We start from the raw sequence: 72089 nt of genomic DNA on the forward strand, positions 1-72089 counted from the left end.
CTTTGGCAGCTCAGAATTAAAGTTTAATTTATGGAGCTGTCAATGAAGCTCTCCAGTGACCCTTGCAATGCAGAGGGAACTCTATTTCTCCAATAAATCCCAGAAAATTCTGGGGAATTCCAAATGGAGCTCCTAATTCATTTGATGATAAAACAGGCAAGTAAGCACAGAAAGACATCAAACAGGATTAAGTCCTTAGGGTTGATTAGAATCAATCCCTTGAATGTCCAAGGAGGCATTGGTATCCAGTGGTCCCCATGATGTAGAGCTATTTTTTGAATGAGAAATTAGGACCCTGAATTGTATTTGTGGGCTAAGGGACTTTCCACTCCATAAAGACTAAGAGCAACCTCAGCAGATTCTAATATCAGGCAAACAAATATCATTGATAATAAGCTTCAGCTGTTTCAGGGCCAAGGTGCCTTCAGGCAAAATAATACCAGCCCTCTACCCAGATCTCTTGTGTCTTTTTACTTCTTATTAGTCTATCTATATTTCCGAGTTTAAAAAAATGTCTAGGGTTAGGAACTGAACATACATGCTATTTATCCTGTATATAGCTTGCTTTGTAAATTATTTGTTTGCCTGTTATCTCCCTCAATGTAAACTCCCTGGGGGCAGGGACTATCTTTTGCCTCTTTATGTATTCCCAGCATTTAGCAAAGAACCTGGCACATAGTAGGCCCTTAATATATATACTTTTTTTTTTGGTGAGGCAATTGGGGTTAAGTGACTTGCCCAGGGTCACACAGCTAGTAAGTGTTAAGTGTCTGAGGCCAGGTTTGAACTCAGATCCTCCTGACTCCAGGGCTGGTGCTCTATATACTGTGCCACCTAGCTGCCCCCCTTAATAAATATTGATTGATTGATATGCACTATAGAAAATCTTTTTTTGTTTTGTTTTTGTTTTTGCGGGGCAATGGGGGTTAAGTGACTTGCCCAGGGTCACACAGTTAGTAAGTGTCAAGTGTCTGAGGCTGGATTTGAACTCAGGTACTCCTGAATCCAGGGCCGATGCTTTATCCACTGTGCCACCTAGCTGCCCCCCAAATAATTTATTTTTAATAAATACTCTCTCTAATTGGCTTTGTCCCCAACTCAACTTGAGCTGAGGGAAATATTTCTTTCCCTTTTTAGGGTAAAAAATTTGTTTTTTCCAATCCAGAATTGCACAATCATGGCAAACAAACTCATGGTAAATGACCATCTAAGTTTTAATAACAACATGAAATAGTATAGAAACAAAGATAAACAACTAAAGAAATACAGTTTTCAAAAGGTTGGCTGCTTGGGTGTCATCTAAGGAGACAAATGGCTTTCTTCTATTCACATCTCTCCTCCCAACAAATTAGAGGGGAAAACAGATAGCTAAGTGGTAGAAAGGTAAATAAAAATGCTTCCTCACTCCAGGAAACCAGAGCCTCTAGAACTCATGAAGTTGACTCCAAGTCTAAACACATCCTCTTCAAGAATGTGGATAAAACACCAGCCCTGGATTTAGGAGGACCTGAATTCAAATCCAGCCTCAGACACTTTACACTTACTAGCTTTGTGACACTGGGCAAGTCACTTAACCCTCATTGCCCTGTTTAAAAAAAAAAAAAAGAATGTTCAATTAATGGAATACTAATGCATTGTTGGTAGAGTTGTGAACTGATCCAACTATTCTGGAGAACAATTTGGAACCATGCCCAAAGGGCAATCAAACTGGGCATACCCTTTGATCCAATAATACCATTGCTAGGTCTGTATCCCAAAGACATCATAAAAATGGGAAAAGGACCTACATGTACACAAATATTTATAGCAGGCCTTTTCATGGTGGCAAAATATTGGAAATTGAGGGGATGCCCATCAATTGGGGAATGGCTGAACAAGTTGTGGTATATGAATGTAATGGAATACTATTGTGCAAAAAGAAATGATGAGCAGGTAGATTTCAGAAAAATCTGATACAAAGTGAAGTTAGCAGAACCAGGAGAACATTGTACACAGTAACAGAACATTATGTGATTATCAACTATGAATGACTTAGCTCTTCTCAGCAATACAAGAATCCAAGATAATTCAAAAGATTCATGAAGGAAAATGCTATCCACATCCAGAGAAAGAAATGATGGACTCTGAATGCAGATTGAAGCATGCTATTTTCACTTTAAAAAAATTTTTCTTTCTTCTTTCATATGACTAATATGGAAATATGTTTACATGATTGTATATATATATCCTATATCGAATTGCTTAGCATCTTAGGTAGGATAGAGGGGAGAAAGGGAAAAATCTGGAACTCAAAATTTTATTTTAAAAAATGGATGTTAAAAATTGTCCTTACATACAATTGGAAAAATAAAATACAATTTTAAAAAAAGAATGGTTAATTACTTAGCCAAGGGAAAAAAAACACAAAATTAAAAAGGCACTTGGGGAACCAGGCACAAGCTTTCCTAGTAGGAGTCACTTTACCCTTAATTACTATGTGCTCATAGTTGCTACAATGCTGGGGTGAAGGGCCCTCCTTTCCTAGCTCCTCACTGGAAGTCTTGGAGTTTCAAGACTCAAGGGTCAAAGGAAGAGAGCAAACCAGAAGCTATTTTTACTTTTATCTGATGAAGCAGGATTATCCCTCTTGCTGTCATGGGATGGGAAGAGGGCTAAAGAATCATTCATGGTTTGCCACATCATACCAAAATAACCTTTTAGGTTTCAGTGACTACATGACTAGAAGTAGCCAGGGAGTTTGTTGTTTCTGATGCACCCAAATGCTGTCAGATTTTCTTTTTTCCTCTTTTAAATTTTTTTTTTTAAATCACTCATTTATTCATTCATTCATTCATTTATTTATTTGTTTATTCAGTCACTTATCTGTTCATTTACTTATGTTTGCTCATTTAGTCACTCACTCACTCATTTATTTATTTGCTTAATTATTTATTTGTGCATTTATTTATTTGTTTGTTTATTTTTGCTGCCAAATTTTCAATGGAGAACCTAAAAGTTTCTAGGGGAGCTCTTGGCACATATTCCCTGGGATGGACCTAACAAGCCAATTCAATTTCTACAACATAGATAAACAGAAAAACAATAGCTAACAGACAGAAGTAGCTTAGTATATAAATGACAACACATAAACAAATAAACATAAAGTACAAAGTAATAAAATAGAAACCATAACTTAGAAGCCACAAGCACATATAATTAACATATGCAATTACATGCAAGGCATATATTACATGGGTAAATATTACAATCATCTGGCTACATGTGTAACTGTTTTTTATGTTAGTTGGTCCAAAGGGAAAGTAGATCTAGCTCTCTTGCAATCTGTTGACATTTTTGCCTCATACTTGAGCTGGCTAATGGTATGGGCTGACCATCATCATAATGAGTTTATAGATCTAGATTCCTAAACCTGAACTTTCAAGGCCCCAGGCTGTCAGGACTTCCTTTGGGTAAAGTGTTAGGAAAGCTACTGCCCCAGTTTCAGTCTGAACTGGGGTTTTCCTCAGTTAGAGACAAGGTTGTTGGATTACCCTAACACAGTGTTTTCATCACTCTCTAAACTATTGTCTAGTAAATGTCATTTACTCACTTTGTTAATTATGACTTCTTTCTTCATGTTGATCAGAGAATCTAACTCTCCTGTGGGCAACAGGTGGGTGTGATTAATTATCTTTACAGGGTTCTCACCACTTTTTGGGAGTATTCTGTAAATAGGTAATTCATCAAGTCTCTCAGCAACTTGCCATGGACTAGTTTTCTGTGTATTCACTAACTTGTGTGTCCCTTAGTATCAAGCTTTCTAAACACAATTCTTTCTCTTGGCTGAATGTTTAGGTCAGTGGTTCAGCAAAACCAATGCAAGCAAGATTAAAAGAAAAGCAGAAAGCTGGGAAACAATTTTTACAGTGTTTCTGATAAAGACCTAATTTCTTAAATACATAGAAAACTGAGTTCAATTTATAAGAATACAAGCCATTGCTCAATTAATAAATGGTCAAAGGATACAAACAGGCAGCTTTCAGATGAAGCTATCTATAGTCATATGAAGAAGTGCTCTAAATAATTTTTGATTAGAGAAATGCAAATTAAAAAACTTGGAGGTACTACCTCATATCTACCAAATTGGCTAATATGACAAAAAAAGAAAAATGATAAATGTTGGAGAGGATGTGGGAAAATTGGGGTACTAATGCATTGTTGGTGGAGTTGTGAACTGATCCAAACATTCTGGAGAACAACTTGAAACTATGGCCAAAGGGCAATCAAACTGGGCATACCCTTTGATCCAATAAGACCACTACTAGGTCTGTATCCCAAAGACATAATAAAAAAGGGAAAAGGACTTACATGTACACAAATATTTATAGCAGGCCTTTTCAGGGGGGCAAAATATTAGAAATTGAGGGGATGCCCATCAATTGAGGAATGGCTGAACAGGTTGTGGTATATGAATGTGATGGAATACTATAGTGCAAAAAGAAATGATAAGCAGCCAGATTTCAGAAAAACCTGGAAAGACTTGCAAGAAGTGATACAAAGTGAAGTGAGCAGAACCAGGAAAACATTGTACACAGTATCAGCAACATTATATGATGATCAACTATGAATGACTTAGTTCCTCTCAGCAACACAGTGATCCAAGACAAGTACAAAGGATCCTTGACAGAAAATGCTATCTACATCCAAAGAACTGATGAACTCTGAATGCAGATTGAAGTATACTTTTTTCACTTATTTTTTCATGTTTTTTTCTTTTGATTTGTTTCTTTTTTCACAACTATGACTAACAGGGAAATATGTTTTACATAATTATGCATATATATATATAACCTCTATCAAATTGCCTACCATTTTAGGAAGAGGGAAGGGGAGAGAGAGGAAAAATCTGGAACTCAAAATCTTGTAAAAATGAATGCTGGGGCAGCTAGGTGGTACAGTGGATAGAGCACTGGTCCTGGAATCAGGAGGACCTGAGTTCAAATCTGGCCTCAGACACTTAATATTTACTAGTTGTGTGACCCTGGGCAAGTCACTTAACTCCAATTGCTTCACCAAAAAAAAAAAAAGAATACTAAAAATTGTCTTGACATACAATTGTAAAAAATAAAAATACTATTAAAATTTTTTTTATACAGAATGCTAAAAAACAAAAAACAAAACCAAAGCGTGGTTCTGGAATTCCTAACAGATCCCAGAGGGGATCCTCCCAGAAATCCTTGAGATTTTTTCAGGGAGTGCATGAGGTGAAAACTATTTTTATAATGATATAATAGTTTATTTTTGTGAGAGTTAGAATGATACCCCTGCTGACATCAGTAGTATACATCACTCAGGGCCGGCCAGGTGTGGCCTCCAATCATTCCCAAGTAGGTACTTAGTTTCTCATTCTCACCCAATTCAAACAATACTAAATCAATCAGGTGGGACCCCTGGGCATCTGCCAAATTCCATTATTTTATCACATTCCCCGCTTTGTTTCTTCAAGAAACACGGGGTGTTTACTTGATGAAACAGTAAAAAATAACAGGATATCATAACCTATGCTAACAAACAATATGCTAATAACAATATAGGAAAGGGAGAAAGGGAAAATTTTGTCCAGGGGGCAGTCCCTCACGGACTTGTGCTTTGACAATGTCTACAGAGGGAGGGCCTCTGCAGAAAATACATATTACAGATGGTGTATATAGTAACAGAAGGAAAAACCAAAAATGTTCATTTAAAGTCCTTGAAATCTTGTCTTCTTTGAGGGTTAAGATATCATCAGGGAGTCTGGGTTCTGGTCTGGATCCTGGATTCTTGTTGTCTCTGAATACTTTTACTTCTTTAGCTGTTTAACTGCTGGATTTCCACTAATCTTTAGTATAGCATTGTCAATGATCAAATTAAACAGTGATAGTTCTTCAAAATATAACCCATGTTGCACAAATTTAAACTTGATACATACAGCATATTATGTTTTTTAATTGGCTGTCTGGCTGTCTCTGGATGCTTTTACCTCTTTAGCCGTTTAACTGCTGGATTTCCACTAATCTTTAGTATAGCATTGTCAATGATCAAATTAAACAGTGATAGTTCTTCAAAATATAACTCATGTCGCACAAATTTAAACTTGATACATACAGCATATTACATTTTTTTAAATTGGCTGGTAGCTCTGATTGACAAGTATAACAGACGGCTCTATAGAAACAAGTTCTTGGGTGTTGGCTGGCCAGCTTCTGGATGCTAAAGTCACATGTCTCCCCTCAGGCCAGAGCTCGCAATGTTCCTCCCAGCAGGGGCGTAAAAAAAAAAGTTATTATTTGGAATTGTTGCATATTGTATATCATATTCTGAGTCAAAACAAATTCACATTTTTTGTGATCATTATTATCCTCAATTTAAAAATCCATATGAGACTTGGATTATGGGAATTTACCATTTAAGACATTAATTGCCTTCATCCATGAGAGGAACACATACAAGAGCAGGCATTGAACTCTCACAGAAGGGGAGACACGGATAAAGTCCAGGTACTGCACTGACTTGGGAAAGGCCAAGAGAATGGCTATTGGCAAGAGCTAAGGTTGGCTTCTTTTGGCTCCATTTCCCCACAATATTGTATAGATGGCTGGAAGTTTTCATCCCACCCATCTCATTCTATGCCTGGCTTCTATTCCCTCTCCTATATGCCTGATGCCATGGACATCTCAATCCCATGCATCTGATTAACCCTGACTCAGTTTCCTCCAATGTGTTCAGGGGCATGGACATATATCCCATCCACCTATTTTAAGCCTGGCATACTGCATGGGCTGTATATATTGCTCAAGTGTGGGAATGCTCATCCCCCATCACTTCTCTATTCTTTTATGGTAACCCCATAATTATCTCAGATGTCATGATGGACACAATGTTGGATTTGGCCTTGACATCTGCTACCAATTATATTAGATTCTTTAATTTCTCATAATGGCATGAGGATAATTAGACAGTTGATGCAAAAAGTGATGAAACAAAGATAAAAATTATTTTCTAAATTAATATCACAATTGTCTTCTCAATTTATCCTTCGCGGGGGGGAGGGGTACAGTAATATTAAGTTTCAGAGGAGTGTAGTAATATTACGTTTTAGAGAATGTTTCAATTTTTGTTTTTATTATATGTTTCATGTGTAATAACTAAGATTCTGAATTTCCTTAGACATTTTTTTTGAGAACTCTCATTGTTTGATTTGATTATTGGCAAAGCTATTTAAAGTTGTGTTAAGCTCAATTTTGTAGGAAATTTTCCTGGCTGATTACCAGCATCTGAAACACCTGAAAAGACTTCCATTCCATGACTACACCCAGAGGACATCCCAAGAACCATCTGAGAAAAGACTTCCAAAGACTTAAATGGACATTTTCCTGTTTTCCTCTTCCACATTGTATACACTGTTTATAAAGGGAGTGTCCCCTTTAGCCTTTGTCAATGCATCGCTCAATTTCTTTTTCTCTCTTTTCATTCCCTTTACTTAGTTAGTCATAAGCATCTGTAATGTCATTGCTTCTTGTGAGGAAACCATGTTTCTTCACTTGAAGCACAGGGGGGACTGTGAGAGTTGGAATGATGCCCCTGCTGGGAGGAACATCGGATAGAGCACTGGCCCTGAAGTTGGGAGGTCCTGAGTTAAAATCTCACCTCAGACACTTACTAGTTGTGAGATCCTGGGCAAGTCACTTAATCCCAATTGACTTAAACATTTGAAGATATCTCCAGTCACCCTGATATATACCTTGCTACTGGACCCAGATGGCTCTGGAGGAGAGAGTGAGGCTGGTGACTTTGCACAGCCCTGCCTCACTTAAATCCAATTCACTGCATGCAAGGCATGACATCAGAGTGACTTTGCACACCTGTCTCACTTAAACCCATGTCATGGACCTCTTTAAGAAGGAAGTACAAATAACTACAATCTTCTGACACTGAAATGCACAGGTCAACAGGTAGGTGTGGTTCCTGCCCTAACATCAGAAAATTATAGCGTAAACCTGTAGTATCATTTCTGATGGAGTTGTAGGCATATACTAAGAATGCTCAATGTTGATTCCACTGAGATTTTTTTTAGGTCTCAGTGTTCCTTACACTTTCATCATTTTGTAATTGAAATGTGGGTCTACTTGGAACTAGAGTTCTTTAGCATTTCTTTGAATAGTTTGTTCTGAAAGTTGCTGTCTTGATCAAAGGTTCCTGATTGGAGGAGAGTCCATACCCCGTTAAATACTTTTGCAACTCTTAAGTTTTCTTGTTCCTGGTTAGGGATACTTATGTACCTGGTGAAATGATTAGTTACTATCTCCACTAAGACATAACTTATGTTATTACTATCTTGTTCTAGAGATTTTTTTAAAAAGTCAATAAAAGTTCTAAAGCTTTACTAGTGCTTCTATTCTCCAAATATGCAGCATGAAAAAAATAACACTTTTCTTTGTATTCACTGAGCATAACTCTTACATTTCTTAGTGATATGTGCTGTAATACTGGGCCAGAAAGATCATTTTTAAATAGCTCTAAGTTTCTACCTTGCCCAATTAGCCAAAGTCATCACATAGCCATAGAGCATTAGGGCCCAAGCAGAACCAATTATTTCCAGGGATGATGAATGGGATCAGTTATAGTTCAGTACATCACTCTGCTGAATGGTCCAATGTCTGCAATCATCTCAACAGTAATGTGTCCTATAGGGAATGGAACTTAAGGTCTTTAGCCTTACTTCTTTGCCTCTTGCCTTGTATTATTTCCCAGAGTCTTCCATCTGCTCTCTGCTCTCATTGTGAGTCATCTACTATGAAACAAAGTTCACATATGCTGCTGGCATTGCTGGTGGAAGTTTCAAATTCTCAGCTATACCTGATTGTGACCTGGCTTTCTGAAAATTTCCTTAGCTTCTTCCCTAGGTATCTCCATAGCATTGTTTCTTTCTTTTTTTACAATTATGTAAAACATTACCATATTAGTCATTTTGTACAAGAAAACTTGAAGAAAGAAAATGAAAGTAAGTAAAAATAGCATGCTTCCATCAATATCAGTTCTTTCTTTCTTTTTTTTTTTTTTTTTTTTTTTAGGCAATGGGGGTTAAGTGACTTGCCCATGGTCACACAGCTAGTAAGTGTCAAGTGTCTAAGGCCGGATTTGAACTCAGGTACTCCTGAATCCAGGGCCAGTGCTTTAACCACTGCGCCATCTAGCTGCCCCTTTCTTTCTTTTTTTTAGGCAATTGGGGTTAAGTGACTTTCCCAGAGTCACACAGCTAGTAAGTGTTGAGTGCCTGAGGTCAGATTTGAACTCAGGTCCTCCTGAATCCAGGGCTGGTGCTCTATCCACTGCACCACCTAGCTGCCCCAATAATCAGTTCTTTCTTTGGACTTGGATAGTATGTTTCATCAATAGTCCTTTGGGATTGTCTTGAATCATTGTATTTATGAGAATAGTTGTCATTCACAGTTCTTAATTAAGCAACATTGCTGTCTCTGTGCATGTTTTCTTGGTTCTGCTCACTTCACTATACTTCAATCCATACAAGTCTTTCCAGGCCTTTTCTCAAATCATACTGCTTGTCATTTCTTATAGCACAATAATATTCCATCACCATAATAAATCACAGCTTGTTCAGCCATTCCCCAATTGATGGGCATTGCTTTGATTTCCAATTCCAATTGTACAAATGGGTATTTTTCTCTTTTAGGGGATATCTTTGGGATATAAACCTAATAGTGGTATTGCTGGATCAAAGGGTATGTATAGTTCTATAGCCCTTTGGGCATAGTTCCAAATTGTTCTCCAGAATGGTTGGATCTTTTCACAACTGCACCAACAGTGGATTAGCATCCCAGCATAGCATTGTTTCTTAATCAACCAAGAGTTATGGAGGAATTTAGGTATTGAGGGGATAGAGACAGACTTATAGCCAGGAAGATCTGAGTTCAGATCCTGCCACAGACATTAACTGTGTAACCCTAGGCAAGTCACTTAATATCTTTTAACCTATTTCTTCATTTATGAAATGAATATAACAATAGAACATACCTCATAGGATGGTTATGAGGATCGGATGAAATGACATATGTAAAGTAACTTGTAAACCTTAAAAGCACTAAATGAAGGCTAATATTATTATTATTATTATTAAGATTAATTATCCAGGGGGCAGCTATATGGCGCAGTGGATAAAACACCAGCCCTGGATTCAGGAGGGCCTGAGTTCAAATCTGACCTCAGATACTTGACACTTACTAGCTGTGTGACCCTGGGCAAGTCACTTAACCCTCATTGTCCTGAAAAAAAAAGAGTAATTATACTATATATACATATATATATAAATTTCAACTTACTTATTATTTACCTTCTATTTGTAACATCTGTTTAACTAGATACTCTGTAAAAGAATACATGCCATAAAATTTTTGTTTGTTTGGGGTTTTTTTGGGTGGGGCAATGAGGGTTAAGTGACTTGCCCAGGGTCACACAGCTAGTAAGTGTTAAGTGTCTGAGGCCAAATTTGAACTCAGGTCCTCCTGAATTCAGGGCTGGTGCTTTATCCACTGTACCACCTAGCTATGCCCCCCCCCCATGCTATAAAATTGTAGAAATGACAATTCATTTGACAAAAAATGTATTGAGTACTTTCTATATGTTGAACTCTCTTCTAGACACAATGGAATATACAAAGAAGCATAAGACCTGGTCTTATTTTTGAGGAAAAGACATACAACACATACATGAAACAGTTAAATAACAACAAAGAAATTACATAATTATACCAAAAAAGAAGAAAGTTATGTGGACTGAAGTATAAAAACCCCCCTGTTCTTCTCAGCTTGCTTTTTATTGTTGTCATGTATTGTAGATATTATGGTGGTACATTTTCACAGAGATTCTGTCTCAGAGCAAACTAGGACATTTATGAATGATTTTGAATTCAAAGCAGAGATCAACTTCTGCATAGCTATATCATACACTGTCATTGCAGTATTAAGTACATGAATAAATATGAACTTTATGATGAAAAGTTGAAATACCAAGTTGCAATTCCAACAACTTATTATCATAATATTATTCTTAAGAATGAAAACAGTGCCTATTAGGAAAACACCACTTTAAAGCCTTGATTCCAATAAGGTATCTTTCTATATTAATATAAAAATTCTTCAAGATTCCTTGAAAGATATCAAAACAGAAATAATCTTGTTCAATGTCTCTCTGATCATAAACATCAAATGAGACCCAAAACCAGGAGAAATATGCTCCAACAGAGATGTTTGCCACTGTGATGGAGGAAACCCAGCTTAGAGCACAAATTAAAGAGGGATTCCCCGTGCATGGCAAGATCCACCAGAAGATTCTATTCATGAATGACATCGTGCTGGTGGCATCAAGCTCTGGAACATTTCTTTGGGAAGATAATTGTAAAAACTTAAGAGGGTTTGGTTTGACCATCTACACAGGAATGACTAAGTACATGAAGAATGTCTTTTCTTCAGATTATGATAAACAGCTGTAGGGACAATTCTTACAGCTTGTCCGTTAGTATTCATATCTGGAACAGACAGTACAAATGGATAACAAGTTGGCCTGGGAAATTAAACAGGAAGAAGATAGGGGGTTGATTGACTTCAGGAAATAGCAAAATTCCTTTAATGCAGTTAAGTTTTTCCTGGATACAAATGTTGCTGAGGTTGTGTCCCATGAAGCGTGAGTAGAAATCAGAGCAATCCTAGGGAGCATGTGCCAGACCTCTCCTGGAAATTTACTTCAAGTGACATATGTGACTCATTGTTGAAATGCCTTGTCCTTTTTGGCCACCGAGCAGAAAGAGTTACTAATTCAATGTCTTCAAAAGGGGATGATCTGCCTTTCCCTCTCTCTCCTTTCCTTCTATCTATCCATCCTGTTGGGACTATTGGAATCTCTTCCTGGAGGAATAGGAGAGAGGGCTCGTACCTTTCCCTGACCTTGGCTGCATGATGGCTTATGAATACATGTCCTTCCTGGACATATATGAACCTGGATCTTAGAGCCTATTCTGTATTGTTTCCTTTTCTTGATCAGAGGTGACCAAGTCAGGCACTTCCAGTCTTGGAGGCCACTTTATGAATCTGAGAGATCTGGAGATCCTGGCTCCTCAGTGAGGTACTCACTCTACACATACTAAATTGCTTCTTGGAGGAAAGAATAACCACTCGCTGGGTAAATAAGGCCCAACTTCTCAGAAAACAGAGACCTGGTAGGTATTGCTTAGATAATGAAGAGTTCAGTGAAATGCAAAATGTTTATTCAGCAGTCTCATAAACTGCTTCATATCCTAATGTTTGAGTCTCAACCTCTCAAGGAGATGGTTACATTATTATGTCCTGTTTTAAGTCTTTATGTTTTTCTTCCTTCCTTTCTTTTTGCCTTCCTTAATTCCTTCCCTCTTCCCTCCCTCCCTCTCTCTCTTTCTCTTTTTTTGTTTGTTTTTATTCTTTCTACTTTATTGTGTATGTATTCCTAGTTGTTTACTTCACCATCAGTTCATATAAATTATCGTATTTCAGAATTCTAAATGTTCATTATTTCTCTTTTTTTAGTTTGCAACATTTGTTTTTATAAGATTTCTAGTTTCAATTTTTTATTTCTCCCTCCCCTTCCTCTCCCCTCCCCAAGACAGCTAGCAATCCGATATAGGTTATATATGTACAATCACATTAAACATATTTCTGCATTAGTCATGCTGTGCAAGAAGAATCAGAGCAAAAAGGACAAACCTCAAAAAAGAAAAACAACAAAAAAAAATAGAGATAGTATGGTTCAATATGCGTCTAGATTCCATAGTGGTTTTTTTTCTGGATTTGGAAAGCATTTTCCACCATGAGTCCTTTGGAACTATCTTGGACCACTGTATTGCTGAGAAGAGTCAAGTCCACCACAGTTGATCAACACACAATGTTGTTGATACTGTGTACAATGTTCTCCTGGTTCTGCTCACTTCACTCAGCATCAGTTCCTATAAGTCCTTCCAGGTTTCTCTGAAATCTACCTGCTCATCATTTCTAACAGCACAATAGTATTCCATTACATTCATATACCACAACTTGTCCAGCCATTCCCCAGTTGATGGGCATCCCCTCAATTCCCAATTCCTTGCCACCACAAAAATAGCAGCTATAAATATTTTTGTACATGTGGGTCCTTTTCCATTTTTTATGCTCTCTTTGGGGAAAAGACCCAAAGCTGGGTCAAAGAGTATGCACAGCTTTATAGCCCTTTGGGCATAGTTCCAAATTGCTTTCCAGAATGGTTGGATCAGTTCACAGCTCCACCAACAATGCATTAGTGTTCAAATTTTTCCACAGCTTCTCCAACATTTATCATTTTCCTTTTTTTGTCATATAGCCAATCTGACAGGTGTCAGGTGGTATCTCAGAGTTGTTTTAATTTGCATCTTTCTAATCAATAGTGATTTAGAGCATTTTTTCATATGGCAGTAGATAGCTTTGATTTCTTCATCAGAAAATTGCCTGTTCATATCCTTTGACCATTTCTCAATTGGGGAATCTCTCTTTCTCTTTTAAGAATTTCTTTAATAAGTAGCCATCCTATATATGATCAATAGTATACACTAAATACTTTTCTATTCCCCTTTGGGGAGACCAGAGACCTGAGCCCAAATCTAAATGTTAATCTCTGGGATTCTGAGGCAGTAGTGTAAAGAGCCAGAGAGTTTGAGAAATAATTTAACCCCTTCCTTTAGAAGTCAGATCTCCCATGACTGAACCCAGTTCACATGCATGCATGGGCTCAGAGCTGAGATGGGTCTCTAAGAAAAAGAGAGGGTGGTCCAATCCTCTGTCCTTGGCCAAGCAGCAACACTTATTATTGTCACACGGCCCACCTTTTAAATACCAACATTCTACTGGTGGTATTGTCTGGTTGTGAGACATGGAGCAGTTTCTGAAAAAGTGAAAAAAAAAATCACACAGATGGCCATGGAAAAGCTCATGGGATGTAGATGTGGGGTATAAAGGCTACAACCTATGAGGAACTTTGAAGAACAGGAATAAAACATGTTGCCAAAGAAATGTATGGTAGGAAAAAAAGATGGCCTGGCCAGATGGTGAAGGCTAGTAACAGTAGTAGACAACGTGAGTGTTCCACTTTTATTCTTGTGATGTTAAGAAAACCTGTGGAAGGATTCCAGAACATTGGATAAACACTATGTAGCAAATTTGTGGGAGATAACTGTGTAATTTAAGATTCTAAATGTGGATTCTAATCTGTTCCCCCAGTTTTTGGGGAAACTGACTAAAATCACTGATAAAACGAGTTTAGGTTTTTAAGGGTTTATTGGAAAATAGAAAAAGATTGAGAAATAGAATTCCAACAGCCTTGGCATTCCTATCTTTCCTCAAATTTCCTGTGAAGTCCTCTGCCACCACCACCACCAAGTCAGGAACCCAAAAGCCCAAGCACTCTCCGCGCAGGCTCCCTTTCCTCCTTCCTGTCTCCTCCCAGAAAATAGGAGGCTCCTCAAGTTGATTGGCTGGTAGCCTTGATAGACAGCACCCATGAGCAAATGTCATTTCCTGACGCCAAGGAAAAGCCACAATGTCTCTGAGGCATTTTCCTCATGGTGGAGCTTTCCCACAGCAAGTCTCCAGTAGGTGGCATCATTCCAATCATTACATAACGAACAAGAATTTCATTGTAGGCATGAAGAGATTGCAATCTGCATCATTGGAAAGAACATCCATATCAATAAGGTAACATCCAAGTGACTATTTGAGTATATGCTACATAGATAGGAAAAAATAATTTAAGTAAATTAAACAATAAGTTTAATTTTGGGAGAATATTGCATAGAATTCCTACAAAAGTCCTATTCAATGCCTTATTTTGGCATGAAGGTGACTTTGGATTCTCAAAAGTTATCCCAATGGAATACAAGATCTGTCAGGACTAGAGAAACTTCTACTGGTTCTGGCTTATTACCAGTAAGTTGTCCACTAAGTGATGAAATCTTTGATCATGGCAATGAGGGAAATTACAAAATGGCCATTAGCTTCTCAGTGACATTGGTAATATGGTGGAAAGGTGGGGCAGGGATGTGCTGGTAAACATTTCATAGGGAACTCTGAAAGAAAATTTATGCATAATACACTTTTTTTTTTTAGTGAGGCAATTGGGGTTAAGTGACTTGCCCAGGGTCATACAGCTAGTAAGTGTCAAGTGTCTGAGGCCGGATTTGAACTCAGGTCCTCCTGAATCCAGAGCCAGTGCTTTATCCATTGTGCCACCTAGCTGCCCTCAACAGAATTCTTTAAAATTAAAATGGAACAAATAGAAATTAATGTCTTCAAAACAAGAACAATTAAAATAAAGTCAAAAGATCAAAAAATTGGAAAAAAGTGTAAAATATCTCACATAAGAAACACATAACCTGAAAAATAGATCTTTTGGAGTGAGAATCTAAGAATCATATTTTAAGAAATCATAAAGGGGAACAGCTCAGATTTCTAGAACCAGAGGGCAAAGTGAAAATAGAATCTACCAGGTTACCTCCTGAAAGAAACCTCAAAACAAAAACTCCTAGGAATATAATAGGCCAAACCTAGAGGTTCCAGTCAAAGAAGAAAAAATATTGAAAGATTTCAGGGACCTGGAAGCCACAGCTAAGATCACTCAAGGTTTATCAGCCACCACGATTACAGGAGTAAGGAACTTGGAATACAATATTCCAGAAGGCAAAAAATACAGTTTTATAACCAAGAAAAACTTACTTAGCAAAACTGAATATAACCCTGGGGGGTGAGAATTATATTTTTAATGAAATATAGACTTCTAAGTGGGAACTTTGAAATACAAACATAGAAAAATAATATAAAAAGGTAGATGTAAGTGAGAAAAGGAACTAAATAAGGATGAACTATTTTCATTCTAATATGGGAAGCCAATACATGTCCCTTCAGAATCCTATCATTATCAGGGCTCATAGACAGAATGCCCTGGTAGTGTAGCTTTTTATGTTTTGATGTTCTTTAATGAAGAAAAAGAGGGGGAGAAAGAGATATAGTAAGGGAAAAAATGGAGAGAAAGGGTGGAGGAAATTATCCTACATAATTTGGGTGTGCAAGTACAATATAAACAAGGAGTAAGGGGGGAGGGAGCAAGATACTTAAACCCGACTTTCATCTGAACAGGTCAAAGGAGAGAAGAATATATACACCCAGAGTTGGGTACAGAAATACATTTCAAACAACAAAGAAAGAGGAGGGAAATGAGAAAAGGGAGAATGTAGAATAATATGGAGGGCACATTAAGGGGGAATTCACCTAAGCAGAACAAACTCTAACCATGGAGGGTGGATCTTAAGAAAGTATGTGGGGGGGCAGCTAGGTGGCGCAGTGGATAAAGCACTAGCTCTGGATTCAGGAGGACCCGAGTTCAAAGACAGCCTCAGACACTTGACACTTACTAGCTGTGTGACCCTGGGCAAGTCACTTAACCCTCATTGCCCCGCAAAAAACAAAAAAACAGAAACAAAAACAAAAAAGAAAGTATGTGATTAGACTCCGGATGGGCACTAGATAGAGTGCTGGGACTGGAGTAAGGAAGTCCAGCCTCAGACACTTACTAGCTGTATGACCCTGTGCAAGTCACTTAACCCTGTTTGCCTCAGTTTCTTCATTTGTAAAATGCACTGGAAAAGGAAATGGCATTCCAGTATCTTTGCCAAGAAAATCCCAAAAGGGGTCACTAAGGGTCAGACATGAATGACAATGACTAAACAACAATGAAGCAAAAAGAGAAGAGGAGCACAGGAGCATAAATAGACCGCACCAAACCTAGAGCACTGGTGCTGAGCATATTCCCTCTCTTTGGCCATCTTCTTCTTCTTCTTTATAAAGTGGGGGAACTCTGATTGGCATAATGACCAACCACAATTACAGAGAACTCATATATGATACGTATCTTTCAACAAAGAAATGATGGACTCAGGGTGCAGATTAAGACATAAGTATTTTGAGGCATGGCTAATGTGAGAACTTATTTTGCTTGGCCATGCAAATTTGTTACAATTGTTTTGTTTTTCTATCTTTTTCATGGAAGGAAGGAGGTGGGAGGGAGAGAAGGTGTATTTTAATTGAAAAAATTAAGTTAGAAAATGAGGGTATAAGTTGAATGTAGCTGGGGAAAAAATCTTGGCAGCAAGTTTCTCTGACAAAGATTTCAAAATATTAAGGAATTGATTTAAATTTATAAGACTGAGAGCCATTCTCCAATTTATAAATTATCAAAGGATATGAAATGAAAATTTTCAAAGGAAGAAATTCAAGCTATCAATAGCCACACGAAAAATGCTCCAAATCGCTAATAATTAGAGAAATGCAAATTAAAGTAGCTCTGAGGTTCCATTGAACACTCATCATCTTAGCAAAATTGATTGGGAAAAAAAAGAAATTGACAAATGTTGGGGAGGCTTCAGGAGAAACAGGAATGTCAAAATTTTCCTAATGGAGCTGTGAATTGATCCAACCATTCTGGAAAGCAAATTGGAACTATGCCTAAAAGGTTATTAAGCTTTGCATAAACTTTGACCCAGTGGTACAACAACTAGGCCAGTATCTCAAAGAGATCAAAGAAAGAGGAAAAGGACTCTGTGGGAACCGGGGGCCCCACCCCCTGATGAGAAAGCATTTGACCTTTCTGAGGTTTCTAGGGTCCAATTGGCAGCCAGAAGTTGCCTCTATTCATAGACCACCTTTAAGTTATGTCAATGAATGGACTTGAATTCGACCAGCCAATTAGCTTGGAGCTGTGTGTGGGGACCACCCCTCTTCTGGTTCTGGTGGAATTGACAGGGATGAAGTCTCTTTGGAAGTGTGAGAGGCTAGGTGAAGGAGCACTTTCTCTCTCTCTCTCTCTCTCAAGCATTGGTCTGAGCTAGGGTTTTTTCCCATTCTTTCGTTCTCCCTCTCTCTTTACTAACTTCTAATATACTTTTTTTTTTTTGGTGAGGCAATTGGGGTTAAGTGACTTGCCCAGGGTCACACAGCTAGTAATTGTTAAGTATCTGAGGCCAGATTTGAACTCAGGTCCTCCTGAATCCAGGGCCGGTGCTCTATCCACTACACCACCTAGCTGCCCCACTTCTAATATACTTTAATAAATGCTTAAAAGCCGAAACTGTTGCTGAATTTATAAGTAAATCCTAACTAGTTTCCCCCTACACGGGAGGGGGGGGGGAGGGGCAGGTAAGGACACACACATTAGATTTTAATCATCACAACTCATATGTACAAAAAGTATTTATAGTAGCTTTTTGTAGTGGCAAAGGATTGGAAACAAAGTGGGTAGCAAATTATTGTATGTGAATGTAATGAAACATTACTGTTATAAGAAATGAAGAAAGAGAAACCTGGGAGGACTTGTATGAACTGATAGAGAAGGAAGTGAATAGAACCAGGAGAAAAATTTATTTAATAATGACATTGTAAAGACAACTTTGAAAGATTTAAGAATTCTGATCAATGCCATGATCAACCACAATTCCAAAAGACTGATAATGAAGAATGCTACCTACTTCCTGACAGAGAGGTGATAGCCTCAGAATGCAGAATGAGATATACGTTTTTATGTGGCCAATATGGGAATTACATTTGCTTGATTATACATATTTCCTTCAAGGTTTTTTTTTTTCCTTTTCTTCTAGTATAGGAGTTGGGGAGAGAAAATGCTTGTTAGTGGAAAAAAAACTTAATTATAATTTATTAGAAAAGTCTCAACTCATTTTGATGACATCTTTGATGAAAAAATGAGAAGGAAACAAATAAACAATATTCTATGGAAGACTACCTTTTTATGATCAATTAATCAAAAGACCCTTAAACACCTAATATTTACCAGACACTGTGCTGGAAGCTGGGGATACAAAATTTAAAAAATGAAACAGGGGCAGCTAGGTGGCGCAGTGGATAAAGCATTGGCCCTGGATTCAGGAGGACCTGAGTTCAAATCTGGCCTCAGACACTTAACACTTACTAGCTGTGTGACCCTGGGCAAGTCACTTAACCCCAATTGCCTCACTAAAAAAAAAAATGATACAGTACCTACCCTCAAGTAGTTTAGCATCTACTGGAGAAATAATGTGCACATATAGTATATACAAAATAATAAAAAGTAATTTCAAGAGGAAGTGTGAGAAAATAATGGGATTTAGCAGATATTCAAAGGCCCCACCTGAAGATTAATCTAAACTAATTGAATTAAGTGGGAGTGATTGACTTTGCTGATTAGCCTACTTCAAGTTAATTAGTTACAACCACACCTGGCCAGCCTTTAAGAAGCTATTGTTCTCAGAAGCTAAGGACTTTGAACTCAACTGGAGACCACCTTCAAGTCCAGTGAACCAATGGATTTGGAAGATGCTAACCAATCAGCTTGAAGTAGCACCTATGCTCCGGATCTATAAAAATCTTCCACACTCAGTTTGCTGGAACAGTTCATAGTTGAAGCAGGCTCATGGTGGAGGACTTGAGGAAGAACCAGACCAGACTGGAACTCTAGGCTAGATATGCCTTTTCTTAACTTTCTGAACTCCACATGTTCTCTTTTTACTAATACCTAGTTTGGTTTAATAAATGCTTAATGCCCAAAGACTGGTGCTAAAGCTTCTAATTTAAGGCGACCACACATTTAGATTTTAAACATCACAGAAGAGACACTGGCAGCTGGGAGGATCAGGAAAACATATGATTTAGAAGATGGTGTTTTTTTGAAAACCTTTGAAGGAAACTAGAAATTCTAAGATCCTAAGAAGCAGAGGTAAAATGGGGTACATTCAAGGCATGAAGGCAAGGGCAAAGGTACAGAACTGCAAGATGGAATGTTGTGTGTGAAGGAATAAGAAGACCAGGTTGGTTGGAGTGTAGCAAGCCTGTAAGGAAAATAATGTATAACAAGCCTAGAAAAGTAGGTCACATAATCGATTGAAAGATACAGACATACTCTGTATTGTACTTGTCTGCTGATTTTTAAAAAAATAGCTCTTTATCATGCCATCTTAAAGCCTCTCCTTCAACAAGAAGTCTTCCATACATGTTAGAATCATATACAATTTCTTGAAAGATATAAGGAGATAACTTCATTCAATGACCCTCTGATTATTATCAAGGATAGGGTCTGGACACCTAAGACGATGAAATTTCTTCTGCCAATGTAAGTTTGCCCCTTTTCTGTAACATACTCTTAGAAAGTTACCTAGAGTAATAAAGATCTTAAGTGATTTGCACAGGGTCACAGTCAGTATGTCCAGTGATGACATTTGAACCCAGGTCTTCCTGGCTCTGAGGCTAGCCCTCTTTCTACTATGCCAGTTCAGTTCTTCAGGTGTATCCAACTCTTTGTGACTCCTTGGACCACACAGCACACCAGGCCCTTCTGTCCTTCATGCTGTCCATTGGTTTTGGGTTTTTTTTAAGAAACTACTGTTTCTCCAATGGATTGCCTTTTTTCAGAACTCTCCATTATGACCCTGTACTACATCACTCATAGTTTCAGCCCTTCTGCCATGAAGAGGCAGTGATCCAGGAGGGCACCACTATGCCATTTGGCCTATTTTGTGTGTGTGTGTGTGTGGGGGCAATGAGGGTTAAGTGACTTGCCCAGGGTCACACAGCTAGTAAGTGTCAAGTGTCTGAGGCCAGATTTGAACTCAGGTCCTCCTGAATCCAGGGCCAATGCTTTATCCACTGCACCACTTAGCTGCCCCCTGGTCTCACTATTAATATCAAATGAACCTTGAAACAGAGATATGTTAGTCATAGGTGCTGGCACTATCATGAAAGATTTCCAGAACTAAGCCTAGGTGATGTTCCTTTCAGATAATAATAGCTAGCATTTATATAGCACTTTAAAGCTTACATAATACTTTCTATATGTGCTCTCACAACTCTGTGAGGGAGATAATATTTTCTCAGTTTTTAGATGAAGAAACTGAGGATGAGAGAAGTTGTAACTTGCTAAGTGTGTATATGTATATATATGTATATGTATATGTATGTGTATGTGTGTATGTATACACATATACACACACACATACATATATAAAGTTCCAGAGGCAGGATTCAAACTCATGTCTTCCTTACTCCAAGTCAACATTCTATGCACTTTGGGCCACCTTGTAGATGACATTGTGCTGCTTGTACTAAAACCTGGAACACTATTTCTATCTACTATATAAATAGGATCTATAATTACTCAAAAGAGTTTGGGCTACTTATCAATATAGAAAAAAAGATGAAGAATGCCTATTTTCTAAGTGAATTAGTGAGATGTTGTATCAGTATATCTATATCTATATCTATATCTATATCTATATCTATATCTTGGACAAACAATGCAGACAACAGGATAGAGTGGAGGGAGGAGCTGTAGAATTGAACAGGAATAAGAGCAAGGTAAGGAGATTGTTGTTTTTAATGACCCCTAACTTCTCCATAATACAAACCCCAATAGGATAAGGCTGTGATCATGGAATATCATATTTTTCAAAGAATCAAAATTATTTGTCATATATCACCAAAAAAGAATTATATAAAAAAAGCACTGCAAAAGATCAAAAGTGATTGTTTATACTTCATTATACATCAAAGTGATATATAATAATTAGCTGGCTAGTACCAGTTTAGGATTTGCAAAATGAAGTGCTTCTCATTTGATCCTCAACTCTGTGAGACAGGTGCTATAAAAATACCAATTTACAGATCCCAAGTCACACAACTCTGAGGCAGGATTTGAATTCATGTCTTCCTGACTCCCAAATTCAGTATTCTACCAGCTATATCACCTAGCTGCCTCATGAGACATAAGTATCGAAATCGAAGGATAAACAAACATGGCAAACAGAAGGACAAGACTGTGTCCCACACTATTATATGTTGAGACTTAAAGGGGGGGTCCTAGCACATTGGGTGGCTGCTTACAAGGAGGCATGGGCAAAAATTGTATTGAGAAAGTGTAGTTGTGATTTGTACTGTAGAGGAAGAAGTCATATGGCTGAAACCACAAATCCTGTGAATCACTGAATTAGTGGCTTAAGTATTTTGTTCTATTTCATAATCAGAGCGATTTATTTTATATTTTTAATTTTGTACCTTCATGTGAAGAGCAACCTTCACTTCTTCACTCACACTACTAGTTCCTAACTTTTCTTCTTCTGCCATGGTAAGTTACCATTCCAAAATTTCATCTTATTGTCATGGGGAGAATGGGGTAGGGGGTTTGGGTCCTTAGGAATTCCTCTTTAAAGAATTACACCCTCCTGCACACAAAAGCAGTTAGAATAAGATAGTAGTTTATTTAGGGGCTAGGGAAGGGAGGGGAAGGGAAGGGAAACCAAGAGAAATCCCTGGACTTCTCATGGGGAGAGAGGCATGGCACAAAGTATGTGGCTCTGAGATACCAATCTCCTCGAGCAGGAGACTGGTGGGTACTTTTATTGAGGACTGATGGGGGTGACCATCTGACTGTGGAAAGTTCCTTTACTGAGGGAGGACCATCCCCCACTGGTGGTGGCTGGAGGAATTGGGTGAGGGGTGGCTGCAGATCTCTGAAACCATCTCTTCAGGACACAAAGGAAGCAGCCACACCTAATCTCATCGCCCAGGGTTGAGGGAGACTAGAATGAAGGGTGGGGGTTGAGGAGCTAGCTTAGTCTGCTCTGGTTCCACTCATCTCTCTAGGGGGGGTCTGTCCTCTGGTTTAGTTTCTCAAGGAGAAGGTTCTTTGATGCACCCCAGAGAACTTCTGGGGTACTCTGGGCCCATAACATTATTTTAGTTTATACCAGTATCACTAACATTCACGTACAAATTTTAACTCATTTGATCCTTAAAACCATTTGAGGTGGGGTTTTTACTTTCTCCACAATGATGAAACTGAAGCTTTTCTCTGAGTGAAGTAAACGCAGATCTTTTTCCTCCAGTCAGTGCTTTTTCTACTATTTAGTATTTTGATATTTGATTTTTAAATTTACCATTTGCTATTAAAAGGTTTCCTGAATTCGTTGGCATTTAATAAAAACTGACTTAGAATAAAATGCTGGCTAAGACTTGGAGGGGAAAAAATCCCTTAATAGAATCATGGGATTTTCAGTTGGAAGGTACTTTTGAGGTCGCTTAGTCCAACCCCATTCTACAGACCAGGAAACAAGGTCCAAGGTCACATGGCCAGGACTGGAGGCCAAGTCCAGATCCCCGGCCAGACGTCAGTTTCACTCACGTGGAAGGTATTGCTCATGGCCTGGTTGGGTTGGGTCAACACTAAGTTTTAAATTTCAAACTATCTTATGCCTTGCACGGGTGGCGAGAGTTTCCACTCGGGGACATCCAAAAAAATCAGCGGCCTGGAGTGGAAACACACGCAGACACACCCCGCGGGCAGTCTGAAAACTGCAGAGAGAAATGAGTTTGGCGGACTCCACCATAGAAAAAGTTTCGGCAATAGAGGAAGCTGAAAGGGCACACCCAACGCCGGCTTAGTCCAACGAGGGGCGGGTGACAAGCTCTGTAACATCCGCGTGGGTTCCTTCCGTATGTCTTCCTCTAGCGGCGCAGGGCGGGCGCTGAGGACCGCGGGGGCGTTTGGCTCGGAGCGGCGCGAAGCAGGGAGCGGAGGGAACAGGGTCAGGCCAGGGGGAAGACCGAGACAGAAAGGAGGGGGCTTTTTAGTAAGGGGGGGCAGACTGGTCCCGCACGCTGGCAGATTTTCCCGAGGATTCCCAACCCCTGAGCCAGTGAAGCAGCTAAAACGAAAGAAATGGAAGCCTCGAGGAAGAGGAAGCAAAGAGGGTGGGAGAGCGGGAGGCGGGCGGGTAAAGCGCCAGACACCTCCCAGCCTTACTCTTTACTGCCCCGCCCCTCGCCGTCACCCACGGGAGCCTTTCGGGCCACCGTAGCCCGCGCCTCTCCTCTTCCCCGCGTGGCGCCGATGACGCCAGGCGCTAGGAGCACTCTTCTTACAGAGGTCCCTTTCTTCCGAACAGTCGGTTGCCCGCCGCTGCGCCTGCGTGGCTGAGAGGGGAAGTGAGGCGGTTTCCTCGGCGCCTTTTCCGGCTGTGGCTGGGGCTGAGCTGGGAGGAGGAAGAGGAGGAGGCGGCGGCGGCAGCGGCAGCAGCAGCAGCGTCGGCCGGGGGACCCTGCATACAGGGCGGTGGCCGGAGGTAACTGCTTGGGCTGGGTGGGGAAGGCGGGTGCTCAGGTCCTCCATTTCTTTCTCCGGAGCCCCGGCGGTAATCCCCTACTCTCCTCTCCTCTCTGTCTCCTTCCAGGAAGCTCACCGAGTCCCTCCGGGGATCAATGACCTGACGAGGAGCCGGAGCCGCCGCTGTCGCTCGGGTGGCGAGGGTCGGTGGTTCGGCGGGCGGGCGGGCCGGGGTCTCCAGCGGCGGCGGGGCCCGGAGAGACGGCAGGCAGTCGGAAGAGCGGGCCGAGCGGGAGCGGCGGCGGCGGCGGCGCTCGGTGCCTGGGGGGGAAGGGCAGTTCCGGGCTGGGCCTCACCAGGGCGGCGGCTCCCCGCGGCGCAGCTTCTGGCCGGCGGTGGCCACTGGAGGAAGCCCGGCTTGGGGCCGGTGATGTTTGACTGAGCGGGGGCCCGGGACTCGGCCCCTAGGCGGCAGCGGCGGCTCCCCCATTGCAGGCCGCAGGGCGTCCTCGCGGCTGGGCGGGATCGCTTCGGTTTCCTGGAGGCTGCGGCGGCGGCGGTGGCTAAGGGGACGCGGGACACCTGAATGCCCCCAGCCCCGGCTCCTCCGACGCGATGGGGAAGGTGCTGTCTAAGATCTTCGGGAACAAGGAAATGCGGATCCTGATGCTGGGGCTGGACGCCGCCGGCAAGACCACTATCTTGTACAAGTTGAAGCTGGGCCAGTCGGTGACGACCATCCCCACTGTGGGCTTCAACGTGGAGACGGTGACTTACAAAAACGTCAAGTTCAACGTGTGGGACGTGGGCGGCCAGGACAAGATCCGGCCGCTCTGGCGGCATTACTACACCGGGACCCAGGGGCTGATCTTCGTAGTGGACTGCGCCGACCGAGACCGCATCGACGAGGCCCGCCAGGAGCTTCACCGCATCATCAACGACAGGGAGATGCGGGACGCCATCATCCTCATCTTCGCCAACAAGCAGGACCTGCCCGATGCCATGAAACCCCATGAGATCCAGGAAAAACTGGGCCTGACCCGGATTCGGGACAGGAACTGGTATGTGCAGCCTTCCTGCGCCACCTCAGGGGATGGACTCTATGAGGGCCTCACATGGTTAACCTCTAACTACAAATCCTAATGAGCATTCACCGCCCATCACACCCCCCTCCCCAACTCCCCTCAGGAGAGAAATTTAAAAAAAAACAAACATTCATAGGATTATCACCACCATCACCTCCAAATGCCACTTTCTCTTCTTTTGAATATGGACTCTGGAGTTACTGTTTTACGGTTTGGGGGGTTTGGGTTGGGGGGGGTTCCTCTTGTGTTTTTTTCCCCCCTTTTGTTTCGTTTCGTTTGTTTTTTTTGCTTTGCGTTAGGATGCTCTAGTCTGACATTTGACATGAACACAAAGTACTAGGTGCTCTTGTTGACTTCCAGCAAATGGGGTGGGGGGAAATATAGCAACTCTTGATATGGTCCTTTATAATAATGGTTTGATTTTTTTATTTTGAGGGAATCTTTTTTTTTTTTAATGTATGTCTCCCCCCTTTTACCCAGTTACCTTATCACTTGCTGTAGATGGCTTATTTTGCATTCATGCAGACGATGTTGCAAGTCTGTTTTCATCTAGTAAACTGAAAATTATTGCTTAATCAAACTGCAGTCTGTCTTTTATATTTAAGGACTCTTTTTTTTAAAGAGTTCTAACTTTAGTAATTTCAGGTGTGTCCTTTCATATCTAAAACTAGAATGGTAAAACCTTGCCTGCAGTGGCGAACAAGTGATACCATTGTAATAACTTGCAAGTGCAAATCAGTAATGTTAAGCAGGTAATGTAAGAAGTGCTTTGAAGTGTTAGCTATTAAGTTCTGAAACATACATCATGCATGAGTAGGGATAAAACTAAATTCTCCATATCACATAGCTAGCTGTTCCTGAATGAAAATGTGAAAGTTTCAACAGGCCATAGATCTTATATTGAAAAGTTAGCAATTTAGTTGAATCTTCTCTCATTGCTTTTTTGTTCACTTCTGATTGTAGTTTAAAAATGATTCAGGCAATAGAGCAATAATGGTACACACCACTTTGATAGCTGAAACATTTTGTTACATTTTGACAAAACAAATACTTTTTTTAGTTGGCTGATAAAATAGTGAAAAACAACCGTGAGTTTTGATAATTACTAGTCTGTCTACTGTAGTGAGTTTTGAAAAATTTTTTAAAATTCAAATTATATCAATCTTTTTTCCTGACTGCAAAAGTAAACATTCCAATTTCCATATCACAGGAGTTGATTAAGTTGAAGAAATAAGTAATTTTTTTAGTTTACAAATTACCTATATCTTAGTTAATTATCAGTGAAAAAGATGGATTATTTTTTAAAAGTTTGATTTAATTTTGTGAGAATGTAGATTTAATTCATGCAGGTGGTAATCAGATTTTTTATTAGTTCACATTTATTTAAACTTAAAAAAAAGGAAAATTGATGGATGACTAGTTAAATTCCACTGATAAGAAATGCCAATAGTGGAAAATATGTAGGTAATGATCCTACATATGACGATGAATGTAAATTTATAAGTCTTGTGAAAGATAACCAGTTTGTCCGTTTGTCAGCTACAGTCAGTATAACTAGACTACATTGTTAACTGAATAGTTGAAAGTACTTTGAATCAAATGTTAATACTTGGTACAGAATTGTGCAGCAGCAGCTGGTTCTTAGGCTCAAATAATAATTTTTAGAGATCATCAAAAAGTTAAAAACTTGGAATTTAAAGAATGTATATTATAAAACCAGAAATGAGGGGTGTGTGTGTGTCTGTATGTTTGTGTGTGCACGTGGGGTTTCTGAAAAATCCACAAAAGTCTGAATGAGACACCATGCGACAGTTGTGCAGTATTAATCCTGCATGTTTTTTGACCATAAAATGTATGATGGTGCTTTTTACCAAAGATATGAGGGGCTTAAGGTTATAGAAAATTTTCTTCTTAACATTAAACAACTTGACAGATATTTTACTTAATAGACAATAGATAACAAACTTCTCTTTCTATAGAATTCGTATGGAATAGGAATGAAAATTCCTGCTGTAACTAACAGTTTAACTTCAGTGGCAAGGCCCCTGAAAATATGAGGTTGACTAAATAAAACAGTTTGGATACCCTTTAAAAAAAGATTTCTAAGGCTCCATCATAAATTTAATTCGTAGTCTTTTGAATGATTATAATTTTTAAGGTACATAAAATATGTTTGTAAAATGATATTCAAAAATTTGAGTGTACTAGTAAACACCTGAAATAAGACAAGCACAGAGAAATTCCCAAACTGGAGGAAAATTGAAGCCCTCATGCTAATAGTTCTTAAAATTCTTTTTAACTTGTCTTTTTTTGGAAACAAGCATTTGGATTGGTTAGCTATCAATTTTTAATATTAAAACTGTTTAAAAGATTTTTATATGCTTAAGTGGTTTCTTTTGAATAGGTGAAAAGGTAATGAAAATTCAGGTTCTTTGAAATGTCTGAAAAGGGAAAATGAACATTTGAAATGCCGTAGAACTTTGAATACCTTTTAGTAAGCAATTGTAAATTTCACTTCAGATTTTCCTTAATGAATGAAAAATAGTTTATAATTTTTCTAGTTAAATTCAACCATAACCATTAATAATTATGGGGCTGGTAATTACAACCTACAGGAAAAAAATCATATCTTAAGAACTCCAGTTATTTTAAAGTAACAATTTGACATTTAAAGTGCATCAACTTCTGTGTTCATGTTTTATAAGATGCATTAAGTTTTGAATGAGGTTACTCTTGTCTGAAAAAAGTAAATGAGTCTCTAGACTATCTCCCTAACAGTACAGTACTTGGAATTGTGTTTTTAATGACTGTAGTGTTGATAAAGAACTAATATGCAGAAAATAAAGAAATTACACAGCAGTTTCTCATGGTATATTACTTGTTTGAAACAGCCAAGCATATGGTATATTGGGTTCCTGCATACAAAAAGAGTTTAAAGTGCTTTTGCTATTTGCTAGTTTGTCTTTAGTTTTAGGAAGTGCATATTTTTGGTTTCATAAGGTGCGTTTGGGCCTTTACATTTTTTTTTTTTGCAGAAAAAGTAAATTTGAACAGTCATAATTCCTTGATTTTAAAATAGAACATAGACCAGAAATATAATTGAGAGCTACTTAAAAACTTTGGTACAGCAGCTTGTTATGTGACTGTTCACATAGAGTATGAATTTTTGGAATACAGTTACATTCACAAAGAGTGTGGCCTACTTCTTACATTTTAGAAGTCCTACAGGGGAGGCTTGTTTGATAAAGATAGAATAGCAGTTGCTTATAAAATGGCTTAGTAAATGAAGGATACTTTGGATACTTTATTTGTAAAGAATTCTTGTTTGTTTTAGAACATTAAGACCTTTGTATTGTTTTTTAAAAAAAAAATACCTCATTCCCCTAGTGAAAATCTATATAATTATATACTGAGCCCTCTTTTGTTACTTAGTTTCATTCTAATGACAGTAATTGAAAAGAATTTCTAAAATGTCAAGCATTTTGTGATAATACAGTATAATAGAAAGAACACTGGATTTGGAGTCAGAAGTCATGGCTTTGATTCCAGGCTCTGCTACCTGTGTGACCTTGGGAAAGTTGCTTAACTCAGTTTTCTTATCTGCAGAATGAAGAGATTGGACTAGATGATCCCAAAGGTCCCTTCCAGCACAAAATCTTATGATCTTTTGTTACATTATTAGCCTTAACTTGTATTTATGTTTGCTTATAAAACAGTTAAAATCCAAACCGGGACAGGTTCACTAAATTTCCAGTTACTGTTTATATCCTGATGCTGTGAGATCACTGTCTTAAATGTATGTTAAAGCAAGCTCTGAAAAGGGGATATAAAACTGTAGCAATTATAAATGATGACTTTCAGTGACTAAATAGTCACACACAAAAGCTTAATGTCAGCTTTACACGGGATCTAGTTACATTTAGTATTTACATATAGATTATATATTTTTAAAGGTTAAAAAAGAAAGGTCACAGGATTAGGTAGATCCCAAAATGGCAGGTCAGCAGGTTGAAGACAGCCTTAAGATCATAGAATCAGATTTGAAATTAGAAGGGATCTTATAGGTTATCTGTTTTAACCTCCTCATTTGACAGATGAGATAATGAGGGTGGAGAGGGATGAAGTGACTTAGTAGAGATCACACTTGCAATGAATGACAGCTAGGATTTGAACCCAGGTCTTCTAAACTCCAAATTTAGTACATGATATTGCACTGTGCTGCTTTGTTGATACAAGTAAGTTTTTGCCCTGCTCTACTAAATTTGCAAATAGCAGTTGTTAAGTTGTATGTGTATTTTGAAGTGAACAAAAAATATAGATATGAAAGTGATCCTCTTAAATGTATATCACTGTTAAGGCAAGTGCTACCTCTATTGTTTAAAAAAAGACTAGCAATTTTAAGTTATGACTTAAAGGAAAGGAAGTAGAAGTTTTCTGTGGAATATTCTGAAAACGTTAGTTTTAAAAAATAATTTGGGATTTAGAAATGTTTGGTCCATGGCTTTAACTTCCCTGCACCTCCAATGGGGAGGGTGAGATTTCCTTTAAAGTCCCTGTCAGCTTTAAGAGTTTATAATATATAGATCAATAAAACATTTCAACTATAGTATATTAACCTTCTTAAAGGTATTTATAACAAGAATCTTACAAATTAAGTTTCTGTATTTTCCCTCAGAAAAGGAAATAAATGACCTCTTATATTTTAAAATGAAGTAGCTCCCTTACTGTAATTATTTTGCTTTTAAAAACCATTTTAATGCAGTGATTTACAATAGTGTAAAGACATCAACAATTGTGTTGAACTACTAGGGATACAAATACAAAATGGTCCTTCTTCAAAGTGCTTACATTCTACTAGGAGAAAACAACGTGTATGCAGTTAAGCATATTCAAAAGAATTTTTGTATGTGTGTGTGTGTGCAGCTGGCCACTGAGGACAAGATGAAAAGCCAATGTAGGCTTTGTAGCACTGAGCAGTATTTGAGATGAAAGTGTAAAGGGAGGGTATTTTGGGCATGGGGGACAGCCTGGACAAAGCACAGAATCAGGAGATTGGGTGCCGTGTATAGGCAACAACAAACAGTATGGCTGGAGAATTTGTGTAGTCAGACAGGGAAGACAGGTTGAAGTCAGATTATGAAAGTTAATAATGCCAGACAGTTTATTTTTTTCCTAGAAGCAATCTAGAATCAATGCAGTTTCCGGAGCAAGGAAATAACATTCGTGCCTAAGATTTAGGAGTAACTAGCTGGCAGCTGCATGGAGGATGGATTGTAAAGGGAAAAGATTTGAGTAGACCCCATTAGGAGGCCACTGAAAGAGTCCAGCTAAGAGGTTCATCAGAGCCTGAAATGGAGTGGTGGGGGCTGTGCACATGGGGAGAAAAGAACATCTATATAGTCACTTGTATTTTTATTCCTAATGTTTTAGAACAACATGCTCAGGTGTTCCCCAATGTTGTCTATAAAGCTTCTTAAATGGATTGTGGGGGTTGTGAAAAATATGGCAACAGTAAAAGGTTATGTTTACCTATTTGATATATCTATATATTCGGGGTTGTGTAAAAATTTCTTAGGCAAAAAGGGGTCGTGAGTGGAAAAAGTTTAAGAAGCCCTGGTCTATTGTACTTATAGAGCCAGTTTATCAGGCATATTATTAAGCACGTTGCTAAAGTACTGGAGATACAAAGCAAGGTAAGAGTACCTGTCCTCAAGTAACTTCTTAATGGGAGACAATATGTAAATCAGTACAGGAAAGTAACCTTTGAAGTTAGAAGTTACAGATGAGGTTGAAATCTTAGAGGGGAAATACCTAGAAATGAGCTTTTTTTCGACAAATGCAGGTATGGCAGAAGAGGTAGAAGTAAGGAAGGAGAGCTTTGCAGGTATGGAGGACATCCAGCTCTAAGGCCTAGAGACAGGAGATGAACTGTCAATGTGAGGATAGCTCAGTATGGCTAGATCAGAGAGTGAAAGACAACAGAACGTAAGAAATTAGGAAGGGGATACTGAAGAGCTTTAAATTCTAAACACAATTTTACATTTAATTTTAGGGGAAATAGTGAGCCACTGGTTTTTATTGAGCAGTGGCATGGTTGTGTTTTGGGGAAATCACCTTAGCAGCTGAGTAAAGGATAGATAGGAGCAGGGAGCATTTTGAAGCAAGGAGACCAACTGGAAGACTATTGCAAATAGACCAAGTAAGAGACCTTATATATGAGTGTTAACTATGTGGAGAGAGATTTAAGTGAGATATTGTAAAGGCAGAAATGACAAAATTTGGCAGTGTTTTGGATATGTGAAGTAACTGCAAGTGATGGAGTTGAGGAGGAAACAGGTTATGAATTTGGATAAGTTCTATTTTGGACATGAGTTTGAGATGCCTATGGGACATCTGTTCGAAATATCCAGTGGGCAGTTAGTTATGTTGGACTAAAGTGCACGAGAGATCTGGGAAACATCTGCATATGGGTGATAATTAAGTTCCTGGGAGCTGAAAAGATCACCAAGTGAGAGAGTAGGGAGGAAAAGGAAGGCCCAGGAGAGAGCCTTCGTGGGTGGAGGTGTCACTCACAGCGGGTTGTGTCACGGGTGAAGCCTGAGAAGGAGCAGTTAGCTAAGTAGGAGAACTGGGAGAGACCAGTGGAGGGAAAATCCAGAAAGGATCATGCTGCAGAGAGGTCCAAAAGGATGATGGAGAAAAGACCATTAGATTTGGCAATAAAAGACATAATTGATAACTATGGAAAGAGCAATTTCAGTTGAATTGATTGGAAGCCAGATATCAGATTGTTTAGAAGAGAGGGAAGAGGAAGTGGAGGCACTGAGCATGGATTGTCTTTTTCATGTTTAACTGAGGAAAGATAGGAGACAATAGCAAGGATGACAGAATCAAGTGAGAGTTTTTTAAGGATGGGGAGGTGTGCATATGCATGTGTGTGGGGTTGTGTGCATTTGTGACAGACACAAGGAGATGGAGATAAGGGAAACATATTGAGGAATTGGGCATGGCAAAGTCAGGGTTGTGAATTGTGATGAGAAAACTTGTTTGTGGTGAAGAGCCTTGGAAATCCGAGGTCCTCAGCTGAAAGGGTGGGAAAGGGATGCAGGATGAGATTTGAGAGTCAAGAAAGCTTAGAACAGACAAATTATAAGAAAAAAAAAGGAATAGAACTGTTTTGCTGAAGTGAGGACCAATGTGAGGTTAGGTAATATAAACTGTAGTGGACTCAATCAGCATAATTCTGTGACTTTCTCAAGCTCCCTTTGGTAGCATGTGAATAGGACTGAAGGAGATGGTTGGCAGGAGCAGTCTGGGTTTGTGTTTTTGTCAAGGTGTGCTTGGCAGTATAGGACAAGGGGGTAAGGGATTTGAGAGAAGGTAATAGTATAGAGTTCAGCTGGTTCACCTTGGGGTCAAGATAGGGAAGGGAGGAGAGTGTCAACAGTGCAGGTGTAATGGCCTAAAGAACTGAGTGGAAGGGTTCCTCTAGATGAGGAATAAGAATAGGGATAGGGGTCATAAGACGTAAAGAAAGATGGAATGATGAGATAAAGGAATTTGGAGTTTATGAGTGTGGAAGTAGACATCTGTGGGTGATTGAAAGATGGAGAAGTAGGTCATGGGAACTGAGTAGAATGAGGAAGTGGTCAGTTAAGGTATGTGAAGGAATATCCATCTATATATTCATCTATCATTTATCCATCTATCCACATCTATCTGTGTGTAGATAGATAAAGAAAGAAAGAGCAAGCCACATACTGAACTGATGAGAAAAGAGAGATTACGACTTAGAAGTCAGGTAACTGCTAAAAGATCTGGATTGGGCAATACATTTGCATAACAAATTTAGAGGAGAGGTTGTTGAGTAATGATGGAAAAGGGAGAGTTTGAAGTAGGAATGGAGAGCAAGTAATATTCTGTGTGGTCAGTGAGTCTTGTGGGGTGTGAAAGAAAGAGTAGTTGGAAAGGATGGCCAGGGAAGCAGGAGGCTGTTTACTCCCTGAAACATATTCTTCCATTCAGTGACACTGGTGTTTAGTGAACAAGACATTCCATCTCTCACCTCTAGGCATCTTTTTGGTTGTCACTCTCTCTCTCAACTCTACCTACTGACTTCCTGTTTCCTTTAAGTATCAAATAAAATCCCTTTTTACACGAAATCTTTCCCAACTTCTCTTAATTCTAGTGCCTTCCTCCTGTTAATTATTTCCTATTTATCCTGTATATAAATGTATGTAAATGTTTGTATGCTGTTTTCTCGAGGGCAGGAGCTGTCTTTTGCCTCCTTTCATATCTCCAGTGTTTAGCATAGTGTCTGGCAAATAGTAGTTAATAAATGTTTTTCTGATTGATTTTCATGTGTCAAGCAGAGGCAACATACCATAGTGCCTAGAGATCTGACCTTGGTGACCTGGGTTCCAGGCCTCTCTCTGACACGGAGTTGCTGTGTCACCCTAAGTTATTTAACATCGCAGTGCCATATATAACTCTTAAGTTTTAAATTGCAGAGAAGGTGCCAACCTGTTTTGACAAAAGAAGTTACTCTCCTGGAGCTCCCTACATCAATACAATAATCACAGGTCCAGGACCTATTCCAATTCCCTCTTCTTCATACAAAGTCACTGTTCTAAGCCCTGGCATTACAGAGACAAAACGAAAACTAGTCTTTGCCCTTCAAGAGAGTCCATCTTTCTGGGGGGGTACACTGTGTAAACAGATAAAAATATCCATATGCATTTTTATATAAGTATTGATATGGTCTAGGATTATATGGACTTTCACTTTAAATGTGCAGACTTAGAAATTTCACAGGACAATTCTAATTATTACTAATTTTGTCAGTCTTTTAAGATGATTAAAAACCAATCTTTTAAAGTTTCACATGTGATAGTTTAATCTTACTCTTTCAATTCAAGTTTATGTCTCATTCCATTTACGCATCTGTGTGAGAACACTTTCCTTTAGATGAGCCATGTTTAGAAATGGCTCAGTCAACTATGCCATCATTGAAATGTGGTTTTGAGTTGGTGGTAGTTACTGTAATTGAATCCTGAGCCCAGTATTTCATATTTTGAAACCCTTCATGAGGAAGTTTTCTTACTGACTTAAAAGTTAGGAACAAAAGAGTGTGGTTGATAACTAGTTTCTTCTATTCCTCATGAAACCAAAATTAAACTACCAAATGGTGTGGGTTTGCTCATTATTTTTTCCACACTAAAAATTTTATTTTTTACAGAGCTCTCCCTGTGTTGTCTGTATTATATTTAGTTTCTATAAGTGTTGACATTTAGACTTTGAACTAATAAACATGGGCAATATCTAAGACCTATATTAGCATAATTGTGTAAGTATTCACGAATCTACCAATTTTTTAGAATTTAGTAAGATAACGATCAATTTAGTTTTATGATTATTATTGCTGCTTTAAGGACCATATAGGGATAAACATTTAAGTGCCTATTATGTGCAGGGCAATGGGGGTACAAATATAAGAAAGCCTGTCACCTCAAGGAGCTTATGTTCCACTGGGGGTTAAAATATATGAGTAAGGGGTGGAGAGGAAGAGGGGGAGGGAGGGAGAGAGGGGGAGAGAGAGAGAGAGAGAGAGAGAGAGAGAGAGAGAGAGAGAGAGAGAGAGAGAGAGAATGAACGAGAAAGAGAAACTAATGACTGGAGGAAATCATCAAGAAAGCTTTCGTGTAGTTGTTGGTACCTAAGCTGAGTCTTGAGAGAAGCTAGGGGTTCTAAGACTGAAGTGAGAAGGGAGTTCCTTCCAGGCAACATGTCTGGTCCAGGGAACAGTTAGTAGTCAACTCTGCTTGAAACTTGAGAGTACATGCAGAAGAGGAATATGAAACAGTTTGGAAAGGTAGATGAGAGCCAAATTTTGGAAGGTTTTAATTGTTAGGCTGAGAAATATGTATTTTATCCTGGAGGCAAGAGAAAGACATTGAAGGCTTTTGAGCAGGGGAGTGACTTGTTCAAACCTGTTATTTAAGAACATCCAACTTGGCAGCTCTGTGGAGGACAGATTGGAGAGAGGAGAGACTTGAGGCAGGGAAACCCATTAGGAGGCTGTTTCACTCAGTAGTACAGGTGAGAAGTGCTGGTTCCATAAGTCGAGAGAAGGGGGTATTTGAGTGATGTTGCAAAGGCATAATTGAAAAGATCTGGCAACAGGTTAGATATGATGAGAGGTGAGGGAAGAATGGAGGATGACTGGCTGTGAACCTAGATGATGGGAAAGATGGGGTACCCTCAGCAGACGTAAGAAAGCTTGAAGGAAGAGCGGGTTTAGGAGAGCCTAGAATGAATTTCATTTTGGACATACCAAGTTTGAAATACTAATGGGATACCTAGGCTGAGCTATTCATCCAGCAATTGGCAATACGGGACTGGAGTTTAGGTGAAAAATTATTAATGTTAGATATATAGATATAGAGTTCATAGTTGAACCCCAAGGGTTGCATATGAGATCACTGAGAAGATGAAAAAGGGGGTGGGACAGCTAAGTAGCACAGTGGATAAAGCACCAGCCCTGGATTCAAGAGGACCTGAGTTTAGGGGCAGCTAGGTGGCGCAGTGGATAGAGCACCGTCCCTGGAGTCAGGAGGACCTGAGTTCAAATCCGGCCTCAGACACTTGACACTTACTAGCTGTGTGACCCTGGGCAAGTCACTTGGCCCCAATTGCCTCACTAAAAAAAAAAAAAGAAAAAAAAAGTATAAAAAAAAAGAGGACCTGAGTTTAAATCCAGCCTCAGACACTTGACACCTACTAGCTGTGGCAAGTCACAACCCTCATTGCCCTGCAAAAAACAACCAAAAAACCCCAAACAAATAAAAGATGAAAAAGATCAAGCATAAGGATTTGGGGTAGTGGGACATAGGTGATAGTCCGGCAGAAGAGAGGAATGGTCAGGCAGCAGATAGAACCAAGAAAAGAACAGTGTTACATGGCAATCAAGGGAGTAAAAAATAACCAAGAAAAGGTGTTCACTAGTCTCAAAAGCTGCAGAGGGGTCAAGTAGTTATTTCTTCTCAAAGAGGACCATAACATCAGGAGGTGATGTTATGGTTTGCAGTGAATTGGATGTAAGTGAGGGAGGGCTATGCAAAATCACCAACCTCACTCTTTCCTCCAGAACCATTTGGTCCAGTGGCAAGATATATATCAGGACAAGTGGAGGTGTCCCCAGATGTTTAAGGCAATTGGAGTTAAATGGCTTTCCCCGGGTCACACAGCTAGTAAGTGTCTAAGGTCAGATTTGAGAGGGGTCAAGTAGAATGAAGACTGAGAAAAGTATTTGGCAATTAAGAGGTCTCTAGAAACCTTTGAGAAACTTACATTCTAAAAAGAGGTGACAACACGCATGAGGGTATGGTGGCTAGTATTTTGGTGAGGGAAGTCAGGGAATAGTGATTGGAGTAATAGGGCAATTGATGAAGATGTCAATGCCAGGAATGGTAGTGTTGATTTGATTAATCTTTTCAGAACCTCACTTGGAGGGGTAGTAGTGATGATTTGGGAATTGGCTCCCTGACCAGGCACAATGAGACATAGAATGAGACACTGTGAGAGGTCACAGTGAGAATAAACAATGGGTTTGGGAATGTGGGGCAGAGGTTCAGATGGAAAGAGATTGTGATCAGAAAGAGGAATTTCAGTATTTGAGATTAAGGAGATAGCACAGTTATAGGGAGGTGAGATTCAAGATATGATTATTCCCTTGGGTTGCTTAGGTAGAGTAAAGCCTACAAATCGTGGAAGACCTAGAAGACCTACAAGTCATGGAACTTGAGGTTGATCCCCTGAGAACCATCCACATTTCTGAGTCTGTGGGGAGCAGTTGGGGTTGAGAAGAAGACTGAGTCAGATTGAACTCCTTGAAGAACTAGGGGGAATAGCATAGAGGCCTGTAGATAGATCTGACCAGAATCTGGGTCATGTGATACAGGAAAACTCAAGAAAGAAAGGTTGCTCAGTCTCTGCAAAGGAATGGCCCTGGAAGCAGCCAAGAGAAGCAAGTACTCCTTGCTGTCCTTCCTGGCTCATTTTACCCTCGGGAAATTTAGGAAAAGAACCCTCAGGATTGGAAAGGGTGGCCAGGAGTCCAGTGTTTTCTTCAGGGAGTCAAGGTTTGTTAGCACCAAAAGATCAGAAGAGGACTAAGATACAAGGAAATTTGTTAAAAAGGAGTAGGAGTGGGGGCAGATAGGTGGCGCAGTGGTAAAGCACCGGCCCTGAATTCAGGAGTACCTGAGTTCAAATCCAGCCTCAGACACTTGACACTTACTAGCTGTGTGACCCTGGGCAAGTCACTTAACCCTCATTGCCCTGCAAAAAACAAAACAAAAACAAAAACAAAAAAAGGAGTCGGGGTGCTAGAAGGCAAAATGGAACAGGAGGGCAGTGGAAGATATAGACTTGGATAGGTAGGGATGAGATTGTGGTTTGAAGTTACAGTGAAGGGATTTTTGTCTCAGTAAATGGTACTTTGGTTCAAGGGGATAAAAGGAACAGGAGCTGGTTGTTTCTCTACTATAGGATAAGGAAAGAATCAGTTGATTGGGTCTTTCTTGGTCTGCTCCCTCCCCCTCCACCCCAATAATGGCTATGTGGCTGAGTATAGTCATTGCAGAGGCAGTAGATTCAGCTTCTGAGGTTGGGTTACCCTACCTGGACAATCTAGGGCCAGTGGGTAGACAATAGGGAATTCTGCCTGGGTATCTGGTCACACAGCACGGGTACCCAAGCTAGACAGAACTCATTAGTGCCAGCTCCCTAGCTTCATCCTCAGTATAGTGGGGAATGAGGCATACACAAAAGATATCCATCTAAATTGCCTTTCTGACATCTTCTCAGTCTCTTGATGAGTGAATATGAGTTAGCAGAACTATATTCTGTCTACATAGTTTTGAAATGAGTATTTACTAGTTTGGTGAGTCTGTGGCAACTATTAAGTAACTAATTATTGGTATAACTTTATAGAAGAGATTTCACAGATGCAGAAAAGGGGACAATTTAGCATTATTTTAAAAGAAATAATCTGTCTACCTTTTAAAGTCCTAAAGTTTTTCTATCATCCCAGATAAAGAGCCCTGAGGAGACCATTGCATACAGGTGGGCAAAAGGAAGTTTGTTGACATAATTCTGCCTCAGAAACTTGTAATCAGAATTAGCTGGTTAAGTGTCACCCCACCCTGAAAAGTATTTTGTCATTTCTTTGGAGCTACTCTGTTTTCTTAAAGTCTAATTTTATTGTAAATTCTGCATAGTGGATAAATCTTGTTGAGTAAAATTGGAACCTATGGAGACAAAATTGGAGAACCTCAGACTTTTTTTAGATGAATACTTTATAGGATGAAGATAGGAACTGGACTTGTAATTTCTTTTTCTTTCTTTCTTTTTTTTTTGTGACTTGTAATTTCATTGGCATAGGAAACTCTTGTATGAGGAAACTTTCTCTACCAATTCACTGTGGCACCTTCTCTGCAATTTGGTGTTAGAAAATTACATAGAGCAGACATGTCAGATGCCTGCTGCCTCCTGAGTGAAATGTCATTGGGAAATAGTCAACAAAATAAATAAAAATATGAGAAAAATATAAGAAAACATAGATATAATAAAATTACATTTTAAAACTAAGGCAATCTAAAACTGTTTGATGCCACTGACCTACAGCATTGAGAGGTTACAATAAGATGTAGCCAGGGTCGCATGGCCAGTCAGAGACAAGATTTGAACTCAGGCCTTCCTGGGTCCAAGGTGAACTCTCTATGTACTAGGTTACATTGTTTTACTTAGGATAAACCAACAGTTAGGGGTGTAGTTAACCATTCCACCTTAGTACTGCTAACATATAGCTTTTATTTACCTTTAAAGCAGTTATTTCAAAATTTTGTTTTATTTTTGATCCAGACCTGTGAAACCATTGGTGTGGGAAATATAGCAATTTCCTTTGTTGTTGCCTCAAGGATACTCACAAAACCATGTAGTCAAAGGCAAGACTCAAGCCTCTGCATGTTTGTTTGTTTGTATGTTTTTTTGGGGTTTTTTTGGTGAGGCAATTGGGGTTAAGTGACTTGCCCAGGGTCACACAGCTAGTAAGCATCAAGTGTCCAAGGCTGGATTTGAACTCAGGTCCTCCTGAATCCAGGGCCAGTGTTCTATCCACTGCGCCACCTAACTGCCCCTCGAGCCTCTGCATGTTAAAAAGAGAATGGGGAGCATTATATACAAATTCATCCTTCCCCTAGAAGTATATTACATGTAATATTATATGCTATATAACATTGTCATATAGCATATATATGTTATATCTTTAAGTAGCTATATATTAAATTTAAAGAATTATCATGGAGGGCATTTAGGTGAAGGTCAGTAGATGTAGAAATAATATCATTGGGGTATATATACTACAGAGAACCTGGATAGAAAAGAAATTCATGAGGTCAGAAATGAGATCACAGGCCTGCCTGGCACAGTCTTAAGGGAATAGTGATGGACTTCAGTTATCTGGACCTTGGCTGGAACTTTATTTTACCATGTTGTCTCTATAAACAGTAATAAAATAAATAGGCTGTTAGATAATAAGTATATACTGAGTGCCTAGGTTATACAGAGCAGTGTTTGTAAAAAGAAATGAACTTACTATGTACAGGAAATGTGAATATTTGGTAGATGTTGTCTTGTACAGGTCATTATAAGAGAACTGGAAAAGATAATTTTACCTGTCTATATGTGTTTATAGATAGGTAAATATCCCCATATTTTATAAAATGTTTGTACTTCTCTGAAAAATTAATGTGTGAAATGAAATTTTGCCTATCAGAACTTTTATAGGGATATATCTCTAAAATTAGGGATTGTAAAGGCCTAAAATTCTAGCTATGATGTCTACAATCTGAGCAAGAATTTAGACTTTTAAGTATTTATTAAAGTGCATCAGAAGTTGGTGAGGAGAGAGAGGTAAAAATCTAACTATCTCTAAGAGCACCCCACATCTCCCCCTCCAAAGCAGAGGTCAGGAACCCAAAAAAGGCCACTCCCTCCTCGGCTTCTCCCCAAAGCCCCCATGAAACTGGAAACAGTGCCGTCCACACACACACACACACACACACACACAGCTCTAAGCTAATTGGCTGATAGCTCTGATTGACAGGACCCACGAGCAAACATCACTTCCTGACGCTGAACTGACCTTCAAAACCCCAGAAAAGGTCACTTCTGGATGCTAAAGTCACATGGTTTCTAAGTCACATGCTTTCTCCTCATGGCGGAGCTTCCCTGCAATATCTTTCTCAATAGGTTAGTAGCGCTCTAAATCTCACAGGATGTATTCTTAAGAGAAAATCCTACCACTGGAGTTACTTTTAATGAGAGAATATGCTTTAATGGAGTCTCGCATTATAAATACTGATGGTCATCTAGTAATGGTTTGGCTCAATTACATGTTAGTTCACTTTGGGGAGTCTCAGTAAAATAATGTTTTGTCTTCACATAGTAGGAATGGTTCTAGCCATTATTCTGATCCTTATTTTTAGGCATTACCAGTTACCCATTGCCAGAAATCTGAAAAATTCACAGCTGTAAACATTCAGATGTGTAAGAACAGTTCCCATTTATATAGTATTTTGTTTACAAAGCATATTCCCCTCAATCCTGTGTGAGTGATATTGTCCCTACTTTATATATGAAGAAACTCATTTTAGAGATATAACCTCCAAGGTTACAAGGCTAATGATTGACCACTGCTAGAAGTGAAACTTAGAACAGTGAATTTACAATTATAGAACCTTTCCAATATACCAAGATACCCCCATAATAAATTTATTCCCTGGTTTATATTAATTCTTTGTAAGTTAAAGTGACACATCATAGATGTACAGTGAAACATCATAGTGGCAGCAATAGCACTTTTATCTTGAACTTCAACACATCCATAAGCATTTATTAAGCTCTTAATATTTTCAAGGCACTAGGATATAAAGACAAATGAAAACAGTCCCTTCCCTCAAGTAGCTTACATCCTATTTTGGGGAAGGGAGATACAGCATGTACATAGGTACGTATATACCAAGTAACTTCAAGTGGTGAGATGTCCAGAATAACTGGGGAGATCAGGAAAGTCATGTAGGATGTGGCTTTTTAGCTAAACCTTGAAGGGAGTTAAGGATTCTAAGAGATAGAAATAAGGAAGGAAAATATCCATTCTGGGTATGGGAGACTCTATACACCCAAATACACAAAGGTAAGAGGTGGAATGTTGGGGCAGCTAGGTGGCGCAGTGGATAGAGCACTAGCCCTAGAGTCAGGAGTACCTGAGTTCAAATCCGGCCTCAGACACTTAACACTTACTAGCTGTGTGACCTTGGGCAAGTCACTTAACCCCAATTGCCTCACTAAAAAAAAAAAAAGTGGAATGTTAAGTTTGTGGAACAGCAAGTGAGCCAGTTTGACTGGAATGTAGGATGCTTGGAGGAAGTAAATTTAAATCCGTCTGGAAAGATGGGCATAGAAAGCCCTTCACAATCTGGCACCAGTATAATAAGGGGGTTTATTTTTCTTTAGAAGATGAAATGATTGGATTTGATGACCTCTGAGGTTCCTATGAGCTCTAAATCTATAGCCCTATGATCAATAAAGTGTTCCAGCAGCTTCTTGAGCAGAGGAGTGATGGTCAGATCTGTGGTTTAGGAATATCTATTCAGCAATTGTTATGGAGGATAGGGGAAATTGGAAGCAGGGAGACCATGTAGAACATTTCTTTTAAACTGTTCCAGGCAAGATGTGATGGAGGGCAGAAATAGGATGGCCCTGTGCATGGAGAAAAGGGGAGGATTTCAAGAAATGTAGGGGAGATCAATTGACAAGATTTACTAAGTGGATATTGTAGTCGAGGGAAGAGAGTGAAGAACCGAGGGTAACTGATTGTGAACCTGAGTGGAAAGGATGTTGATACCCTTGACCACCAGGAAACTAAAGAGGAGGATTGGGTTTTGGGGAGAGATAAATTTCTATTTTGGACAAACTAGATTTGAAAAAACCCTTGGGTCCTTCAGCAATGTCTACTAAGTATTTGGTGATGAGAGACGGGAGTGCTGGAGAAAGACTAGGTTCAGATACAGAGGTCTGGGACTTAGTAGTAATCCTTACCCAAAGTGGATTTCATTCTCTAATGACCATGTAACAGTGGCTCTCTTGAATCATGTGCCTAGTGCAACACAAAGTCTAGAAAGTTCTACAAATGGACCAAGACCAAGGAAGGCTAATGAAGTTGAGGCTAGCTTTTCTCAATGCTCACAAAGTTCCTTTTGTCCATTCATGTACAATGAATGTTTCCAGGAAGATCTTTTTAACTGGGGGAAGAGGAAAATTATACATAGATTATTTCTTTAAAAGTAATGCTAAATACCAAGTATCTACTTTCTTTTTCTTTCTTTCTTTTTATTTTTTCTTGGGGTTTTTTGTTTGTTTGTTTGTTTGTTTTAGTGAGGCAATTGGGGTTAAGTGACTTGCCCAGGGTCACACAGCTAGTAAGTGTGTGTTAAGTGTCTGAGGCCGGATTTGAACTCAGTTACTCCTGACTCCAGGGCCGGTGCTCTATCCACTGCGCCACCTAGCTGCCCCCTTTTTATTTTTTCTTAAAGATTGGGTGGAAGTACTCCCAGGCCTTATAACACTGATTGGCATAGAGCTTTGACTTACACTACTTCCAACCTGGACTGATTAACTTTTTTTTAGCCAGCCTGGTGGTTCCTGCCCCCAGGGGTTCATTCTCTTAATGATGAATTTAGCTTGGACACCTGGTCCACCACATCTTAGAACTCCATAGCTCAAGAGTTCATCCAGCCTCTGCCTTCCTAGTTACTGGATTTATAGGCATGTATTGTTATACCTAACATATCCCTTCTTTTTTTGCACCCAGTTCATGTTGCCAATTATTTCATATTTATCATGTAATTCAAAGAAGTAGGCAATAATCATTTTTGCACGGTGTAGATAGAATATAACCAAGATATCATTGGTTTATAGTCCAGTTTTATAGGTAATAGATAAGGTAGATTCCATTGAGCTTGTTTTTTATTTACTTTTTCTTTTCATATGTGTTATTTAATTGGTTGTGGGGAACTCTTGCTAAGTGGCAACTTTGCTGAAATTTACATTTTTAGAAAGTTGCCTGGAGCATTGAGGATTTAAATGATTTGCCTGTGTGACACAGCATGTGTCAGAAGCAGATCCTGAACCCAATTTTTCCTGACTCTTTTGTTTACTATACCATAACTGTCTTTCTGCGTTTGTTAAAAATAGATAATTATGTTAGATACTTTCCACATTTCCATTTTCTGTTCTTTATAACATTAGATCCTTGACTTCAAGTAAACATTTTAATAATAGACCCTTTTCTGATTCACAATTTCAAAAAGCCACAATTTCCTCACTTGTAAAACATAGGCATTGGACAATATCATTAGGGGGTAAGGACTTCAGCATGAACCCTGGGGGTATGTGTTCAAGGGTGACCTATTCTTCCTCCCTATGACAGCTAATCTAGGGCTTTTTTTTTTTTCAAACAGCCCCACCAACTCTCTTTTTTTTGGAGGGTGGGGGGTGGGGCAATGGGAATTAAGTGACTTGCCCAGGGTCACACAGCTAGTAAGTGTCAAGTGTCTGAGGCTGGATTTGAACTCAGGTCCTCCTGAATCCAGGGCCAGTGCTTTTTTATCCACTGCACCATCTAGCAGCCCCTACCCCACCAACTCTTAACCTCCAATACTCCACTCCCTTTGTAATGCAAGCTTCTGACCTCTGCTTAGGGTTGTTACTGAACACAGTTATCTGACTGTTAAGTGAGAAGGCAGTGGCCTAAGCAGTGACTGTTAAGTTGCTGGCATTGTTTTAAGCACTTTACAAATATGTCATTATTGTCCTCATCTTACAGTCAGCAGACAAAGGATAACAGACTAGCCCAGATACTAGCTAGTTAGTATCTGAAACCAACATTTGAACTCAGATTTTTCTCACTGCAGGCCCAGTGCTCTAGGCACTGCATGACCTAGCTAGCTGCTGCCCCTAAGGTGGGACAAAGCAAGTAGTTGGTCTAGATAGTTGCCATGGCAGATCACTTTACATTAATCCCACCACCCCCTTCCCAAATGTACTTTTCTTTTGAATTTCCCAATTCTGGAAGTTACCAACATCCTTCTAGTCATTCAAGTTAGGAACCTTAAATATCATCCTTAACTCCTCACTCTCCCTCACCTCACAGATATCCAATCAATTTCTGAATCATGTTTCTTCTTCCAAAGCATCTCCTGTGTCTGTCCCTCTCTCTGTCTCTGTCTGTCTCTCTTTTGTGAGGCAATGAGGGTTAAGTGACTTGCCCAGGGTGATACAGCTAGTAAATGTCAGGTGTCTGAGGGCAAATTTGGTCCTGAATCCAGGGTCAGTGCTTTCTCCATTGTACCAGTTAGCTGCACCCCACTCTCTCTCTACCCACACAACCACCACCCTAGTTTATGTACTTATCACTTCTTACCAAGAGTATTGTAATAAACTCCTAATTGATCTCTTTGCCTCAAGTATCTCCCCTCTCCAATTCACCCTCCTGTTGTTAAAGTAATTTTTCTATAAAGTACAGGTTGGACCATGCTACTCCCCTATTCAATTAACTCCTTGGCTCCCCATTGACTCTAGGATCAAATGTTATGTCATGTTTATTTCATCCTTTAAAAATGTCATTTTTTGTATAAGTTGTAGAATGTATATACTTATATATAACAATTCTATATAGAATGTATATACTTATATATACCAATTGTATATATAATGTATATTTTTATACTAAGTACAGAAGTATAAATAAATATGCACATGTTGACTGATGTGTGGTTAATTTTTTTTTCACTGATGGGTTATGCAATAAAAAATGTTTGAAGACCACTGACTAGGTGATCTTTAATGTCATTTCCATTTTCATGTATAGATATATACTTTATTAAACATTTTTCTTTTTATTATTATGAACTTGAAAAACAAAAAATGAACATTTCCTGATACGAAGAGCAGAAAAATAATAATAATGACAATAGCTACTATCTAGCACTATAAGGTTTGTGAAATGCTTTACAAATATCTCATTTTATCCTCACGAGGGGTAGGTGCTTTTATCCCATTTTACAAATGAGGAAACTGAGTCAGACAGTGGTTATATGAAGTTTAACCTGATAGTTCCAATATTTCCCTGTTTGTGTCCCCTTCTGAACTTCCTTTTCTTATTTTTAGCTAATTTTTTTTTTTTTTTTTTTAGGCAATGGGGGTTAAGTGACTTGCCCACGGTCACACAGCTAGTAAATGTCAAGTGTCTGAGGCCGGATTTGAACTCAGGTACTCCTGAATCCAGGGCCGGTGCTTTAACCACTGCGCCATCTAGCTGCCCCTTAGCTAATTATTTTTAATTATTAGTATTGTCTTTATTCTCCCCCTACTCCCTTCATTTCCCCCCAAAATAAATGAAAGCCCTAATAAATAGTCACCAAAAAAAATCCACATATTGGCCATGTTAGAAAAAAATGTAAGTCCCATTTGGCACCTCTAGTCGACATCATCTCACTGCCAGGAGATGGAAAACATGATTAATTATCTGTCTTCCAGAGTCATAATTACAATGTTGGGTTGATAATAATTCTTAAGTCTTTCACAGTTGTTTTTCTTTACATTGTAGTTGTCAATTGTTTTGTCTCTGCTCACTTCACTTTACATCAGTTCAACAAGTTCTCTCAGGCTTGTCTGACTCTGTTCCTTTTATAATTTTTTAGGGCATTAAATCCATTCCATTCACATACAAGCATTTGTTCAATAATTCCCGATTTGATCGACAACCACTTTGCTTCCATTTCTTAACTACAACAAAGAATGCTACTATAAATATTTTTGTATATATGACTTCTTACCCCCTCTTATCTCTTTGGAACATGGTGGTAGTGGTATCACTGAGTCAAAGGGTATGTACAATTAAGTTGATACTTTTGGGGTAAGGTTTCAAATTGCTGTCTGTAATGACGACTGATTTCATGGCTATACTGACAGTATTAGCATGTCTATCTTTCCATATCTCCTCCTACAATTGTCATTTTCCTTTTTTGTCATCTTTGACAATGTGATAGTTTCTAGGTATAACCTCAAGGCTGTTTTGTTGGGCATTTTTCTTGGTATTAGTAATTTAAAGGGTTTCTTTTTATAATTTTGTATGATACTGTATAACTTGCTTTTCTTTTGAGAACTGCCTGTTTTTCTCTTTTGACCATTTATCTATTGGGGAATGGCTTTTGTGGTTATATATATATATATATATATATATATATATATATATATATATATATATTTATCAGTTTCTTCTCTTAGATGTCAGACTTTATTAGAGAAACTCACTGCAATGATTTTTATTCTCAGTTAAATAATTATATTTTAACTCTAACTGCATTGATTTTGTCCTCTTCATCTCTCTCTCATACACACAGAGACTCACAGTGGGGAGATAATATGCAAATAACTGCAAATACATACACACACACACACATATATATGACAAATTAGAAATGATCTCTACAGGAAGGCTGTAAGACAGAGAAGCAGAAAATCTTCTTGCAAAAAGTGAATTTTAGCTGAGACTTGAAGGAAGCCAGAGAAGCTAAGGAGGTAGAGGATGGAAGGGAGAGAATTTCAGATATGGGGACAACCAGTGAAAATGCCTTAAACTGGTGATGGGATGACTTGTGTGAGGAATACACAATCACTATATTGTAAAACTGAGGTATCAAATGCTCAGTCCCAGGGTAATACTCCTGAAACAGATTAAACTATCATTGAGAAATATTTAACAAAATAAAAAAAATACAGTAAAACATAGATAACATTGAATTTTAAAACCAAGTCATTATGTGTGTGCTGGGATCTTATGTATAGATTAATGGCCCCTGTTTCTATTTGAGATTGACACTACTGTATGTGGAGGAGAGTAAGATGTAAGAAGATGAGAAAGAGAGAGGCCAGATTATAAAGGAGTTTAAAAGAGAAAGAGGATTTTATATTTGATCTTAGAGGCAATAGGAACCAGTAGATTTGACAGAAGAGTAACATGAAGAGTTACATGCTTTAAGTAGATCACTGTGGTAACTGAATGGAAGATAGACTTGAGTCAGGAAGGCCAACTGGCAGTCTATTGCAATAATCCAGGCATGAAGTGATGAAGCCTCGTACCATGTGGTGGCAGTGGTAGAAGAGAGAAGGGGCTGTATGCAAGAAATATTTAAAAGCAATTTTGGAGGTGAGAGTTGAATCAAGGATGACACCTAGGTTGTAAGCCTGGGATGATGGTACCCTTGATAATGAAAGGCAGTTAGGAATATGGAAGGATTTGAGGGCTAGGATAATGGGTTCAATTTTGAACATGTTGAGTTTAAGATAACTATAGTATATTTAGATTGAGATGTCCAATAGACAGAGATGAGTGACTAGAGGTCAAGAAGAGAGGTTGTCAGCAAGAAGATGATAATTTAAATCATGGGAGCTGATTCAATCACCAAGTAAAATAGTATAGAAGAAGTAGAAAAGAGGGCCCAGAACACAACCTTAAGGGACACTCACAGTTATCAGGCATGGTCTGGATGAAGATCTACCAAAAGAGACTGAGAAGGAATAGTCAGACAGGTAGGAGAAGAACCAGGAGAAATTGTCATGAAAGAAAGTATCACAAAAATCTAGAGAAAAGAGAGTAGCAAGGAGAAGAGGGTGATTAATAGTGTCATAGGCTGCAGATGGCCATCAGGGAGAGTGAGAATGATAGAGGAGAACTAATGAAGAAGATAGGATAGAAAGGGATCACTTACTTATACACATAGAGATATTAGCCTTGGGAGGGAATAGGGATACCTCATTGTGTAAGACAAGGATGAAGGAGGAGATAGTTGCAGAAGGCATTTGGGTAATGTAATGGGAAGAGGGGAAAAGAGGGAACTCAGCAAATGCCCTCAATTTTTTCAGTGAATTATGAGTCAGGGTTCTCAGCTGAGATGATGGGGAGGAGAGGGGAACCATGAGAGATTTGAAGGGGTATGATAAGGTTTAAAAGAGTTGGTGTGGTAAGTGGGATAGCTATTTGATTTGAGGCATGAGCTCTGAGGAAGGAGTGTCTTGGAGGTCAATAGATAACAACTACCAGAATCTTGATTGGATGGTTAACATGGATTGAATGAACCTCAAAGGAAGAAAGGTTACTGAGTGATGAAGTGGAGGGAAGAGTCTGTACATGGCAATAGGGAGAAAGAAGCATTTTGGGTGCTAGGTGATACAGTGGATAGAGCACTGGGCCTGGAATCAGGAAGTTCAGTGCTTTGTTACTACAAAAAGAATTGCTTTAAGTATTTTTGTACACATAGGTCCTTTCTGTATTGGATCTTTTTTAGGTCTATGCCTAGTAGTGATATTGTTGGGACCAAAGGTATATACAATTTAGCATCTTTTTTTGTGAATTCCCAAATTACTTGTCACAATGGTTGGAATCAGGCATTGATAATTCATTGATCAGTCTAGATCAATTCACAGCTTCATCACTAGTTATTGGTATACTATTGGTGTTTTTCCACAGCCCTTTAAATAATTGCTATTTTTCCCTTGTCATTTTTGTCAATCTGTTGATGAAAACTTCAGAGTTGTTTTAATGTTCACTTCTTTTAATATTAGTGACTTGGAACAGCGGTCCTGTTTAGTGGTTTGCCTACCCCCAAAGGGTTTACAGTGATGTTGCAAGGGTTTCACATGAATAATTCTTTAATAGTGCTTTAAGCAGTAAATAATTGTAAAGTACATTAAAATATACTGGGGGTTCACACCACTTTTTTATGTTGTTCTTGTTGAAAGGGGTGTGCAGAAGAAAAAATGTTGGCAACCACTGAAGTATTTTTTCATAACTCTGTTAGTAGCCTGGATTGTTTCCTTCAAGAATGGCCTTTTCATTTCTTTTGACCTTTTGTCTATTGGGGAGTGGCTCTTGTTCTTAAGTATTTAAGTGTTTACTTTTGGTCTAGGTTTATTCTCTCAATTGCTTTATTTATTTATTTGATGCGAGGTCTCCCTATATTCTCCAGGCTGAAAGTGCAGGGGCTAGTCATAGGTCCCATCACACTCTTATTGGCATGAAAGCTTTGACTGGTTTTATTTTCCACCTAGGGCAATTTACCCCTCCTTAGGCAACCATACTCATTTTTCCCTCTAAAAAAGTACCAATCATTGGGACAGATTAGCTGTGCAACATTGAGAAGCAAACTAACATTTGTAATTACATAGTTTTTGATAAATGTTAACACCCCAACTTTCTGTGGTAAGAATTTTGTTTTCAACAAATACAGTTAGAAAAATTGGGAATCAGTCTGGCAGAAAATAGGCTTAGATTATCTCATACCATATATTAAGTTGAGCTCTGGATGGATACATGATGTAGATATATGAAGGTTCACATTATAAATTAGAAGACCAAGGAAGGACATATTATTGGAGCTATGGATAGAAGAGTTCATGATTGAACTAGGTATAGAAAGAATTACAAAATAAAATTAATAATTATTATTAAATAAAATTTAAAAGTTTTTGTATACCCCAAATTGATGTAGTTAAAATGAGAAGGGAAGCAGTTAATTGGGAAAAAATCTTTACAGCAAGTTTTTAAAAAAATAAAAGTCCAATATCAAAGATAGCCAAAGAACTGACTCAAGTATATATAAGCAGGAATAATTCTCCCATAGATAATAAGTGGCCAAAGGATATGAACGGGCAGTTCTCAGAGGAAGAAATCCAAGCTATCAACAAATGTAGAAAAATGCTCCAAATCACAAATATTTAGAAAAATGTACACTAAAACAACTCAGGCTCTCATTTACATTCATCAGATTAATAAAAATGACCAAAAAAGGAAAACTGAAATTATCAGAGGGTTTGTGGCACATTAATATATTGTTGGAGTTGTAAATTGACCCAGATATTCCAGAAAGCAGTATGTAATTACAACCAAAAAGTCACCAAATGTATTTAGCTTTGGCCCAGCGATTCTATAACTAGGCCTATACCTCAAAGAGATCAAAGAAAGAGGAAAGGACATATATGTTCAATAAGCATAGCCATTCTTTGTAGTGGCAAAAACCTGTAAACTAAGGGCACAATTGGGGAGTAGTTGAATAAATTATAGCTTATAAATGTAATGGGAAGTTATTATAGTATAAAAAATTATGAAAGTTATTGGTTTAAGACAAAAAATGGGAAATTTCTATGAAATGATGCAGTATAAAATAAGCAGAACTTAGAAAACAAATTGTAGAATAACATCATTGTAAAGAAAAACAACTTTGAAAAACTTAAGAACTGATCAATGTAATGATTAACCACAATTCCACACTACTGTTGAAGCAGCAGTTTACCTACCTTCAAAGAGGTGATGAACTCAAGGTGTACATTTTTGGGCATGACCAATGTCAGGATTTATTGTGCTTCATTATGCTTATGTGCTACAATAATTTATTGTTTTTTTTTTAATTTCTGATAGGCAAAGTATGTGTGTGGGGGTTGCAAAACATTTTTTTAGCATTTTTATTTAAAATTTTGAGTTCCAAATTCTGTCCCTCCCTCTTCCTTTTCCCTCTCAGATAAAGATGATACATGTGCAATTATATAAAACATTTCCATATTAGTCAATTTGTACAAGAAAACAAATTTAAAAAATGAAAGAAAGAAAGTGAGAAAGCATGCTTCAGTCTGTATTCAATCAATATCAGTTCTTTCTCGGGAGGCGGATAGTATGCTTCATCATTAGTCCTTTGGGATTGTCTTGGATCATTGTATTGCTGAGAATAGTTAAGTCATCCACTGTTCTTCATCTAACAATATTGTTGTTATAGTTTACATCTTTCTTCTGGTTCTGTTCACTTCACTATGCTATGAACTGATGTTCATGGATTACCAAAATTTTTTAAAAAGGAAAAGGAATAGCAAAAGATAAAACTATACATTGAAATTAACATATTAGAAAAGACAATGGAGAATTTTAGTTTCATGTTCACTCTTTTTTCCATTCTACTTCATGTATGGAAATGTTCATTTTATTTTATGTTTAAATTTAGAATTTAAAAACTAGGGGAAAAAGTAAAGAAGGGTATCTAGAATCTTTCCGTTAAATATAATGCCAACTGTTTTAGGTAGACACTATTTGCCCTAGTATTATTTATTGATGCCTATGTTTGTAATCCAAAGTTTTTACTCAGTATTTTCATCAGAATGCCTGTAAATAGATTTCTGTTCTGTTAAAGGTTCATTCTCTCCTTCAATCCCTTATAGGATTATACTTAGATTTACAGGTTAAGCTATTCTTTGCTTAAAAGGCTTTATCTTTTGGCTTTTGAAATGTATCCCCAGATTTTCCTGCCTTTGAAGTCATTGTTATATTTTGTTTCTATGGTTCCTTGGTAATTGAAATATTTATTTCTGATTATCTACAGTATTTCTTCTTTGACCTGAATTTTGACTACAACATTCCTTGGTGTTTTCAATTAGGAGTTTCTTTCAGGAAGTGATTGGTAGGTTCTATTTTCACTTTGCCCTCTGGTTCTAATAGAGCTGAGCAATTTAATGATTTCTTGAAATATGGTGTCCAGGGATTTTCCTGAAGTTAAGGTTTTCAGGGAAGCTGATAATTCTTAAACGATCTCTTCTTGACCTGTTTCTACTATTACCTACTGTTTTTTTTCTCTTTTAAAAAAATCTTTTGACATTCCCCCCCCCCCCATCTCATGGAATCATTGAATTCTCATTGTTCTTTTTCTATTGTTTTTAGGGACTCCATTACTTGGTTATTGCTTTCTACTGATATTTCAATGATATTTAGTTCAGTTTCACTTATAATTATTTTTTTTATCTCTTGCTTCATTTTTTTCCATTTACTGTTGTCCTTGTGGCCAAATCACTTCCACCCCCACCCATCCCCCTAAAAAAACCTCTACTTACTGTTCTTGTGAAGTTACTCTCATCTTCTTTGTTTATCTCTTGGGCTTCTCTTATGTCATAATATTTCTTTATTATGTTCTGTGTTTTCTTCTGTTTGTTTTTATTTTCATCCTCCATTCATGGATTAGGATTTTAAACTAGTTAGTTTCCTCCTGCACTCATGAACAAGTCAAATATGCCTTGTTTTGTTCTGCTGTCTCTTTAGTCCAGCTACTGCTGTTTCTGCTCATTTGAATGGGGTGGTTGCTACTAAACACCAATCTCCATCTCAGTTCCTAGCATCTTTCTTAGTCCCCTGAAGATTCTCCACTGGTATCGTTTTCTTTCCTCTTTGCACAATCTCCATTTAGTAGTTGGTTCTATTTCTTTCTGTGGCCCTATAACAACACTGTCATGGGTTGCTGGGGAACACTCTGGTCTCAGTCCTCCTGCCTCACTGCCCCCCAGCACTGGTGCTTAGGTGCCAAGTTAACCTTGACTTGTACTATAGCATCTCTCCAGCATGGTCTTGGGGACTAGCTCTGTTTCATGTTTCTGTTCTCTGTTGAATAGGGCTCATATCTGGCTTTCAGTTTATTTGTGAGAGCTTGTTCTGATTTTTTCTAGCCTGAATCCTAGCCCATTTCACAGAGTTTGAGCTTGCTCCTCTAGCCTGGATCCTTTCCTTTCCTCCTTGGCCTCCATTCCATTTACCTGAGTTAGTACTGGCTTCCTTAGTGTCATCCCTCTATTATCCTTTATGGCTTCTCTGGCATAGCTTCATTTGGAGTCAGGAGTACAGCCTGGAGAGGAATAATAATGTACATATATTGGGTGTATACACACATTTATACACATATAAATATATATGTATATACATATAAATGTATATATAAAATATATATACACACGTGCATTTAAATATATATTTTCTCTGTTCCTCACATGTGACAGTCTATCTCATGTATGTATACATACATATTTCACATGTATATAAATATATCCACACATGTCTGTGTGGATATAAATATCAATTTGTCTATACCTATATGTATATGCACACACATATATTTACACATGTGAGTAAATACACATATATATAAAGCATATACATCTATGTGAATATACATATATGTATGGCCATATACACAGATATATACATAGCAAGATTTAAAAGAATTAATGCTAACAGAAAACAAATCCTACTTATTACCTGAAATTGTCATTAATTATAATTTTTGTCTTAGATCTGAAGCTTCTGTTATCTTAGTTGCTCTGGTATTAGCAGGTCTTTTGACTTGATCCAGTGCTTTAATTGTCATCTTGGGTCCTGATTCACTAACTATAGCTGGAAAAATGTCTGCATACTAATATTTTATTCTACAAAATCAGATCTTCTAGGGAGAGATGATACCATCAAGAACTTGCTTCTTTTCCCTCTGCTCTAGGCCAATTTGCCAGATTTTGGCCTGGTCTTTATGTCACTAAAGAGAAGCCCTTGTTGGAGGGGAGAGTGCTTGGTAAAATGGGTAATCCCACAGTATACTTGTGGCAAGGATTGTCAGCTTTGAGCTTTCCCCTACCCTCCCTCTGTCACATTTCCTAATGACTGAAGGATAGAAATAGAGGAATTCAGGCTTTCAACACAAACACTTGATACTGACTCTCCTCCCTTGTTTGAGAAGGTGATGTCCTTAACTTGAAAATGCATCTCAGAGTGGCACTAAGCATGGTTTGAAAATTACACTTTCCCAACAACAGTACATGTCATGACTGAACCTTGTGTAACTTGGCCAGTTCTTCCAGTTGCATGGCATTTCCGTTTATGCATTTGGCTGGGTGTCAAACACATGTGCAAACATGCCCTTGATGTGTTACTTTTCAGTTTTAGTTCTCTTCATGGTTTTGTACTTTGTCTTAGATTAGGTAAAACTTTGGGATTAAGTCAATAAGGAAATGGATACAGCAAAATGAAAGTTTAATTTTCAGCTAGCTCTCTCAAATTTAGAAACATTTCATGAGCATTTATGTATTTTAATATAACAAATAGTACCAAAATACATAAAACATAAAATACTTGAATTTCTTTTTATAGAAATGGTTAGAGAATAAATAAAAAGGAAAAATACATTTTCTAGGAAACTATTTCAGAAATAACAGTGAAAAAATTACTCCAACAGTTAATTTTTTTTAATTTAAATTTTCAAATTTTCCTCTCCAGAAATGTTAAAACATAATTTGTATGAGCACTTAGCTACATTTTGAAGAAGACGTTTCTTCAAGGACAAACTTTTGGGTTTTTTTGGTTTTGGTTTTTTTTGCAGGGCAATGAGGGTTAAGTGACTTGCCCAGGGTCACACAGCTAGTAAGTGTGCCAAGTGTCTAAGGCCAGATTTGAACTCAGGTCCTCCTGAATCCAGGGCCGGTGCTTTATCCACTGTGCCACCTAGCTGCCCCCCAACAGTTAATTTTTCAGAAAGGAAAAAAAAAGTTATACCTTGTTTTGATTTTGAAAAAGTGTTTTCAAATATATACACATATATAGGTTGAAAGAATATTTTTGAATAATTTGGGGGGCTAATCTGACTGGGGTGACTAATCTAGGGACTTTTGACTATCTATCTGACTTCGTTAATTTAATGTGGGCCATTTATAAAGTTCCACCACACTGTTCTACTCCCAAATTGATAAGCAAAATATTAAGAAGCCTCTTAACCAAATAATCAAAGCAGAGTTTATTTATGAGATACTATTGAAAATTAAGAATACAGGGAAATAAAATGTGCAACCTGACTGCTTTCCTGCGGTCTCTTTCCACTGCATCTCTTTCCCACTTGCTGCGCTTCTTAAATACAACAAGGGCCCTAGCTGCCTCCAGCCCCAGGGCACCCTGCTTGGCTACTTTCTTCTAACTCCTCTTAATCTTCACTTTCTCCAACCTGTACCCTGTGCTGACTGCTTCTGTGCTCTCCGCTGCCTCCTGTTCTGTCTGTCTGCTCCGTCCTCTGCCGCCTTTGTCACCCCTCTAATCTTGTCCGCCTCTCTTAATTTTGTCCACCGGCCTTTCCTCCTTGCTCCTAGTCCTTCATTACTGTTCGTCTCATCCCCCCTGACAGATCCCTTCTAATCTAACTCCCAGGTCTATATATACCTTTTCTTCTCTCCACTCAAGTCTCGGGGCTTCTGTGCCCACACACCAAGCTAATCTGCCAGGCAGGGCTGCGGCTGGGGCTGGGGGGTGGGGTGCGCTAGCATCCCGCGCCTCAGCACAGGCTATCCAGGATCTTTCAGATAGCTCCACTCAAGTCGGAGGGAGCTGGGGGCTTTTTTTCCCCCCAGCTGTCTGACCTGGTGCCTTGTACAGCCCATGGGGCTTTTGGGCTCAGCTGAAGCAGAGGGGGAGGGGGAGAGACCCTGAGGGCCTAAGGCTTTCTAATCTTAGCCTAAAGGTAGGGTCCCCAAATCAAAATAAATTTCCACAAGGTAGTGCTTTTAAGTTTTTTGGAAATTGAATAAATTAACAGAGAATCATTATTCAAAAAAAGTAAAGATGAATGTAATTTTAGAAGGCTGTAGTGAAACTAGTCCTATAGTGTTGAAGTTATGCATGCTTTTGCACTGGTATAAAGGATTGAGCTTTAAAGTCCACAAAGCTGAATCATTCAAGGAAACGAGTCAAAGACTGAACTATATCTTTTCTTTGTTTGGGGATTTGACTTTGAAATCTTAATGTTAAAAAATCTTTTTGAAATCTTGCATGCCTTTCTGCCTGTCAGTGAGCTTTTTTTCTTTTCTTTTTTCAACATGTTAGGCTTGACAGAGAACTGACTGGGGGTCAGAGGGGCTGGGTTCACATCTTATCTTCATCACTTTACTACCATGATCTTGAGCAAGCCACAACCTCCCTGGGCCTTAGTTTTTCTCCTCTCTAAAATGAAACGTTTAGACTGGATGGTCTCTAGGTTCTCTTCTAGCTCTAAGTGAGTCTGTGATCCTAAATCATATACTTAATCAGATAACTTTTTACGCTTTATGTAAAATTATGAAATCACTATATTCTTTAAATTAAGAGCCATGTAGTATTCATATAGTCTGTGTGTGTGTGTGTGTGTGTGTGTGTGTGCTCCAAGGTAGGATATTTTTTGTAAGTATTTAGTAGTTGGTGACCAATAACATCCTAAATTTTTTTTTTTTTTTGGTGAGGCAATTGGGGTTAAGTGACTTGCCCAGGGTCACACAGCTAGTAAGTGTCTGAGGCCAGATTTGAACTCCGGTACTCCTGAATCCAGGGCCGGTGCTTATCCACTGCGCCATTTACCTGCCCCCAACATCCTAAATTTTAAATGTGATTTTATAGAGATAGAGAACAGACCTGTAATTTTAGTGGTATAGGGAACTCTTCAACTTAGTCTTAGGAGAGTTCAATAGTTCACTGAAAGGTCGTGACTTATGCAGTTATATAGCCTGTATGTCTTGCATGTAGGACTTCAGCCCAGGTCTTCCAGGTCCCAAGTCCAGCTCTTTATCCACTCAATTATTCCACTCTGTCATGCTGTTTTTAAAACCCAGGATGCTGGTATTTATTGTTATAACAACTATATACTACTCAGTTTATTTTTTCTGCTGTTTATTTCTTTCTTTTTCTTTTTCTTTTTTTGCAAGGCAGTCAGGGTTAAGTGACTTGCCCAGAGTCACACAGCTAGTAAGTGTCAAGTGTCTGAGGCTGGATTTGAATTCAGGTCCTCCTGAATCCAGGGCCAAGTGCTTTATCCACTGTGCCACCTCTGCTGTTTATTCTTTAGAAATCCTAACCTAAATCCATCATACTGGGAGGCAGCCCTGGAGAGATGATTAAAGTATAAAGGACTTCAAGTAGTTCATTCAACATGAAAGAATTATATTAAGCAATAAAACATATAAATGATGAATGTAGGGAATATACATAAGATAATACATACTGGGGAGAAAGCTTACACATAGAATGAATGTGGGAAATTATTTCAGGTTATCTCACTTGTCTGTGTTTCACTGTGAAGTACCTTCTATTCTATATGTGTGTTCTTCATTGATGTTCTTTTATTTATGGAGGTGAGGGAAAGAGGGAGGGCATTGTTGCTCTCTGAATGTCCTTTCCGTGTTACTGTTGAATAGTTTTTGATAAATGTTTAAAAAAAAAAAAGAAAAAAGAGATCCCAAGTCCATTTCTCAAACCAGAGTACTTTGTATCATGGTTTCCTTTGGGATTTTGAAAAACTGAAATATCTCTAATTGTATGGTATGCAGAAATTGTATATAAATATATCTAAGTGGATAGCATGACATTTTAAAATTATCAGCCTTTTAACCTTTATTACTTGTTTTCAATTTGCCCATCAAATTTTATTTCCTTCCCCATTTTCTCTTTACATATAATGCTGGATAAAATTATTGGATATATTTCATTGCAAAAGCTGAAAGTATAGATGATATTCTGAAGCTTGGGCTAATAACCAATTTAATTTAAGAACTTAGTATTGAAGAATCTAGTATTGTTCATTCAGTTATGTCTCTTTATGATCCCATATAACATAGTGTCCATGGGGCAAAAATACTGGTTTGCCATTTCCTTCTCCAGTGGATTGAGGTAAATGGAGGTTGTGACTTGCCCAGGGTCACAGAACTAGTTAAATGTCTGAGACCAGATTTGAAGTCAGGTCTTCTCTATTCACGGAACCACCTAGTTGCCTCCTAAGCAAAACATATTCAGCACAAAATATTGTTTCTTCTCTAAATATAGTCAAAAATGTTAATGCTTACCATGAATATTTACAAAATCATTGATAACTTTGTTTTTAAGCATAGTGAAGTTGGAAGTATTATTTTGGATTAAATATAGAGTTTTGAAAGTTAACAGTGATAAGCAAGGATGGTTTAAACAGCAAGGTGGTGTAGTTTTCTTCAAATTTGTGCAGCCCTCAACTCAAAAAATGGAATGATGTACTAGTTAGAGTAACTAAAAATGAATCCATGTGATAAAAACACCACAGAAAGTAAAAATATGATGAAATAACAGTACTTAAGATTTCCCTCTTAATGTCCTTCCTCCTCTAATCCAAACTTCATGTTGGAGGTGTGCAAAGGCACCAGAATCACAATTTGAGAGTTAGAAAGGACTTACCCATTTTGTGAAACCTGCACCCGGAAGGAATCCTAACAACTTTAGCAAGGTTGCAGGATATAAAATAAACCCATACAAATCATCAGCATTTCTATGTGTGACCAAAAGGAATCCTCGCTATAACGAGGCTGTCAAGATCCACCTTCTATTTGAAGTTCTCAATGGCTATGCTTCATAATATTGTGCAGGGAATCCTGCCTTATACCCGAATGGCAGTGATTCATTGAGTTACCCAACATCCTACAAGAAGTGGCAGGCTGTAATTCTGCACACTCCTCAAAAGAAAGGGAGATCAACAGAGGAAGGCTGGAGGGAAGAGGTTCTTCAGGCAATGAGGGCAAAAGAAAGAAACCTAGCTGAGTCTAGTCTTTTTCTCAAATGCCCTGGGTGAGCCTCCAATAATTCTCCACACAAGGAGGTTGACAACCATTCTTGGGGATATCTGTACAGTAGTAGAAGGGGAAGTGGCTGAAGAATGAGGAAAGAAACCAAAGACAAAAATCTAGTATCACAAGAAGGAAACTGAATGACCAAAATTCTAAGGGAGAAAACTTTGTGGCTCACAAAACAGATAAATCAATAGAAGGGCTCATAAAGAAAGAGAAGAAAATGAATAAAAATTCAAAGAAAGGCCACAATACTATGAACAAGAAATATACTATGCAGGAAAATGCACTAAAATTCCTCAGTGAAAAAGGGAAGCTTATGGATTCCTTCAACCTCATGTATGACATGAAGACATTTAAGAATGATTTTAAAAGAGGTACAACTTTTAATATAAGATTAAGGATGAAATTAGATTGTCAATCCAAGGGTTTAACATAATTTTAAAAAATATGACATGGAAATGATCTTGAAGACAAGACTCAAAGAAATAACTTAGTGCACAGTGATCTTCAGGAAGAACATGATAGATTAAAAAAAAACACCTGAATACCCTATTTTAGGACATAATATAAGTAAACTTCCCAGAACTTGTGAATACAAAAAACCAAAGTACTGATAATTGAATATCCACATCATGAGTGGAAAAACAGGCTTAAAACTCCATGGTGAGTAGTAGGTGAAATTTCATAATTAGAGTAAAAACAGATGTCACCAATTAAAACTACCTTCACCTGTGAAGGAAACTCAATTTGAATAACCCAGGATTATTTCAATGTCATAAGAACTAGAAGGAAGGATGAAATACAACATCGCCCAAAGTAAAGGAGCCTAACCTGCAACCCTAAATAACATATCCTATGAAGCTGAGGCTAATCAGTGAATGAAACTGGACCTTCAACCAAAAAAAAGGGGACTGGGGTGCTGGAGGCATTCCTCAGGATGGGGAGGGAATCTGAAGTGAGCAGAGTATTTTACTCACAAACATTTTAAAGGAGAGGAGCATAATTAACAAGGAAAGACCAGGTAATGAAATCAATTTGTTTATGGGCTGTTCAAAAGACAAGAAATTGAGCTGAGAGGCAAAGGAAAGAACAAGGGACAGAATGGACCTAAACAGCTGAGGATTTAAGGGGAAGTTAAAAAAAATCAGGAGGATTGAAAGTGGAAAAGCTGAATTAATATTCTGTGGGCTAAATCCTATGATCCCCTGTAAAGTGAATCAATATCCGTTGTGGTAGTGTACATGGTAGGAAATTTTGTAGAATCAAAGAGGGGATGTAAGAGATGATATACCCCACCCACCCAGTACATAGGTGAGCAAGAAGGGATAGTAATTTCTTTGTTGAGTGAGGCATATAAATGCTATCCAGAACAGGTTAAAAACAAGGGAGGGCAGGGGATGGAAAAGAAGGGAGTCTCAGTTCTTGGAGAAGAAAGAAAAGGGTGTCAGTAAAGAATTTTACCAGTGGGAAGCAGATTTATGTGTGTGATGGGCTTGAGGGGTCTTCTAATGTCTTTAATATGGGAAGAGTTTGCATATTAGGTGAGCAACACTTCAGAGAAAAATTTACATTTCCTAGGATTTCATTTCATTGTAGTAAAGGGCAGGAAGGAAACAAACATTTTAAAATAAATGCCTACATTTTAAAATAAATGTATGCCAGGCATTGTGTTAAGCATTTTATATAAATATTTCATTTGATTTCACAACCACCATGGGAGATAAGTGCTATTACTATTTCCACTTTTTTAAGGTTGAGGAAACTGAGGCAAGTGGAAGTTTAATGATTTGTCCAAAGTCACATACCTAATTTCTGAGGCTGGATTTCAACTCAATTCTTACTTGATTGACTCCAGGCACAGTGCTCTCTCCATTATGCCAACTTGCTGCCTCTGTAGAGGAAATGTATTAATCCCCGAGGACTTTCAGCACAGGGTGATGTGGGTGGGGGATGGAGTAGAACATAACCAGATAACTTGGTTTTAGTAATTTGAGTGAAGGCTGAGATTTAACTTGGGACACAATATCCTTCACCACAAAATATCGATTCCTCTTCATTTATTTTGAACTGTTCCTATTGAACTTATTTTATTTTTGAGTAAGACATGGGGGGGATGGCAGGGGAGGAAGAAAGGGGAGTTAAGTTTGCATATAAAATAAATGCAAGAGATGATGGAGTTCAAATTTGGTAAAACTGTTCTCATGAAAGAAAGAGAGAAAAAGTGGAGCCATACTGGCTTCCTCACTAGACATTCCTCCCATGCTATGTCTTCCCATCTTTGTACCTTTGTACTGACACTGACACCACCCCATGCCCAGAGTGCCCTTCTAACCTCTTCTTAATGTAACGATTGGAATAACGCCACCTGCTGGATACTTACTGTAGAGGAGTTCTACCCATGAAGGGAACGTCTTTGAGGGCAAGACCAGGAGTCAGGAAGTGACGCGGACTAGTGGGAGGAGGAAGGAAGAGACTGGCGCTCAGTCTCGCGCTCTTTCCTCTGGACTCTGGCGGAGAAGGGAGCTAGAAATGTGCTCTCCCTTTTATAGATAGGAATCTAGGCCTTTTTCTCTCTCTTTACCAAATTCTTATTCTCCTTAATAAATGCTTAAAAACCTAACTCTTGCTAAAGCTTATAATTTATTGGCGACCACTCATTAGATATTTTAGACAGACTAGCTAGAATTTTAGCCCTTAACATTAACTAAACCCAAGTGTCATCTTTTGCAGAAGGTCTTTCCTAGTTGCTCAAGGGTCTAATGCCTTCCCCCTTTACCTATAGATATATATGTTGTCTTTCCCTACTAGACCTAGTTCCTTTGGAGCAGGAACTATAAGTTTTGTCTTTGTATCCCTGGTACTTAGGTCTTAAACAGTCACTAATTAATTAACTAGAATTCAGAGTAGACCAGAAGAAGAGAGAAATGAAAAGGCAAATTGTAACTTTTTCTTCCTTCCTTCTTTCCTTCCTTTCTTCCTTCCTTCCTTCCTCCCTCCCTCCCTTCCTTCCTCCCCCCCCCTCTCTCTGTGGAGCAATGGGGGTTAAGTGACTTGCCCAGGGTCACACAGCTAGTAAGTGTCTGAGGCCAGATTCGAACTCAGTTCCTCCTGAATCCAGGGCTGGTGCTTTATCCACTTCACTACTTAGCTGCTCCAAAATTATAACTTTTTTATAAGAGCTGCTATTAAAGTTACTTAAATTAAGAAATGGGCGGGGCGGGGGGGGTGGAGCAAGAAGGAGAGATGTGAACTACCCACCTTGCAGGGCAGGGAAAAACAAGAATCAAAAGCAGAAAAACAAAAAGAAATAGGAGAAATTAAGTAAAATCAAGGAATTTGGGATAGGGCAAATAAGAATTGGGGGGAATGGAAAAATAATTTCAAAATGCAGTGGAAGTAAAACTAGTTATAGGGACAGTCCTATTTAAAAAAACATTAAATCCATACAAAATATGTAAATAGATGGAAACACAGGCCTAGCAATCATAAACTTAAATGTGAATGGATCAAAAAATTCAATTAAATAAAAGAGGATGACAGAATGGATCAGAAAATAAAGCCTAACTGCTTCATATAGGAAATTAAAACTAAGGAATACAGAATGAAAATGAGAAGTTGGAGAAAAAAATTTACAATTCATGATGTTACTCCAAAAAATCCAGAGTTGTAACTATGGCATCAGACAAAACAGTAAAATTCACAGTGGTAAAGGAAAGAAACAGGACAATCTTATTATTATGCTTAAAGGTACCATAAGGAATGAAACAATGTCAATACTAAATGTAGATACACCAAATGGAATTGTTAATTGAATTGCTATGTCATATATAGTAACAATAATTATAGGAGACTAAGATGTACCTAGTTTTAAGAGAAGAAAATTAAACACAAAGATGAAAATAAAGACAATATAAAATTGAACAGAAATGAAAGACACGGCATCTTTGGAGTTAGAACATTTTTTTAAAAATACGTATTTCTTGGCATCTTTACAAAAATAGACCTTGTCCTAGACAAGTTATAAATATAAAAAATACTTAACACATTCTTTATAGACCATAAAGAAATAAAAATGATTAATACAGGAAACACAAGCAAAAGATACAAACCTAAATGGATACTTAATGATATGCTGACAAGCAAGTGACTCCAGAAATATATCACAGAAACAGTAACTCTGTGAAAAGAGAAAAGTAATGAGACATCTTTAAATTTCTGTGATGTGGTTAAAGCAATCCTCAGAGCATATAATATAGTCACAATATGAAAACATATGTTAAAAAATGAAAATGAATATGAAAATTGAAGAACCAAGAAAATAAACCCCAAATATACCCAAACAAGGAACTTTTGAGGATTAGAAGAGAAATAAAATGGAAAGCAAAAAGAGAAAACTGAAAGCTGATTCTCTGAGGAGACTAACAAAGCTAGTATATCCTTAGCTAATCTAAGAAAAAAGAAGAGAATTAAGTTACCAAAATAAAAAAAATGAACAAAGTGAAGTCTAAACAGTGAAGAAAAAACAACAGAATCCACTGTACCTATTTATTACTAGGAAAACAGATAATCACAAAAATGGAAAATAGGCAAATTAACAGAATATGAACTCAAACAGTTCAAATTCAGAAAATGAAATGGAATAAGAATAAAGAAGGAAACAGGAAGAGGTTTATAAACCTAGGTTTACGTGATTTTACAGATACATTTTAAAGAGTATTCTATCCCTGCACTATGCAAATTATTCTGAAAAAAAACCCAAATTATTCTTTAAAAAAAATTGACAAAGTGAACAAAACCAGCATTTAATAAGCACTTACAATGTGCCAGGTTCTATGCAAAGCACTGGGGATAAGGTAAAAACAGTCCCTGCTCTTAAGGAGCTTACTTTCTAATGGTGGAGACAGACAATAAGCAAACATACCAGATATATTTGGAGGTAATCTCAGAGAGAAGGCATTAATTAGCATTGAATTGGTTGGGAAAAGGCTTCTTGACTGGAAAGATAGGAAGGGGCTAGGATATGAAGGGTTTTAAAAGGCAAACAGAGCATTTAATATTTGATCTTGAGGGGCAGCTAGATGGTGCAGTGGATAGAGCACCGGCCCTGGAGTCAGGAGTACCTGAGTTCAAATCTGGCCTCAGACACTTAACACTTACTAGCTGTGTGACCCTGGGCAAGTCACTTAACCCCAATTGCCTCACTAAAAAACAAACAAACAAAAAAATATTTGATCTTGGAGCTAACTGGGAGCCACTGAAAAGGAGGGTGACTTGCTCAGACCTGAGCTTTAAGGAAAATCACTTTGGTAGCTGAATGGAGAAGAAAAATTGTGGGTAGGGATATGAGGCAGAGAGACTAGCCATCTGGTTAGTGCAATAGTCTAGGCATGAGGGGATGAGGGCTTATAATAGGGTCATGGCAATGTCAGAATATTATGAGAATGTAGTGGGACCCCAAGACATTTAAAGATCTCAACCTCCAAGGAATCCTTAAAACTTTCCTAAGGGAAAAGCAGCTCTCTCTCCACCTCAGGAATAAGGTGTGGCTGAGCCTGATAAGCAATACCAAGGTCTGCAAAATGATAATGTAAGATATGGATGGGTGGTGAATATCTTACTGATACCCCATTATTCCAAAATTCCCTTCCAGTTATCTTGCCCTTCCCTCCCCTTTGTTTTGTAAACATACAAAAGACCAGGTCTTCTTTTACTCCAGTGAGGCAAATTTTCCATAGTAATCTTTCCCCTGGCCATATATTCCTCTCTCTTAATAAATCTTTTTATTTTACAAGATTTGTGATGAACCTCCAATTCTTTGGGTGAGCTACACCCCATCTTCCCCGATCCAGGTCACAAGTCCTCCAAACAAGAGGAGAGAAGGGGGTTTATACTAGAGATGTTGTAAAGGTAGAATCTATAGGATTTAGCAACAGAAAATACTCTATCAAACCCCCTTTATGAAACAAATGTCCTAATACTTAAATAAAAAGAGATAAAGCAATTTAAAGAACTGTAGATCAATATAAATAATGAACATTGATATAAAATCATTAATCCTAGCAAAAGAGCCATAGCAATATATATAAAAAAAATTCACTATGTATGACCAAGTTTCTAAGGATAAAGAGAAATGTATAAGAAAACATGACTCAGGGAGAAGGGAATGAGAGAAACTATAGATGTTGACTACTCAGAAGTCTCATACAATTATGAAAATTTCAAGAAAATAATTTTTAGGTCATAGATTTGAAAAGCACAAAGGTATATTGCAAAAAGAAGAAAAAGAAATAGACTACATTTTCACAGACAGGAAAAGACTTTTTTGTGGTCTTGGAGTTATTCCTGTTTCAACTATGTGTAGAGTCAGATCACCAATTTGTTGGGGAAAAATAAGAATCAATAAAAAGCAAGAAGAAAGAATACTGAGAAAAAGATGTAGCATAGAGTTAAAACATCTCAATTCTGAACTACTGAAACAAGAGATCACCCTTAGGAAATGAAATTCAGAAATGCTTAATAGTTGTTTGATAATGCTACAAACTATAGCAAAGAGACAAAAACCCTTCCAAAATTCCTTAGGAAATGATGTAGGAGGCAAAAAAGGGTTAATAGAAAAACCTAAGACCCAAGCTCTAATACAGATATTAGCTCTAAAAGGGAGTTAGATCCCAATTAATGGATACCTTATGTTAGGTTCTCATACCCATAGTGATCAACATCCATAACGGACCAGAATGGGTCAGGTCAAAATAACAATAAAGGAAAAAGACAACCTATAGAAATTCTAATGAAAAATGATTATATTTTGAAACTAGCCATGGGAATCAGAAAGAGACATGTGCAGAAAAGGCCAAATTTGTCCCCAGATTCACCTTATGACGTGTAAACCCCCAAAACACACCTCCACTGAAAAAGGTACCCGCCTTGGGGGTTGGCTTAGGACCCCCATGAACTCCAAATTAGGATAAGCACTCCCCTGAAACACCCCTAGGTGGAGAATATTATAATGAGAAGAACAGGCCCTCCCCTGTACCTCCCCAAGGTGGAGATTATTATAATGAGACTGATAATCAATTTATCCATACTATAAATATAACTGTCTTTCCTTTCCTTATTTGAGAGATACCTTTCCAATATTCTGGTTCTCTCCCTGTGGTCACCCACAGTATCGCAATAAAACTTAGGAAACTGAGTCACTGAGTCTTGTAATTCTTTTGGGACCATCAATTTGACCCCAAATCCTATCCCATATCAGGAAACATTTGACTTCCCACATGGGCAGAGATGGGTGCTCTTTGGCAACACTATTTCAGATTATAAACTTGATGTAGGAGGCAAAAAGGGGTTAATAGAAAAACCTAAGATCCAACCTCTAATTCAGATATGAACTCTAAGAGGGATTCAGACCCCAGTTAATGGATAACTTACACGTCAGGATGCTAAGTTCTCTTACCCACAGAAATCAGAGAGGCCATGAAGACCTTAGACTAAATGACAGGCTATAGAAATTTAGACTAGGAATAAATGACAAATGAAGATATTTTGAAACTAAGCATGGGAATCAGAAAGAGGCATGCACAGAAAAGGCCAAATTTGTCCCCAGATTCGCCTTATGACATGTAAACTCCGAAAACATATCTCCACTGAAAAAGGTACCCGCCTTGGGGGTTGGCTTAGGACCCCAGGAACTCCAAATTAGGATAAGACCTCCCCTGCACCCCCAAAGGTGGAGAATATTATAGTGAGAAGGACAGACCCTCCCCTGTACCTCCCTAAGGTGGAGATTATTATAATGAGACTGATAATCAATTTATCCATACTATAAATATAACTGTCTTTTCTTTCCTTAACCTTTCCACTATTCTGGTTCTCTCCCCGTGGTCACTCACAGTATTGCAATAAAACTTGGGAAACTGAGTCACTGAGTCTTGTAATTCTTTTGGGACGACTCATGCCATCCCACATCAAACCCATTTCTAAAATCTTAAAAGGAATAGTGAAAATTGGAGAAAAGCCGTGGAAAATAAAACCATTTTGAGGAGAGCCTAGCAAGGGATCCAACTATGCAAAATCAGCACAAGGTTTTGAGTCACAAAAATTGAAAAGACAATAAATAGAAGTAAATTGGAAAAGACTTATAAAGATTACTATAACTGGTTTTCTTTTCTTTTGGGGCGGGGTCTAACTTCATAGTCCCATATGTACTTATAGAGGAGATAAAAATGGCTTTAAAGTGAATAGAGATGGAGATAGCAGACAAACTGTACCAACAATGTGTATAAAAGAGCCATGCTGGAGGAGACACTGCATAATATATACATATTCTTAAATATACACCTAACATATACCTAAAAGACAGGAAGAAACCAGAGGTGTGGAAAAATTGCTAGGTTTTAATAGCAAAAAAAGATGATCAAACATGAGTAGCTATAGACCTATATGCCCATTTTCCCACCTATAAAAAGTCTTGGTGTGAGTTACCCTTGATGGGAGTATCAGTAGGGAACAAACAGGCTTTTTATAAGTGATATTCAGCAATGGACCATTTATATTTTTGCCATTTTGCAATATACTGAAAGATTTAGAGACTATGAGTATTTACTGTCCTTTGCCTCTTTTTGTATCCCCAGTGCTTACCAGAGTGCCTGACATATAGTAGGCACTTAATAAATGTTTATTGAATAGAATTGTTTGTTGATTATGAAAAAGCTTTTTCAGTGGTGCAAAATGCCATCTTAAAGTCTCTTCCAACAAGGTTTCTACCATCCATACCTCAGAATTATTTAAGATTCTTATATTAGGGGCAACTGCCCTGGAGTCAGGAGGACCTGAGTTCGGATTGGGCCTCAGACACTTAACACTTAACTAGCTGTGTGACCCTGGGCAAGTCACTTAACCCCAATTGCCTCACCAAAAAAAAAAAGATTCTTAGATGACATAAGCTTGGAATAAATCAGAAGAAGTTTCTTCTGTGAGAAGCAAAACCAAAGCTGGCCAGATAATAGGACAGGCATATGGAGGAATCAAGGCACTATTAAAGTTTAGCTTGACCAACTAGATATAGGGACAGACATACCTAAGAAGTAAGGGCAGGGGCAGCTAGGTGGCACAGTGGATAGAGCACTGGCCCTGGATTAATGTACCATTAAACATCCAGAAAAAGCACTAGCAGGACCACAGAAAATGTAAATCAGGGCCAAATAAGACCCCAAAATTGCTTCCAGAAGTATATAGAGCCTTGCTCTAATAAAAAATCCTAATTTGAGAAGCAAAGCTAGAAGAATGAACAATAAGCAAGAATACCCAAGGCAAAAATCCAGAAGAAAATAACTCCAGAATATTAACAAGTAAAGTCTCAGAGAAAAAATAAAAATGCAAATTGGCCACAAGGTTAACTAGAATTCTCATGTTACATAACTGGGATTTGCAAGTAGAATATACAAACAAGGAGAAAAGATGAGATAAGTAAGTGTCACCTAAATATTCCTTTTCATCTGAATTGGTCAAAGTTCACACACATACAAAGTTCATACACATACACACCCATCCAACACAAAGAATTTGGTTTAGAAATAAAGCAGGAGGTAGGAGGGAATGGGAAGAGGGAGGAATAAGAAGGGTGGATACAAAGAAGGTGTAGTCATAAGCAAAATAAACTCTAATCTTGGAGGATGGATTATTTTCCTTTAAAAGGAAAGAAATAAAAGGAACCTTTGTCTGGAGTCTAGGTGAGAGGAAGGGAAGAGGGACAGGGAAGCGGAAACAGATTGTATCAGCGATAGAGGTCTGGTGCTGAGTACATCCCTCTCTCCCACCTCTCCATGTAAAGAAGATGTAGGGAGCAAAGAGAGGAAAAAGTATAAAAGAATAAGGAGGAGGGGGAAAAAATTAATTAATTATTATAACTGTGAATGTGGATGAGATAAACCCACCTGTATTATGGAAGATAGCATAATGGATTCAAATGCAGAATTCAACCATCTATTTTTTACAAGAAACACACTTGAAATATAAAAACTCATATAGTTAAAACTAGAGGCTGGAGTAAGAGTGATTGTGTTTCAGCTGATTTGTGTGTGTGTGTGTGTGTGTGTGTGTGTGAGAGGCAATTGGAGTTAAGTGACTTGCCCAGGGTCACACAGTTAGTAAGTGTCAAGTGTCTGAGGTTAGATTTGAACTCAGGTCCTCCTGAATCCAGGGCTGGTGCTCTATCCACTGTGCCACCTAGCTGCACCTCAGCTGATCTTTTAAAAATGCAGATATAGCGATTGTGATTTTAGATAAGGCAATAGCAAAAATAAATTTTATTAACACAGATAAACAGAGGAACCACATTATACACTGAAAGGTACCAAAGATAAAGACAATACTTAACATACATGTGCCAAATGGCATAGCACTTTAAAAAGACATTTTCAATCTTTTTTTTTGTCTCATGAATATTTATCAGTTTGTTGAAATCTATAGGCACCTTCTCAGAATAAAATAAAATTCACAAGATTACAAAGAAAATCAATTATGTTTAAATGCAGTTATCAAAATATTCTTTACAAGTCCATAAACTGTGAAATCTATCCACATACCCCTTGAGGAATTCATGGGTTCCAGGCTAAGAACCCTGACTTAAAAGAAAACTTAATCAAATTACAGGGAGAAATAGTAAAATAATAATGTGGGAAACCTCAAGTTACCCCTTTCAGAACTAGATGAATCTAACACAAATCATCAAAAAGGAAGTTAAGCACCTGAGTGGAATTTTAGAATAGTTAAATATGATAAATTTCTGGTGATTAGAGAATAGAAATAAAGAAATACACAGATTTTTGTGAATGAAGGTTTATAAAAATTTACCCCGTACTAATGCATAAAACATCCCAAAGAAATGCAGAAAAAATGAAATACATCCTTTACTGACCACAATGCAATAAAATTACATTCAATAAAGGGCCATTAAAAAGAATTGAAAATTAATTGGAGATCAGATAATTTCTAAAGAACTAATGAGTCAAAGAACAAATCATAGAAATAGCTAACTTTATTAAAGATAATTCCAATAATCATACAATATACTAAAATTTTGGAGAGGCAATCAAAGCAGTACTTAGGTGAGCTTCTTCTAAGCTCATCAAGAAATAGCTCATGCTGGGGACCTGCAAGATTTAAGTGCTTTCAAAATAGTCTGATCCTGCACAGCTGGAAAGCTCTGCTGCTTCAGGATATCAGAACTGCAATTTTCCCTTTATTCTAGATTCCTGTCCTGGTTACTCTTCCATACACTTTAAACTGGGATGGAGACTGGAATTGAGATCCCACTCTGTTCCTAGACTCAGAGACACACTGCTGCTGCTTGCTTCTGAATGTCTTCTTTGCTCACTATATTTCCCAGGGTCCACTACCACTATTTTTTTTTTTTAGTGAGGCAATTGGGGTTAAGTGACTTGCCCAGGGTCACACAGCTAGTAAGTGTTAAGTGTCTGAGGCTGGATTTGAACTCAGGTATTCCTGATTCCAGGGCCGGTGCTCTATCCACTGTGCCATCTAGCTGCCCCCACTACCAATATTCACAGTGAGTAACCACAGGTTCCTTCTTCAGTCTACTTTGTGAACCCCACCAAATGTTGCAGTACCTTTGTATGGGTCTAGGACCCTCTCTTGACCTGGAGCCCAGCCTCTCTCCTGGAGCTAGAGTGCTCCTTTTGGTGTGCTATTGACCAGAACCCATCCCTAATGTCCAGACTTCTTTATTTTCCTGTGCTGACCTAGGCTAGATTAATTGCTGATTGTGATTATTTTAGTCATAATATATAAATATGAATTAAAAAAATTTCTCAATCAGAATTTGGTCTGTTGTGTTTTCTAGAACTTTGTGGAAGAGGTATGGTGGTGGTGGAGCTGTAATGTACTTCTCCTATTCTGCCAATTTAGCTCTGCCTCCTGTGTCTATTCTGTGTATATTCTATTCCCATTAATTATTCACTAAGGATCTATCATATCTAACTTTTCTAAAATTCTATTTGGGTCTTTATCATTATTCTTTTTTATCTTGTTAGATTTTTCTAGTTCTGAAGGGGACTCATTTACCTATCCAACTATTTTTTTTTTTTTTTGCTATCTTACTGGGTAATTTGATTCATTCTTCCTTTAAGTCACCATGTCATTCAGTACATATATTATTGTTAATCTTATTTCATTATATGTGGTGCCTTTGAAAATTTTATGGTTTCCATACTTATTTCTTTTAACCATATCTTTCTGAGATTATGATTAGTAATCTTGCTTATCTGAATTTGTCTGAAACATAATTTTGCTTCATCCCCTTATTTTAAGGCTATATGAATCTTTATATTTAAGTATGGGTTTTTGGTTGCTAAAAACATATTGTTAAATTCTGCTTTCTATAATCTATTCTGTTTCTGCCCTCTGTTTTACGTTAGTTCATGCCATTCATATTCATCATAAAAGTTGTTAATTGAATGTTAATTTCCTTGCATTATTATAAATATTCTTCCCTCTTTTCCTTGTGGTTGTTTTTCAGTTGTTTCAGTCATGTCCAACTCTTTGTGACCCCATTTGGAGTTTTCTTGGCAAAGATACTGGAGTGGTTTGCTATTTCCTTCTCCATTTCTTTGTCATTTCTTCTTCCTTCTTTTCCTACTGTCCTCTTATGAAGAGTGATGTGAAGAAAGAGAAGGAATCTGATCAACAGTAGAAAGATAATTGAAGTACCCTTTTTCAATGCCTCTGCTTCTCCACTCTTCACCAACACCAGACCCTGATCTTTAGTTCTTATGTTTTCTTTCAATCTCTTTAATTGCCCTTTATGATTGGCCCCAAGAAGTTGAAGTTGAAGATTATTTTCCTTGTTCCTATTTCTTTCCCAACTGTGTCTCTTATACCTCCTTTCCCTTTCCCTGTTTCTGCCTATATCTCTGTGGAATTTAATGTATTACTATGCCAAATTCTTTGTGTACATGTGTAGTCTACCTGCCTTTATCCTGTTCAGAGAAGAGTGAGGTTCATGAGAAGCCTGCTACCTTCACTTCTCCATGTTTGTATACTTCTTACATAAACAGTAAATTCTTCTCCTCCTATTTCCTTATTTATTTTCTGTGTATTTCTTTTTTCCTTCCATTTTTTCCACCTTTTAAAAACAACAAAAATGGAACATGAACACACATTGGTCCTGTGTCTTATTTAGTTCCCTATGTTACCCATCAGACATTAAGA

The 72089-nt window shown here is 38.2% G+C and overlaps 2 protein-coding genes across 2 annotated transcripts; both read left to right on the forward strand.

Moving 5' to 3' along the window:
• The first annotated feature begins 23593 nt into the window (after nt 1–23593).
• Nucleotides 23594–24643, forward strand: LOC122738713 (glycine-rich cell wall structural protein 1-like). The gene is made up of 3 exons (XM_043980657.1): nt 23594–23683; nt 24044–24220; nt 24329–24643. Exons 1-3 carry the CDS (start codon nt 23594–23596, stop codon nt 24641–24643), a joined length of 582 nt encoding a protein of 193 aa, XP_043836592.1.
• Nucleotides 24644–24678: 35 nt separating this feature from the next.
• Nucleotides 24679–27660, forward strand: ARF6 (ADP ribosylation factor 6). The gene has a single exon (XM_043984091.1). The coding sequence runs from the start codon at nt 24817–24819 to the stop codon at nt 25342–25344; it is 528 nt and encodes a 175-aa protein (XP_043840026.1). The 5' UTR covers nt 24679–24816; the 3' UTR covers nt 25345–27660.
• Nucleotides 27661–72089: the final 44429 nt, after the last annotated feature.

The sequence above is a fragment of the Dromiciops gliroides genome, chromosome 2, assembly GCF_019393635.1.
Source record: "Dromiciops gliroides isolate mDroGli1 chromosome 2, mDroGli1.pri, whole genome shotgun sequence".
Lineage (NCBI taxonomy): Eukaryota > Metazoa > Chordata > Mammalia > Microbiotheria > Microbiotheriidae > Dromiciops > Dromiciops gliroides.

Excerpts from the sequence above, each read along its gene's own strand:
- LOC122738713 (XM_043980657.1), top strand. The coding sequence starts at position 23,594 with ATGTCTTCCTCTAGCGGCGCAGGGCGGGCGCTGAGGACCGCGGGGGCG. Across the intron at positions 23,684-24,043 it reads CAGGGAGCGGAGGGAACAGG|TCGGTTGCCCGCCGCTGCGC; the intron begins GTCAGGCCAGGG and ends TCTTCCGAACAG. Across the intron at positions 24,221-24,328 it reads ATACAGGGCGGTGGCCGGAG|GAAGCTCACCGAGTCCCTCC; the intron begins GTAACTGCTTGG and ends GTCTCCTTCCAG.
- ARF6 (XM_043984091.1), top strand. The coding sequence starts at position 24,817 with ATGGGGAAGGTGCTGTCTAAGATCTTCGGGAACAAGGAAATGCGGATC.